Below are 72,089 nucleotides of genomic sequence, written 5' to 3' on the forward strand. Positions count from 1 at the left end.
ACACTGCTGTGCCTCTCGCCTCTCGCTCGCACGCTGCGCCCAGCCCCGCGCGCGCTTCCCTTGTCGATCCCCTGCTCGTCGTCCCTTTGCTGCGCGCGCACACACACGAGCGTGTGTGTGTGTGTGTGTGTGTTGTTTTGATCCGTTTGTCCAATTCTTTTCGCCCAATCACATTATATTCGTGGTTGTTCCGTGCTATAGGCCGGATTTGTATAATTCTCTTCTTCCTTACCTATTCTATTTCAATTCCGTATTTTAAATTATAATATTATTATTGTTTTGAATGATTAAAATGTTGTGAATCGGTTATGAACACCGTGCCTTGTGGATTTACGTGTTGTGATTCATTAGGCTTGTTTTAATTATAAAACTATGAATTTTCAGATTCGTTTATTTAATAAAGAATTGATTTTTATGATGATAAATTGGTTTTATTGGGATTTCCAAGTTAGGGTTTTAATCTGGACCTAATGAGTCAATTGATTAGCATAATTAGGTGATGATTTTAATTATGATAATTAATTATATTTTCAGATTTTAATAAAGGCTTAAAGTGTTGATTTTTATTGATTTTAAAGGCAGAAAAAGTATGTTTTCGTACTAGGGATTGGTTTTGCAAATTGAGACGATTATATTATTGAAAAACTTTTGAATTCTAAAGTTTAAATGAGGTTTTAGATTTTATAAAGTTGCTGGAAATTTAATGAACATGGAAATAATTTAAGTTTCATTATTTTGATAATAGGATGTGATTTATAAGTGAGTGCTCGTTATTGCAAAGTGGCCCCTGCGCTTAGGTATTCAAGGTACGTACAAGTCTAGGGCGACCACATTATTTGCTAAGGGACATTACATGATTGTTGATGATGTGAATTATATTATGTGAATTCATATTTGTTTTGGTGAACGATCATGTGGATTATTGTATTGGCATTGTTGAATTGTTGGTTGAACAAGCATGTTGGGATTATTATGAGTATGGATTTCATTGTCAATCCTGTTGTTCAATATTTATGCATGTATGATTTGTTTCACATGCAAGGGATGAATTATTTATTTGTATGCTATTGTACGGGATGTCTAGCATGCTTTGAGCCAATTATTCGTACTTCGTTGTACTATTTATTTTACCACATGTGGAGGGTTAGCTCACGTAAGCCACCGCACATGTAGGGTTCAGTTGGGAATATTATATGAAATGAATTAGGATTTGTCGTGCAAGGGCACAACACTCATGTTAATGGGCATGATGTGGAATCTCACTTTCGTGAGGAGGAACATGGTAGTAATTTCACAAGTGTCTTGCTTTGTTGATCACAAGTCCTGAGGCATTAAAATAAGATTGTTTTGGTTGTCATTTATTAATTGTATGTGTGTACGTTGTTGAGTCTTGAGTCCACCTTTAGTAAAATATTAATAAACGTAAAGTGCAACCAGAACAAGCTTCAAAACTCTTGGAACGTATATACCTTGAGTATGAACAATGGGGGGAGTCTTGCCGGAAAGCTCGTACTCCTACTAATGATACAAGACGTTGTTTCATTTATATTATGCGCAGGAATTCCGTCGGTATGGCCCGACACTCGATATGGCCCGATTTTATTATTTATTATGTGGTGTATGGTTGGCTCCCATCACCTTTCCTTTATGGAATATTCTTTTGGCCCGTTCGAAGCTTATTCTAATTAAATTGTGAGTCAAGAGTCGAGTCAAGAGTCGAGTCTTGTATTCATGATTGGTTTGTTAATTATTATATGGCTTTTGCATGTTGATTAGTACTTAGTGAGTGATACATGCTTTTAGTTTTATTTCACCCTATTCTTGTAAGTACTCAGCTTTTTGCTGACTACGTGCTTTGTGTTTCTTTGGCCATGGCCTTCGCCTTAATGACCCTATGATGATCTGTCATTTGCATTGATGGGGAGTAGAATAATATAGCAGGTTGATAGATTGAAATCATATGGCTTGGGATGATCGAGAGAGTTGCATGCTTTCGTATTTTGAACTATTTAATTATGTTTGAAACTGTTGAACTTTTTATACTTTGGTTTTTGGGCCGTCATGGTTCCAAATTGTAGGAGGCCTCGATATTTTGTTAATTATGTTTTTAAAAGTTAGTTGACATTAAATTCCGCTGCGTAATTCTGGTACTAGCCTTAACCGTTATCACGGTGGCGATAATACTTTAGTAATTCCTTTATTTTAAGTTGGAAAATGGTTTTATAAAAGCAAGGAATTATTAGGGTGTTACAACAATAGAGGCATTTAGACAAGGATTGTACGGAGAAACAGATCTATGGAGAGATCTTGTTAAGTATCCATACAAGACGTTCAAGGACGCACAAGCGAAGGCTATGGCCCAAGTTAAGCTCGAAGAAACTCTTTATTGCAGGAAAGGATCTAACAAATACACCAAGACGGATAGGTGGGTTCCATACCCCAAAAGGAGGGATGATCACCCAACTCCCTACTCTCGACCACCACAACAAGTAGCATTAGTGGAGGAAGACAACGTTGATTGGAAGGACATCCCCGACCTACCCCATAGGAATAACGCATATTCTTTTTGTATTGAAATTGTAGGTTTTATGAATCACCTTTCAAAGATGGGGAAAGCAGTACAGTGGCCGCCAAAATTCAGCAATCTCGACTCGAAGAGATCCCTCAAAATGGTGTGACTTCCATGCTGACATTGGTCACACCACCAATGAATGTGTGGCGCTGAGAAGAGAAGTTTCCTTCCTACTAAAAAAATGGGTACCTCAAGGATGTCTAATAAAGCTCGTGGCGTTGTCGAACAAGACACCTCAAACTCTCCTTCTAAACTCCTCCTCCCCCTCTTCATACTACAACTGTTAATTTTATTGCTGAAGGTCATGACGTTTGTGGTTTAACTTATTTTGCAGCAAAACGGCATGCCCGAGAAAACGAGATAGACAGACCCGTAAGAGCAGCAGCGGCAGAATATGTGACCCCAATATGCTTCGACGAATCAGATGCTGAAATCATCTGTAATAGACATCATGATGGGCTAGTAATATCCATCCATGTAAGGGTCGCGTCGCGTGGGCTAATGCTGGGCACTCCCCATATTAGTAAACGTCCCCCGAATTCTCAATCTCTGCTCCGCTGGATGTACGTTGAGGGATCTTCACACCAGGGATCACAAGGGAACCTATGGCCGTTGTGAGTCAAATATGTTTTCACTCCAGGCATATCACGATAACTGGGTTTTGTCAGTTTTTTAAAACTGAATGGCGACTCCTAAAGCCTAGTAAAAAGAGGATAACGCCCATAGTTAGTTCCTGTTTACTTAATATGCTTGCCACGTCCAGAGGGGAAAAGTCGTGTGGGTTGTATACTTTTTCTAAGGAGCGCCCCGTCATGTTTTTCGACCCCCTCACACACCTCATGGAATGAAATAGAGTCAATGGTACCCCATGTATAATCTCCAATGCCAGGGATCTTCATTAGAAAAGAGCTGGTTCTCGGAAAACTGCATCCTTCTTCAATAACTTTTTTCCCCCTATGAACAACGTAGGTCCTCCTTCGTCATAAGATTCTAGAATAAACACTCACGCTAAGCTTCTTTCGATAACTCATCACCAATGGCTCAATGGCTTCTATGAAATCAGCACGGGAAAAAATCGTACACTAAGTATATGTCATAAACCCTAAAATTTTGGGACTTAACCCAGAAAAATCAAGGCTAAAATTTTCACTTTCACTCTAAAATCCCCAAATCATGGTCAATCAAGAATCCCAGAAAAAGGAAAAAGGGGTAAAATAAATTAGAACTTAACCCAGAAAAATTGGAAGCCAAACCTAAATCAAAATGGCAAATAAGAACCTAGGCGTAAATGTAGGAGCAACCATAAATCACAACAAATCTTACCTGAAGAAAACGATGATCAGACGCATATCCCAACCAAAAACATGAACAACTTGAAAATTAAATAGAATTGGAAGCCGCGGAAAAATAAGAAAAAAAATCAATTAAAGAAGTTTTCAAAATTAAAAGAGATCTAACCTTGAAAGAAAAGATCGAGAAAATCCTAGCCAAAATCAAGAATATCAACCGCCAAGTTCGCCATATTTCTGGGTGAGATGGATGTAGCAGGGAAGAGCAATGGAGGCGACAAAAAAGAAGACATGGAGAGAAGAGAGAAAACGGGAGCTTCATCATGGGAGTGGGAAGAGAAAAGGGGAGCAGAACGTGAAATGAAAGAGGAAGAAAGAAAAGCTAGAGTATCTTGAATACGTGGCAATCATCAAAGGGCGGGGGTATAAAGGTAATTACACCGTCTGTAAGGAAAAATGACAAAAAAAATAAAAAGGAAAATGGAGGTAATTTTATAATCTAACTATTGTCAATTTTGATGGTACAGGCGTGTGCACGTAACTCTAGGTGCACCGGGATCAAAACGACCAACATTAAACACAAAACGCGCGTTTTCATTAAATCCCGAGAAAAAAAAGTACAATTCCCTTGAACAAAAGAACAATCCCCTTGAACAAAAGAACATTAAAGGCTCTGTTCTTTTCAGCTATGTTTTTCGCGTTTTTATTTGATTCGCTGTTATTTTTGAGATATATATTCTTCTGGGTTTTATGTTTTGAATTCAAACTGTGAAGAGGAGAGAGAAAATGTGAACTCGGTTTTCTTAAATGGTTTTTAGAGAGAGACAGTAATGCAAATTCCCAAAAAATAGTTGATTTTTCTGCTTCAACATCAAATTAAATTGATTCTTCTTTTTCAAATTTGAATTCTCCAGTTGATAATCAGATTTTAGGAGGTAATTTTTCAATTTTGTAATAATAAATTGTATGTTTCGATGATTTTGGTTTTGTAATAATCGTGTTTTTTATGATTTTGACTATTTTGATGATTTTGATTGTGTAATAATCATGTTTTGATGAATTTGATGATTTTAATGAATCAAATTATGTAATAACATGCTGATTTCGTTGAAACCGTTGATTTATTTTGATTATGTAATTACTGTTAGGTTATGATACATATGACAATTCATAAATCATGCGGAAAAACCATTTAGCCAGGAATACATATTATTTACACATAATCATATAGCATAGTTTAGATACATACTCTTTGTTGCGTGCCTTCCCTAGCTGCGCCCGAACCGAACAAGAACAAGTCTTTAGGACTCCAAGTGTCGTCCCTCCGTAGATAGTCCACAGCACGTCCGGATCCGCCTTAAGATTGACCAACTAGAATCGCCCTTAAGGTACTAATAATTTCGGCACTTTTAGGCAAGGTATGTGACTGAATTTTTCTCTCAAAAACTCACTTTGAATACTTGAAAACTCGTTATAAATTGTGAACCCAGGCCACATATTTATAGGGGTATGGAAAGAGAATTGGAATCCTACTAGGATACGAATTAATTAAATTAGAATCCTAGTGAAACTCTTATTTAATTAATTTATCTTTTAGGATTAGGAATTTAATCATTAAACGAATCCTGTACGTTTTAGGTTTCGTATGTAAAACACAAACACACACGCACGCACAGCAGCCCACGAGAAGCGCCATGCGCGCGCGCGCACAGCCCGAGCAACGCAGCCCACGACTGCCGCAGCCTTGGGCGCGCGCTGGGCCTGCCTTGCGGTGGGCCTGGCGCAGCCTTGGGCTGGCGTGTTGTGGCGCGCGTTTCCCTTGCTGGACGTGGGCCTGGCTTTGTGCTAGGCCTTCGTCTAGCAAGCTCGTCCGATGCTAATTCGTACGACGCGCTTCCGATTAATTTTCCGATTCCGAAATTCATTTCCGATATGAACAATATTTAACATTTCCGATTCCGGAATTAATTTCCGTTTCGAACAAATATTTAATATTTCCGTTTCCGGAATTATTTTCCGATTCCGATAATATTTCCGATTCAGACAATATTTCCGTTTCCGGCAATATTTCCGATTCCGGCAATATTTCTATTTCCGATAATATTTTCCGATACGTACCATGTTTCCGTTTCCGGCAACATCTACGACTTGGATAATATTTATATTTCCGATACGATCCATATTTCCGTTTCCGGCAATATCATCGTTTCCGGAGTATTCTTTTCTTGCCTGTGACGATCTCAGCTCCCACTGAAACCAAGATCCGTCGATTCCGAATATCCATAGATGGAGTATTTAATGCCATTAAATACTTGATCCGTTTACGTACTATTTGTGTGACCCTACGGGTTCAGTCAAGAGTAAGCTGTGGATTAATATCATTAATTCCACTTGAACTGAAGCGGCCTCTAGCTAGGCATTCAGCTCACTTGATCTCACTGAATTATTAACTTGTTAATTAATACTGAACCGCATTTATTAGACTTAACATTGAATGCATACTTGGACCAAGGGCATTATTTCCTTCAGTCTCCCACTTGTCCTTAGGGACAAGTGTGCATTTCCTAATTCCTTAGTCGCTCGATGCTTGCTCTTGAACATAAGGTAAGAGTTGTCATCCTTATTATGTCCAGAGGTGTTCCTCGGTTTCAGAGTTCAACTGATCAAATAAACAGATAATCATAGCCTATGATTCATCCGAGCACGGCCATGCATTTCACAGTTTCTAGCTCTCCAGGTGGCCTTGTACAACTTTTAAGCATCTCATCCCGATTTATGGGAGGACAATCCCAATCTTGCGATCTTGAGATTAGACTTCGTTTGATAGGTGATTACCTGACCGTTGCCTTTATAGCCTCCTTTTACGGTGCGACGGTTGGTCAACGTCAAAGCAACCAGTTCTCAAACAAGTAATCTCAAATCACTCAGGTATTGAGGATTTAGTGTCTAATAATTTTAATGAAATTTACTGATGACAGATTTTCATCTCTTACAGTAAAGTTTCATAGGTCTTGTCCGATACTAGTCTTCACAAAGTAAGTATCTATGCAAATGATTATGACATTGCCATGTCCACATAGTTCAAGAAACAGAACTACTAGTCATCTTGCATTCTAATCGTCTAACGTTTTCTATGCGTCCAATTTTATAGAAAACTCCGACTAGGGACCATTTTCAACCTTTGACATTCAAGTTCACTTGATAGACATTTCTTAGTCACAGGACTGGTCCTGACATTCTATCTTGAATATATCGTCAAATTGAAGGGACTCATCATTTAATAAACCACAAATTAAATGGAAAAATGAATTCTCTTCATTTATTGTGAATGATTAACCAATAATGTTTTACAAAGATTTAAACTCTAAAACTTTAAAACATTAAACAGAGACATCAAAGCCATTCTCCAATATGCTTGATTCCCATAGCTGCAGTGTGCGAGTTGTGCTTCGCCTGCGGCAGAGGTTTAGTCAATGGATCTGATATGTTGTCATCAGTTCCAATTTTGCTTATCTCGACTTCTTTTCTTTCAACGAACTCTCGTAGAAGGTGAAATCTACGAAGTACATGCTTGACTCTCTGGTGGTGTCTAGGCTCCTTTGCCTGTGCAATAGCTCCGTTATTATCACAATACAGGGCTATTAGTCCTTTAATGGAGGGGACTACACCAAGTTCACCTATGAACTTCCTTAGCCATATAGCTTCCTTTGCTGCTTCATGTGCAGCAATGTACTCCGCTTCAGTTGTAGAATCCGCAATGGTGCTTTGCTTAGCACTTTTCCAGCTTACTGCTCCTCCGTTGAGGCAGAAGACAAACCCAGACTGTGATCTGAAATCATCTTTGTCGGTTTGGAAACTTGCGTCCGTATAGCCTTTAACAATTAATTCATCATCTCCACCATAGACCAGGAAGTCATCTTTGTGCCTTTTCAGGTACTTCAGAATATTCTTGGCAGCAGTCCAATGCGCCTCTCCTGGGTCTGACTGGTATCTGCTCGTAGCACTGAGTGCGTACACAACATCCGGGCGTGTACATATCATAGCATACATTATTGAACCAATCAATGATGCATATGGAATCCCATTCATTCGTCTACGCTCATCAAGTGTTTTTGGGCACTGATTCTTGCTTAGAGTCATTCCATGAGACATGGGTAGGTAGCCTCGCTTGGAGTCCGCCATCTTGAACCTATCAAGCACCTTATTGATATAAGTGCTTTGCCTAAGTCCAATCATCTTTTTAGATCTATCTCTGTAAATCTTGATGCCCAATATGTACTGTGCTTCTCCTAGATCTTTCATCGAAAAACATTTCCCAAGCCAAATCTTGACAGAGTTCAACATAGGAATGTCATTTCCGATAAGTAATATGTCGTCGACATATAATACTAGGAAAGCAATTTTGCTCCCACTGACCTTCTTGTATACACAAGATTCGTCTGCATTTTTTATGAAACCAAAGTCACTGACTGCTTCATCAAAACGTATATTCCAGCTCCTGGATGCTTGCTTCAATCCGTAGATTGACTTCTTTAGCTTGCATACCTTTTTAGCATTCTTTGGATCCTCAAAACCTTCAGGCTGTGTCATAAACACAGTTTCTGTTAAAACGCCGTTTAAGAAAGCAGTTTTGACATCCATCTGCCATATTTCGTAATCGTAATATGCAGCGATTGCTAACATTATCCGAATAGACTTTAGCATTGCAACTGGTGAAAAGGTTTCATCGTAATCCACACCGTGGACTTGCCTATAACCTTTTGCAACCAATCTAGCTTTGAAAACTTCAAGTTTCCCATTCTTGTCCTTTTTCAGTTTGAAAACCCATTTGCTTCCAATGGCTTGGTAGCCATCTGGCAAATCGACCAAATCCCATACTTGGTTTTCAGACATGGAGTCTAATTCAGATTGCATGGCTTCTTGCCATTGCTTGGAGCTAGGGCTCGTCATAGCTTGTTTGTAAGTCGCAGGTTCATCACTTTCAAGTAATAGAACGTCATAGCTCTCGTTCGTCAAAATACCTAAGTACCTTTCCGGTTGAGATCTATATCTTTGCGATCTACGCGGGGTAACATTTCTAGATTGACCATGATTCTCACCAGATTCTTCTAAAGATCTATGAGTTTCATCCTGAATGTCATCTTGAGCATTCTCTAGAGTTTGTTGTTCGACTCGAATTTCTTCGAGGTCTACTTTTCTCCCACTTGTCATTTTGGAAATGTGATCTTTCTCCAAAAAGACACCATCTCAAGCAAAAAACACTTTGTTCTCAGATGTATTGTAGAAGTAATACCCCTTTGTTTCCTTTGGATAGCCCACAAGGATACATTTGTCAGATTTTGGATGAAGTTTGTCTGAATTTAATCGTTTGACGTATACTTCACATCCCCAAATCTTAAGAAAAGACACATTTGGAGGCTTTCCAAACCATAATTCGTATGGAGTCTTTTCGACAGCTTTAGACGGAGCTCTATTTATAGTGAGTGCAGCTGTTTTTAGTGCATGTCCCCAAAATTCTAATGGAAGTTTGGCCTGACCCATCATTGACCTGACCATGTCTAGCAAGGTTCTGTGCCTCCGTTCCGACACACCGTTCCATTGTGGTGTTCCAGGAGGAGTCAATTCTGATAGAATTCCACATTCTTTCAGATGGTCATCAAATTCATAGCTCAGATATTCACCGCCTCTATCAGACCGTAGTGCCTTAATCTTCTTGCCTAATTGATTCTTTACTTCACTCTGAAATTCCTTGAATTTGTCAAAGGATTCAGACTTATGCTTCATTAGGTAGACATAACCATATCTACTGAAGTCATCAGTGAAAGTGATAAAGTAGCTGAAACCACCTCTAGCATTTGTACTCATTGGTCCACATACATCTGTATGGATTAAACCCAATAGTTCATTTGCTCTTTCTCCAACTTTAGAGAAAGGTTGCTTTGTCATTTTGCCAAGTAAACATGATTCGCATTTACCATAATCCTCTAAGTCAAATGGTTCCAGAATTCCTTCCTTTTGAAGTCTTTCTAAGCGTTTCAAGTTTATATGGCCTAATCGACAATGCCACAGATAGGTGAGATCTGAATCATCCTTTTTGGCCTTTTTGGTATTTATGTTATATACTTGTTTGTCGTGATCTAATAAATAAAGTCCATTGACTAATCTAGCAGATCCATAAAACATCTCTTTAAAATAAAATGAACAACTATTGTCTTTTATTAAAAAGGAAAATCCCTTAGCATCTAAGCAAGAAACTGAAATGATGTTTTTAGTAAGACTTGGAACATGGAAACACTCTTCCAGTTCCAAAACTAGCCCGGAGGGCAACGACAAATAGTAAGTTCCTACAGCTAATGCAGCAATCCGTGCTCCATTTCCCACTCGTAGGTCGACTTCACCCTTGCTTAACTTTCTACTTCTTCTTAGTCCCTGTGGATTGGAACATAAGTGTGAGCCACAACCTGTATCTAATACCCAAGAAGTTGAATTAGCAAGTATACAGTCTATAACGAAAATACCTGAAGATGGAACGACTGTTCCGTTCTTCTGATCTTCCTTTAGCTTCAAGCAATCTCTCTTCCAATGCCCCTTCTTCTTGCAGTAGAAGCATTCGGATTCAGAAGTGGGTTGACTGACCTTCCTCTTTACAGATTTGGCGCTAGTTTGCTTAGTTGGGCTGGCCTTGTTGCCACCTTTCTTAGAATTCCTCTTCTTTCCAGATTTCTTGAACTTGCCCCCACGCACCATAAGCACATCCTGCTTATCACTTTTGAGCGTCTTTTCAGCGGTCTTCAGCATACCGTGAAGCTCAGTGAGCGTTTTGTCCAGACTATTCATACTGTAGTTCAGTTTGAACTGATCATACCCGCTATGAAGAGAATGGAGGATGGTGTCTATAGCCATTTCCTGAGAAAATTGCTGATCCAGCCGACTCATATTCTCAATGAGTCCAATCATTTTGAGAACATGTGGACTTACGGGCTCGCCTTTCTTAAGCTTGGTCTCAAGAATTTGCCTATGAGTCTCGAATCTTTCGACTCGAGCCAGATCTTGGAACATGTTCTTCAACTCACTGATGATTGTGAAAGCATCTGAGTTGATGAACGTTTTCTGCAGATCCGCACTCATGGTGGCGAGCATTAGACATTTCACATCCTTGTTGGCATCAATCCAACGATTGAGGGTTGCCTGAGTGACCCCGTCGCCTGCGGCTTCGGGCATCGCCTCTTCTAGGACATACTCCTTTTCTTCCTGCATAAGAACTATTTGCAAGTTCCTTTTCCAGTCAAGGAAGTTTTTCCCGTTCAACTTCTCCTTTTCGAGAATTGATCGAATGTTGAATGAATTGTTGTTTGCCATATTAAAAACTACAATTGAAAAGAATAAACAAATAAATAACCATTCACAGTTTCTCTTAATAAACTTAAATTCTAGCATACATGCATAATTCAATGTTTATTAAGCATTTTATTCAAGTTATGTGTTCCGGCAGGTGTGAATAAAATGATTCCAAGATCCTAAAATCATTGAAGAACTAAGCACAGTTTGTCGACTTAATCCTAAAACATCTTAGGTAAGCAAAAACCTTTTGCTAATAGTCTAGAAACTATTCTTGGTTGATAGGTACGTCTAAGAACTTATTAGGTAAACCTATCGATTTTGCCACGACATAAAAGGACTCCTTACTTATATCGTTGAGTTTCACCAAAACTAACATGTACTCACAATTATTTGTGTACCTTGCCCCTTTAGGACCAATAAGTAACACCTCGCTGAGCGAAAACTATTACTAGATTGATGTAAAGGATATCCAAGCAAGTGTATATTTTGGCATGGCACCTTATAACTCAATTTTTAAGTTTGGAACTTAAGGCTCTTACTATGTTGGTTAGATTTTAAGTGAACTAAAATCCTCAATCATGCAACATAATCAAGCTTTTGATCTCATGCATTTTAAGACATATTTAAAAGCAATAAATAACTTAAAACATGCATAAGATAAATGTGATCTAGTATGGCCCGACTTCATCTTGAAGCTTCAACTTCAAAGTCCGTCTTGAAAATCTCCGTGGGAGGCACCATTTTCTTCAAATAGGATAAGCTATAATTAAAACTACACTAGTAGAAAAAACCCCTGTTGCAGCCCCCTTGTTGCAGCGTACATGTATTAATACGCTTCAACAAGCAATAGGTCAATGCGGGTCAAACCCTTTAAAGGGTTATTGCAGCGTACAAATTAATTGCCCCCTGCAAAAGAGCTTTTTGCAACGTACATATTAAAAGCCCCCTGCAATAGCTAGATACTGTTTCAGCATACATGTTATTGTACCCTGCAACAAATCCGTGTAATAAAATTTGTTTGCTGGAATAATATTATTGTTGAATAATTAATTCATTTAACTAAAATATCTATCTCAAAATTTTAGAGTTCCCCGCGCTCAACTCCAAGCTTCTTCCCTCAGTTTTCAATTCCTTGCGTCACCGACGAACTCAGAGCTTGCTCGGTCCTGCGTCGCCGTCGAACTCATCTTGCTCGGATCCGCCGTCACTCTCCTCGCCGGTGAGTGTCTTTTCTCGCCTCCTCCCCCCGTCGCGTACTGTACCTTCTCCGCGTTGAACCACGACTGACATAGTCGCTGAAAACTCAGCTAGCTCGGCCGGTGGTTCTAAGAAAGAGCGGTCTGTTCTCCGGTGCTTGCTCGGCCGTCACTCCTCTCCACAACGAGTAATTATCTTCCTGTCCCCTTTTGATTTTCGTTTTTAGAATTAGGGTTTGTACAATTCTGTTTTTGTTTTTTTGTTTTTTTGGCTAGTTCTTCAATTCGTTCTTTGCACTTAATTTGTGAAGATCGTACTGCCTACAGGAATCTATCATCGTGCTTGTTTAGATTTAACAACTGCATTAAGGTATTGATTTATCTAATTATCTTCATGAAGTTTCTCTTTTTCCTCTTTTGAAAGTCTGAGGCCTGCTCATAGGAAGTCATAATTTCTGTATCTTTGGTAATTGAGAAGTATTCTAAATGCAAGAGCACCATTTCCTAATAAGAGTAATAACACTTCAAAAGTGTGCAAGTAAAAGCTAATGAATCTTGTTTTAAGAAGATATACAATTAGAGTACATGACCACAAATTTATGTCCTTTATTGCAAATGAGTTGAGCTAACTCGAGTTTTGTGCTGTTAGAGCATTGCTTTTTTGTGTAATGTTGTTTTGAGCTAAACCCAGTTTTTCTCACTTGGTTTGAACATGCTTCATGTTCCAATGAGTTTGCATATGAGCAACTCTAACAATTAGTTTGTCTACTGTTGAGGGCCGTGTCATTTTGGTATTTTATATTAACGCAGTATCTATGTGTGCTGCTAGGGAGGGTGGCAGTAGGGGTTGACTTCTGTGTACTTGTGCAGGCATGTATGTCTATATATTCCTTTGTGATGGTGTTAATAGAATTGTCTGTGTAGCAGATGTAAGGAAATTTTGGAATTAGTCTGTTATTGCTTAGTTTTTCCTCATGTTGACAAGATCACCTTTGGTCTGCAGTGATAAGGCTTTCTTTGTTGACCTATTTGTGCGGGCATCAAATGTACCAGCTATAAAGATGTATGAAAAGGTAAGGGTCTTTTGACTTTTTTATGTTCTTTTTTCTTATGCTTTCTCTGTATTAGACTGAAATGCAGTTCATGGAGATTCTAAACAATTTGATTTCTCTGTATAATGTATAAGGACAATAGTTAGTTCTACTGGTCTTCTTTCTATAGCTTACACTCACAATTACATTTATGAGATGCCTCGGCCTACTCAAACTACGGCTGATTTATTCTTGTTTTTCAATGATTCGTTAAGGATATATGGCCTGAATATATCTTTGGCTTTGAAATAAAGTTTTATATAGTATACGCAAAAGGTCTTGGAGTCAAAGGTAAATTGTTGAAAATGGTTGTGCTAATCATGTTGTGAATCAGTCAACAATAGTTATGGCTGTGATGTCTCAAGCCATCGATTATGACATACACCGCAAACCATAGTTATGTACTATGAAGGTTCATGCATACAACTCTGGTTTGAAAGTAAGATAATATTTGTTATGATGGTGTTTGTCAGAATGAGCTGATATGGAATAGCTTTGGTTATTACTGTTTTGTTTGATTTTATCTGTCATTTATGTTACTGTATTAGTCTATTCTCATTTGTTTTCTTAGAATAAGTTGCAAAAACAATACAAACTAATTCATTATTGGTTAAGAAAGCTGCGCTCCTTTTTATTATTCCCCCAAAAGGCTGTGGACAATCATATGCCTCTTGCTGTCAAGAATCGTACCGTTGAGCAGATTCGTGGACTGGGACTTGTGTAAATGATCTGAAGTATGAACTATTGCTTTAGTGTTAGATGACTTAGATCATTTATGATCTGCTTGAGATCACCAGCAGTATGGTTTAGTGTTAGATCCGACTTCAAGATTGCTTTTTTGGTGGCATGCAACTATTTAGAAGCCAGGAGAGGAAATTCAAGGGAGGTGAAAACGAGAGTGAGGGGTAGATCATATTGGAGGAGACAGAAGAAAGAGGAGGGCTAATTAAGAGATAGCATAACAGGGGAGGTGCACATAGGGAAGGTGGCATTAGGTTTCTATAATATGGGGTAGGAGTGTTTTTGTCCCTTTCTTTTAATATTTGGGAGTAGCAAAATAGTCATGTACGAATGCGTCGTAGCACATTTCGATCAGAGATACTAGCAACCGACTTGCATTCGTCACCAAGGCGATGCGCTTGCTAAAACTTCCGACTTGAACTTTGACACAGATCTAAATTCTACGACTGTGAGACCAGTTGATTAATATGCTTAGTTTTAAGTTTCTAAGACTTATTCTAACTACTTATACACATTTAAGGCTTGTTTGGTCGTTATAGGACATATTTAGGCTAAAATGACATTTTCGCTCCAAACTATGAACTAAAGAATCTAAGGACTCATTTTAAACTTACTAAATGTTTTATATGCTTAGTTTTGACTTTCTAGAACTCATTCCAATCCATTTATGCATATTTAAGGCTCATTGTGTCGTTATAGGTCATATTTAGGCTAAAGTGCCATTTTCGCTCCCAACTTTGAACTTAAGAACCTAATGACTCATTTTAAACTTATTATATGATAAATATGCTTAGTTTTAAGTTTCTAAGACTTATTCTAATCTATTTATGCACATTTAATGCTTGTTTTATCGTTATAGGTCATATTTAGGATAAAATAAGGCATTTTCGATCCCAACTTTAAAATAAAGAACCTAAGGACTTATTTTAAACTTATTACATGTTTAATATGCTTAGTTTTAAGTTTCTAAGACTTATTCTAACTACTTATACACATTTAAGGCTTGTTTGGTCGTTATAGGACATATTTAGGCTAAAATGACATTTTCGCTCCCAACTATGAACCAAAGAACCTAAGGACTCATTTTAAACTTACTAAATATTTTATATGCTTATTTTTAACTTTCTAGGACTCATTCCAATCCATTTATGCACATTTAAGGCTCATTGTGTCGTTTTAGGTCATATTTAGGCTAAAATGACATTTTCGCTCCCAACTTTGAACTTAAGAACCTAAGGACTCATTTTTAAATTATTATATGATTAATAAGCTTAGTTTTGAGTTTCTAGGACTTATTCTAATCTACTTATACCCATTTAATGCTTGTTTGATCGTTATAGGTCATATCTAGGCTAAAATAAGGCATTTTCGCTCCCAACTTTAAAATAAAGAACCTAAGGACTCATTTAAAACTTATTACATGTTTAATATGCATAATTTTAACGATCTAAGACTCGTTCCAATCTATTTATGCACCTATAGGCTCATTGGGTCGTTATAGGTCATATTTAGGCTAAAATGACATTTTCGCTCCAAACTATGAACTAAAGAACCTAAGGACTCATTTTAGACTATTAGGACATTGTCATTAGTTTCTTGAATGTTAAAATGTGATATTTAATTTGTATTTAATCTAATGTTTAATTTAAATTTCTGTTTTTGTAAAGGTCTACACTCCGAGGATTGCGCCTTATGCGAGGAATTTGATGTGGTTCGTGAGCAATGGGCTAAGTTTTTTACCAGCAAGTATTTATTATTGGCTTTAGCGCGCTTGATCGAGTTGGTTTAGTTTTTATAGAATAAATTTTATATTAAAATGTATGTTTATGTTGAAATTGGAACATATATTTAAATGTAATATGTGCACTTTGGTTTTGGGATATATAGTATACAAAACTCCAGTTGTTGTTTTTATATTTGTTATACAGGTTGCGTTATTCTATTATTGTTTTGACAGGTTTCTATATTTGGTGCAAGGCACTCTAGGTATCCCTAAACAAAATTAGAATTTTCCCGCCAAAAGTGCTTTGTTGCAGCGTACATATATATTGTACGCTGCAACAAGGGAAAAAAATTTCGCAAAATTTCAGACTTGTTGCAGCGTACAAATAAATGTACGCTGCAAAAAGTTGAGTCTTTTGCAGCGTACATATATATGTACGCTGCAACAAGTCCAAATTTTTGCCAATTTTTTGGCACTTGTTGCAGCGTACATACATATGTACACTGCAAAAAACCCCTTTTAGCAGCGAACATTGTACGCTGCAACAAGTTCAGACTTGTTGCAGGCCCCCCAGTTGCAGCATACGATGTACGCTGCAACAGGGGTCTAAAAGCCCGCTGCAATAAGGGTTTTTTCTACTAGTGCTAATTACAACTATTTGATGGTACGCAGACCATATTTGAATTGAAAAACAACTTTGGTACTTTAGACCAATTACATTCAAATTAATGGTACGCAGACCATATTTTCTATCCTATTTGGGCCATACTAGTCACTTCATAACCTGCAAAACAGTACATATACAATATATACCATTCACCCATTCATTATCATGAATGGCCCACATAGCTGGTTAGTAAAACACATTATGCATCACGTAAACATTTGCAGCAATTAATCAAGGGCACTAATAATCTACCAATTATTCAGTCCTTATTAATTCTAATCAAGTTGTTTTAACCTTAAGGATTTGTAGACCTAATCAAGAGTTTATGACTAAAAGGGCTCCCACTTAAACCAATAAATTCATATTCTTCACTAATTTTAAACATAAAAATGTATTTCTAGTCTAACCGGAAACATACAAATTTAATTAAAATTTAAAGCTCATATAAATTTATAATTGAATCCAAAAGGTTTAATTTAATTTCAGTCGTATTTGAATTAATTCATGATTTTAATTTTAGTAAAATAATTAGAATAAATAAAATTTATTATAATTACAATATTCAAAATTAAAATCCAAGAAAATAATTTAAATTATTAATTTTAAAATTAATTAAAATTACGTAAACTGAAAATTTCAAATTAAACATTCAAAACGATCTAATCGCAACGCAAACACCCTACGCATCGCACGCCCATGGGCCACACGCACACAGCCATCGCTGGCCATGTGCGCGCAGCCCATGCGCTGCGTCGCAAGCTGCTGCTTCTACCCTTCGCAAGCCATCGCGCGAGCTGGTGCTCGCTGCGCGCGCGCCAGCGCTCGATGCACGCGAGCCATCGCTCGCTGCATTCGCTCGCCAGCGCTTGCTGCATGCGAGCCAGGGCTCGCGGTGCGCGCTCGCCAGCGCTCGCTGTGCGCGCTCGCCAGCGCTCGCTGCGCGAGGCATCGACGCTGGGCGCAGCACTCGTGGCACGCGAGCTTGCGCTCGCTGCGCGCGAGGCTGCGCGCGCTTGTGCGAGGCAGTGCGTGTTGTGGCGCAGCTCGTTTGCTGCCCACACGCGACTGCCGTGCCTTGCCTTCGCCCATGCCCATTCGTCCATTGCTCATAGCCCACGACACAAGGCAGGGCTGCTGCCTTGTGCTCGTGCACCATGGCCTTGCTCATTGTATTCGTGCCGCATGGGCGACGAGCTCCCTTGCTCGTCGTCACATGCCCGCACTATACAACACCCCTTAAGGGTAACACGTAGCGTCCATTGCTTTGTGCGTGCAAGTTATATGAACGAATCGCATAAAATTTGAAAATTTATATTTAAAATTAATGACAAATTAATAAATAATATTAATTTCATAATTTTAGGGCGAAAAATCGAAAATTTATTATTCAATTGATTTCCGATTATCATGGATTCAAGCCTAGGTCATAAAAATTTAAAATTTATCATAAATTTACAATTTTTATGGTGGTTTTTAATCATAGGTATCTAATTAAATTATAATTAATTATGAAAATCAAATTAATTCTAAATTATTCTAATTTTCAACAAATTAATCATAATTACAAATTAGATTGCATAATTAACAAGGCTAGGCATTCAAACTTGTTAAACATATACAGTAGGTCAATCAAAAATTCAAGATTTATCAACAAGAATCGCAAATATTTAATTTAACATCTTAAATTTATGAAATTTTGCATTCGAAAAGCTAAAACCTTCGAAAAGTCATAGTTAGGCTTCGAATTTGAAAATTTTAGAATGACTTTTACATGCGGAATTGACACAAAAATCACTCGATTTGGATGAGTAACGAAGAAACTGCCGAAAAACTGCGTACGTATAATTAAATAAACGCAATTTGCAATTAATTACGAAAATTAATCACCCCTTTTAATTCTTGCAAATTTGTAATATTTAACCATGTTCATGCAATTTAGATTATGAAAATAATAAGAGGATCGTGATACCACTGTTAGGTTATGATACATATGACAATTCATAAATCATGCGGAAAAACCATTTAGCCAGGAATACATATTATTTACACATAATCATATAGCATAGTTTAGATACATACTCTTTGTTGCGTGCCTTCCCTAGCTGCGCCCGAACCGAACAAGAACAAGTCTTTAGGACTCCAAGTGTCGTCCCTCCGTAGATAGTCCACAGCACGTCCGGATCCGCCTTAAGATTGACCAACTAGAATCGCCCTTAAGGTACTAATAATTTCGGTACTTTTAGGCAAGGTATGTGACTGAATTTTTCTCTCAAAAACTCACTTTGAATACTTGAAAACTCGTTATAAATTGTGAACCCAGGCTACATATTTATAGGGGTATGGAAAGAGAATTGGAATCCTACTAGGATACGAATTAATTAAATTAGAATCCTAGTGAAACTCTTATTTAATTAATTTATCTTTTAGGATTAGGAATTTAATCATTAAACGAATCATGTACGTTTTAGGTTTCGTATGTGAACACAAACACACACGCACGCACAGCAGCCCACGAGGGGCGCCATGCGCGCGCGCGCACAGCCCGAGCAACGCAGCCCACGACTGCCGCAGCCTTGGGCGCGCGCTGGGCCTGCCTTGCGGTGGGCCTGGCGCAGCCTTGGGCTGGCGTGTTGTGGCGCGCGTTTCCCTTGCTGGACGTGGGCCTGGCTTCGTGTTGGGCCTTCGTCTAGCAAGCTCGTCCGATGCTAATTCGTACGACGCGCTTCCGATCAATTTTCCGATTCCGGAATTCATTTCCGATACGAACAATATTTAACATTTCCGATTCCGGAATTAATTTCCGTTTCGAACAAATATTTAATATTTCCGTTTCCGGAATTATTTTCCGATTCCGATAATATTTCCGATTCAGACAATATTTCCGTTTCCGGTAATATTTCCGATTCCGGCAATATTTCTATTTCCGATAATATTTTCCGATACGTACCATGTTTCCGTTTCTGGCAACATCTACGACTTGGATAATATTTATATTTCCGATACGATCCATATTTCCGTTTCCGGCAATATCATCGTTTTCGGAGTATTCTTTTCTTGCCTGTGACGATCTCAGCTCCCACTGAAACCAAGATCCGTCGATTCCGAATATCCATAGATGGAGTATTTAATACCATTAAATACTTGATCCGTTTACGTACTATTTGTGTGACCCTACGGGTTCAGTCAAGAGTAAGCTGTGGATTAATATCATTAATTCCACTTGAACTGAAGCGGCCTCTAGCTAGGCATTCAGCTCACTTGATCTCACTGAATTATTAACTTGTTAATTAATACTGAACCGCATTTATTAGACTTAACATTGAATGCATACTTGGACCAAGGGCATTATTTCCTTCAATTACGATTTTTTTTTCCAGAAAAGAACAGTTTAACGTATTTAAATCACATATTCTCGTATTAAAAGATCACTTTCATTATAGTAGAAAAATAGACCGTTTGACTTGTTCTTTTAGTCTCTATATTTGTTCTTTTAGTCTTTTCATTTGTTCTTTTTATAATACTATGTTAAAAGAACAAAATAAAAACACATGCACAGTTCTCATTATGCACTCTTTAAGAATTTTTCCTTTCCCCTTCTTTGTTCTTCTTTGATTCTACTTTCTATTTTTTCATTTTCTATTTTTCAGCAACTATATATAATTGTACTTATGAATCATAACCATTAGTCATTTTAGAATTTTAGAAATACATTTTAGAGAGAGAAAGACGAGAGCATTTATATTCTCTCAACATAATAGAGATTTTTTGAGAGAGAAAGAGTGAGATGGTGAGTGAAAGAGTAAAAAATACATTTTCTCCTTATTCTCTTTCTAAAATTCCTTCTGAATGTTTCTCGTTTGTTGAAAATGAGTGAATTAAGAAAAACACTAGTTTAGTTTGGCTAGTTTTCGAAGCAAGAGAATCTCTGGAGAGCGTGATATTTTCCGAGGATTGAGATCAGTTTTTGAAGATTTATTAAATGAAATTGATGCTCCTGATAAATGTTGATCAAGTGTTTTAGGTATGTTTCCTTGTTCTTTCATCTAATGTTCTTTTCACAACTTTACTTTTACTGTGTTATCAACATAGTTTGTTCTTTTATATAAACGTGCATAGATTGTTAAAAAAGAACATATAATGGTTTGAAAGAACAAATTATACTTAAAAAAGAACATAGTCTGATTCGTAGTAAAAGAACAAAATTACTTTTTTAAAAATATAGATTTAGTTTTAAGTGCATCAAAAAATCGTCATTTCGTCTTTTTAATTAGAACATAAAATCGTTTGAATAGAACAAATAACACTTAATAAAAGAACGCAGATCTGATGCGTGGGATAAGAACAAAAATACAATTTTAAATAAAAATGTAGATCTAGTTTTAAGTGCATCAAAATATCATCATTTTCGTCTTTTTAATTAAAACACTAAGTGGTTTTAAAAAAAACAAATACAACTAATAAAATAACATAGATTTGTTGTTCTTTTCGTCATTTCATTCTGTTCTTTTGTTTGATAAGGAAAAAGAAAATGTTGTTCTTTTTTCTTTTTTTGTTGTCGTTTTTTTTTTTTGAGTTTTTGTTTTTCTTTTTTTGTTTTGATTTTGTTCTTTGTAAAAAAAATGTTGTTATTTTTTTAATTATTTTGTGTTCTTTTTAACTTTTAATTTTTTTTAAAAACTTTTTAACACTTATTTTTTATAATGTTATCGATAATATGTTTTTTTGTTGTTTTTCTGTTGCATTTTTCACATGATGTTCTTTTTGAAAAATAGTTATTCTTTTTATAGTTTATCAGGAGAGAGAATAAGTTATTTTCATTTTTTGTTAGTTTTTTTAACATTAGTGTTCTTTTCAGGTTTTGGTTAATGTTCTTTTCGTTTACTCTATTATGTTCTTTATGTTTACTTTCTTATGCTTTTTTTTGTTTTTTGCATTTTCTTTTAATATTTTTGCATTTTGGTGCAGGTGCACGTAGATCTACGTGCAGGCCCCTTCATAGTCCGCGCGGGGAATAGTAACATGAACTCCTTGCTTTTATAAGTGTTAGGATATGTGCACCAAAATAAAGTGCTTAAATAAAAAAATAAAAAAAAGGACAAAAATACTTAATATGTTAATAGGTAATCAGGCTCCATCCTAACTTTTCCCTCAAAAAAAAAAAAAAAAGGTAATCAGGCTCCATTCTATTTAATTTATTTTATCTAGACTTATATTATCTGAATGTATTTTGTACTTCCTCCGTATTTATTTAAGGGATACACTTGACCGAGCACGGGTATTACGAAGAAAAATTGAATGAAATAAAATAATAAAACAAGTGGGGTTGGGTAAATATTTTAATAAGGGTGATTTTATCCCTAGTCTTGAAGGGAGTCTTGAGGTGAGTCTCGAGTCTAAGTCTTGGGATAATGTGGTAAAAGACTACACCAAGTCTTGAAGTGAGTTTGAAAATCCAAGACTCACTCAAGACTCACTTAAGACTCCACTTTTTTTTCTCTCCCCAATCAAATCATGCCACACCATCAAACTTAATTTCTTTTATTTCACCAAAAAAAAAAAAAAACTAATTATATTTTTATTCACTTTTGCTTCAAACTTAATTTATCTCATTTCACCCAAAAAAACTAAATATATTTTTATCCAAAAAAAAAAAATCAATCCCAGAATATGAGAAATTAGCAAGTGGAAAATTTAACCCAATTTCTCCAAACATCAAATTCTCAATCCACTCATACTAGTCAAAATATCGATCATCCTTTCATTACACCCGTTAGTGTTGAATCCACTTCCGACATCCAATATACTTTGTTCATTTGTTGTATATAAGAAAATATAATTTCAATATAATTTAGAAAATGTACCCAAAAAAAAATATACATAAAATATTATTTTAGGAATTAGGTGAGTCTGAGGTGAGTTTGGGGATATTGTGTAAAAACAGTGAGAGTCTTATGTGAGTCTGGATAATAAAAAAGTTAGTGGAAAGCTGATGTGACAGTGTCTGAAAATTGGAAATGAGTCTGGGGATAAACTCACCCTAAGTAAAACAAGTGGGGACCATGTCATTTTAGGGGGTGAGGTTTGAGGTGTAGTTCTGAAATTATTTGTTTAATAGAGTGGTCGCCTGGTGGGACATAGAATATATGAGATAGATTATTTAATTAGATGGTGGGATTGATAAGTTACTAAAAATGACAAATATATCTCTTAAATAAATAAGGTCGGAAAATGTAAGTGTATCTCTATTATATAAAGGAACAGCTGAGGGCGTTTTGGTAATTCCTCTTTTCGTGTCCCCAAGCAAAAAGACCAAAATACCTATACAGTTAAACTCTAAACCTCCCTTCCAAACCCTATGATCGGGCACCTTCTCTCTCTCAACTCCAGCGACTATCTCTCTTCCTCTATGCTTTCCGTCTGATCTCCTCTAATCTCACAAACCCTATGAGCGGTGCCAATTTAGATGGAAACTCAGACGGAAACTCCCTTCTTCCGCCGCCGATGATACCAGGTACCACCGCCTGCCCTAGCTTCCTCCAAGAAACTCCCTTCTCCCTCCGCCGCCGCCATCAAGATACCCCTCCCCGAGGACGACTCCGACGATGATACCACCGATGAATCACCGCTGCGCACCATAAAGTCTAGGTAACTATCATTTATTCTGTGTTTTTTTTTGGAATTTTTAATTTTTTTTTAGAAAGATATCCCAGTTATGGGGTTTGACATATATAATTGGAAATTGATTGTTGATTTTGGGTATTTAGCATCTTTTGCTGATTTTATTTGATGAGGATTAGGGTTTTTCATCATCCGATTTATGGGTTTCTGTTAAAATTTGGTCAATTTTATCATTGTTTGTTAGTGCAATTGTTTCTGTTTGATTTTTTTTCATTTTAGGATGGTCGATTTGATTGTTTAGGGATGTTGTCAATTTGATTGTTGAGTATCGCGAACTTGAGGACTACAGTCCTGCTTTTGCAAATGACGATAGCCTATACAAAGTGTACTTGGACATGAATTATGCTTAAATTTTCAATTTTTATCATGTTCTTGACGGCTATATATTGAAATTTCATACCTTTATGCTGTGATTGTTGAAAATTAGGTTTAGTTTTTGTGTTTACTACGTTGCCTAGAACAACAACTTTACCAAATGTGGCTCATTACCGACTTACCATTTTCTAGGCTGTTATTCTTCCTATGAAATTCATTAACTTGGGGTGATATTCTTTAGGTAAGACTATGGAATGTTCCGCTTCTGCATTCGGGACAGTGAGCATGACTGGAGGGAAGGAACTGAGCAATACAAGTTCATTAAGAATTGCCTTTCAACAGCATATAAGTAAAAGCAACCTAGGCTAATCTTTGCAGCCCATCGTGTCCTTGGTTATTCATCAGACAAATGGTATGGGAAAGAGGGCTCATTTAAAGAGCCAATCGGGAGAGAAAACCTTCAAAAGCTTTAGCAGAAGTACAAAGTTGATATTGCATTCTATGGACATGTACATAACTACGAAAGGTCGTGCCCTATATACCAGGTATTGCTTCGATTCCCCCATATGTGAACTTTATTTTCTTTTACCTAACTACGAGTATTTTTTTAATGTTCTAATTCAGTCATTGTGTTTGTTAATTTAGATTTCATTTGTTTAAGTTTTTGGAGGTGTTGTTGAACCTTTAGTTGATATATGCAATCGTTTGGGTTACATTGAACCAATCTTTTGAAAGAAAGGTGTTGTTGAACCATTATCATACTTTGACAGGTTCTGTTTACTTTTTATCTATAGAATCGATTTTACAAGTAATAAAATCAATTTAATATTAAATCTTTTGGAGCTTCCTGTATTTGAGTTATAGGAAATCTTTGTTGAGATTTTTAATCACGAGTCATAGATGAGATATTTAAAAAGCCGAATTTACAATCCTTTTTATTTTATTTGCAAGGCTATCCTAATTCAATTATGCAGATTTTACAATTTAATTTGTTAAGTTGCAGTTGTCAATTCTTTGTCCTCCTTTGAATTTTAACTTTTACTTCAGCAGTTTCAGAAAATCCTGAAAGCGAATGATGATATTCAACTATAAGTTTAGAACTGAAGGCATCCCCAAGGATTCTCGCACTCACATAACAAGATTCACATCCGATTTTCAGGTTTTTTCCTATTATTTATTTGCCTTTTCCATCATTTCAATCAGTATTCTTAATCCGTCTACTTAATTGCGGTGTGTTCAAAGATACGTGGTTCAATCATTAAGCTATGTGGTTCAAATCTGATGATTAATGAACAGGTTGAACAACTGCACAAAATCTTTAAGTTATGTGGTTCCAGAGTTCAAGTTTCTGTGTTTTGTTTTGCAGTATCGCAGTCCTGGAAAGCAAGCCTGACCTCTTTTTATTAGACAAACAGGTTCCTAAACATCTTCATGTTGTTTTGAGTCCTGTCGCAGGTATTTGATTGTTAAATATTTGTCAATTAGTTTGTCGTTTCTCTATTGTGTATTATGTATGTTACATAGATCTTTATTATTAAGGTGGAGGGACAGATTCTGGGGAACGCAATGTGAAAAGTCAGCCTGGGTTGTCGGATTCTCGACAGGCAGATGGGTAAAGTCAACAAGTGGCTGTTCATTGGCACACCAGGTATACTTAAATTCAGCTTTTATCCCCGAATCATGGCTTAGTTTAGGAATGGGTCAGGTTTTTTCCTATTATTTATTTGCCTTTTCCATCATTTCAATCAGTATTCTTAATCCGTCTACTTAATTGCGGTGTGTTTAAAGATACGTGGTTCAATCATTAAGCTATGTGGTTCAAATCTGATGATTAATGAACAGGTTGAACAACTGCACAAAATCTTTAAGTTATGTGGTTCCAGAGTTCAAGTTTCTGTGTTTTGTTTTGCAGTATCGCAGTCCTGGAAAGCAAGCCTGACCTCTTTTTATTAGACAAACAGGTTCCTAAACATCTTCATGTTGTTTTGAGTCCTGTCGCAGGTATTTGATTGTTAAATATTTGTCAATTAGTTTGTCGTTTCTCTATTGTGTATTATGTATGTTACATAGATCTTTATTATTAAGGTGGAGGGACAGATTCTGGGGAACGCAATGTGAAAAGTCAGCCTGGGTTGTCGGATTCTCGACAGGCAGATGGGTAAAGTCAACAAGTGGCTGTTCATTGGCACACCAGGTATACTTAAATTCAGCTTTTATCCCCGAATCATGGCTTAGTTTAGGAATGGTTCTGGTTGTTTGGTGCTCCGACCATAGCCTACTTTGTAAATTGGACCTCCTAAAGGTGCTATGTGTAATAATCTTCGGTTCTCAAATAGCACTTTGTTGATAACAGTGGGAGAGCAGACATATTTAATTTTTACTCTGTTCATGGTAGGCTTTAGAATGATATTATCCCATTGATTGTTCCTTTTCTTGCTCCGTGAATATTGAACTTCCTTGCCTTGGGTGGTAAGACCGTTAAGTGTTAGGGGTTTTGTATTACCTATTCCGAAAGTGCTTCAATGTTGTAGATGACCTTTAACGCTTTCCAAGCAGGTTGTTTCTGAATTTTTCTAAGTTAATTGATTTGCAAAGACAGCATCATAGATACATCATATTGTTTCTGAGTGTTTGGTAATTTTAATGCTAAGTGGAAGATCTGGATAAGTGTAGGATGCTAAATTTGAGATTGAGGATAATTGTAGGGTAATTGTAGGTTTTTTCTAAATTTTTCTGAGTTAATTGATTAGCAAAGAAAGCATCATAGATACATCATATTGTTTCTGAGTGTTTGGTACTTTTAATGCTAAGTGAAAAATGAAATTGGATCTGGATAATTGTAGGATGCTAAATTTGAGATTGAGGTTTTTGTTTCAGATATTTGGATTTTGTCTGAAGATCTAAAAAATAACAAGTCGTTATGATCCCAATCCTTTCGAAGAAGAGGTAGAGGTCAATCCCTTCGCTGTAAGTCTCTTAGAATTTATCTTGGTGAAATTTGTCTCTAAAATCTTTAAATCAGGTTATTTGTTTAATTATTGATTTCTTCTAATTTTGTTGCAGATTCATTCAAGGTGCATCCAGATGTCAACTTTGAAGAATTGGCTCGGTCTACTAACGACTTCAACGATATACAGTTGAAGGCCGTATGTGTTGAAGCAGGCATGTTGGTTCTTCGCCAAGATGTGAGGTATGGGTTTCTCTCCCTTCTATTTTTTTTTTTTTATGATTTTCCTTTCTCTTCTGTTAAACTTACCAACTTTGTTTCCAATTTTCCAGGTAAACCATGAGGACTTCAATGAAGGCATCATTCAAGTCCAAGCAAAGAAGAAAGCAAGCCTAAATTACTATGCTTAGGTCTCACTTTTCGTTTATTAATTTTTGTTTTTGGAGTTTATAGTAATTGTTCTGCAAATAAAACAGTGACGTTGTAAGGATAGGATTTTAATTGTTCTCCTATTTTTCTGTAATGTTATGTACAAAATTTTTAGTCAACTAATTAATTATACCGTCTTTAACTTTTAAAGTGGGTTTTTTTTGTATTACAATTCTTCATAAACTGCGTTTATCTAAAAGTAATGCTTTAGTTATGCTAACAGCTGCCTTTGAACTAAACATAAAGGAGGATTGTATTCAGTGAGAAATACGTGTTAAGAATCCCTAAAAACAATGAACTTTTTGTTTAGAATTTATAATGGTGTAGAGATTGGGAAAAAAATGTCCTTAGGAGGAAATGTTGTTTTCATATTATCTTGCACGCATCGCAAATACATGGTACCCTCTGTTAGTACTTAACTACTTATGCTTTGTAATGGTTTTATGATGTTTGCAATTTGTAATGTTTCTAATTCAATAAAGTTCTTTAGACCATCAATTTATGTCTTTTTCTCTTAAAGCTTTACATTCGAGATGATCGATCGTGTGATTTCTTAGACATTTTTTTTATTACATATGTTATTCGGGTGATATGTGCTATAGTAAATCTTTTAGTTTTATATCCACGCACGCATCGCGTGCATATAAGATTAGTTCCTTAAATAAATACAGAGTGAGTATAAAATAAGTCAAAATAACATAGTTTTAATAACAAAAAATAAATAAAAATCATACAAATATTTAAATTTGCACACGAGAGAGCGCGGGAAAATCCGCCAATTCCAAATGTCGAACCGCTCCCGCCACCCCTTCTTTCGCCCCCTCCCCATAAATACTTCTAATTTTATTATTAAATTCTCTTCCTTCAATTCATTTTCTTCAGTTAAGTTGCCCAATTAGGGTTTCATCCTCTTCAGTCTCATCAAAACTTAGTGCGAGTTCCTGAATTCAGAACCCGAATTTTAGGGTTTTAGCGACTATGGGGAAAGTGAAGATAGAGAAAGGAAGCACCAGTGCTGTAGTTAGACAATTCAGGAGTAGGGAAACCGCCGCTATTTCAAGTTCCGGTGATTCCGCCGCCGAACATCAGAATAAGCCGCCCCTCCGTAAGTCACGGCCACCGCCGTCGCAGCATCATGGAAGTGGAGGAGAAGAGGAGGAAGATGAAGAAGATGAAGTTGTCGTAAGGAGAAATCTCCGTTCGAAATATCTCGCCGTCAAAAATTTACTATCCAGTTACTTTCTCTCTCTTCCCTATGAAATTTTCGATTATATTTGATGTTTATTGAGTATTTCTGTTGTTGTTGTCTTTGTTAATTGAACTAATGAGGTTAATTGGATATGCAGGTGGAGCGGAGGATTCGTTGCGGACGGATTCTGATAAGTTCAAGGCTATGTTTGATGAAGTTGAGAGTTTGCATAAGAAAGGTTGTTCATTGATTACAACATTTAACTTCCTTTTTAAGATTTTTTCAATTGCAATTTCTTTATAATCATGGTTTTAGCTCATATATGGCATTCTATTATGTGTATAATTGTGAAGGCAGCTTATATATCAATATTAATATGCAAGTTGAATATACGAGGTTCTTGAATGCTGATATATTTTTGGAACATGCACTTGCTAGCTCACAAAAACAACCCGGATAAGAGGGTTTGTATGCTAATCTGTGTTAGACTAGCTTATTTACCTTTTCAAATTGATGAATTGAACTTGGATTTTCTGGTTAATTTTGAGCTGTAGGTTATATTCGTTCACTTATGAAGCTGCTTGTTAGAAAGAAATAATTTTAAGAAGTTGTAACACGAAACTGGCGGGGTGTCGTTTTGACTTAGGGGTAGAAAACGGCCATATACTCCAGAATAGGAATATAAAATTAATTTCAAAAGTGTTGTTCCTAGATAAACAAAAGAGGCAGAGATTTCCAGGGTATCAGTTACCAGAAATTATCTCTTTCTTTCTCTATAAAGCATTTGAATACTGTATTTTCCCCTGTGCTAGTCAGTCTGAAACATAAATATGAAGTCAAGGGACGTTTATGCGAGCTAGACTAAGTCATATACGCCTAAATTTTTATGCAGTTTCAATGAGCATGATTTGAGTATCATAGGCTCATAGCGAGATAATAATAAAGACACAGTCTTAAAATGAGAGGTGTTGTACGACTACTAACTCTGGTTTTCATTTTGTTTTTTCTTTGTATTGGTTTCAGTTAGTAAGCCACGTGAGCAAGTAGCTGATGCAGAGGCTTTGTTTGACATAACAAGCAGTTTTGTGAAATCTGTCAAGGCACAAAAAAATGAGGGGTTGACTCCATCAGATTTTGTGTCTTGCCTGCTTAAGGATTATGGTCGGCAAGGTAGAGCTACAAGCAGTGCAGATGATTCTGGGAACTCGATAATTTGGAAAGACATCGGGCTTGCAGTTTCTCATATTTTCAGAAAAGGCACAGGATGTTCTACCATGTTAGTTACTTGTTGTCTTGCTGCAAACCTTCCTATTAATTTGAGCTTAATCATTGGTTTTATTAGCCGGATTTCACATGTTAATTTTACAGGCTAGGGCCTATGAGTTCTGAACTAAAGAGAAGGAAAACTGTTGTTCGGAAAAAGCATGTCAGACCAACTGATACTGCACGGCCTGAAGAGGTAGAGTTGCTTATTATATAACTGCCTTTTGTAACTCTTGCTTGGTAGAGAAAAGAGGCAAGATGATTGGTTGCTCCTTGCTGAAAGATGTCTTTGCAATGTATTTCATATGTTATTCACTGGATTCCTGTTTGGTTGTATTGCAGCTCGATAACACTACGGAAGTGAAAACTGATACGGACAAGAACATGTCACTAATGTTTGACATTTTGAGGAAAAATCGAAGGGTCCGGCTGGAAAATATAATCTTGGACAGAAGTTCTTTTGCACAGACAGTAGAAAATTTATTCGCTTTGTCATTTCTAGTGAAAGATGGAAGAGCTGAGATTACTGCTAATACAAATGGCCATTTTGTTTGTAAGAAAAGTTGTTAAATTAACTGTTTATGTTTATGCGCAAGAAATCTCCTTGCTAAGGTACCATTTCTTGCCTATTGGCAGGCCCTAGGAATGCTCCAGGTGCTGAAGCAGTCACATCAGGCAAAGTTTCTTACAGTCACTTTGTCTTCAGATTGGACTTCAAGGACTGGAAGGTAAATCTGTAGTTCAAAGCCTAACCATCTTTAATATCCTTTGAATCTTATGAAAGTAACTATTCTGCATTTCAGCTGGTCTTTGAACAAAAGTTGAGCTCCTATCTATGTTAGTCAGTTTGCTTAAGCTGTGTAAGTTTGTTGTTTGATAGTTTCATCTAGTTTGTGAGAAATTTGGCATACGACTTCCATGGCAGACATGTAGCTTGATTCTACTTTCATTATTTTGAAGCCGGGGTTGGAATTTCCCAAGGCATAGTTACTTGAGTATTCAAGCTCATGTGATTCATGAACTTTTCTCAACAGAATTCACTAGTTATCTCTGAAAAAGTCTCTACAAATTCTAGCATACTTGTTACTCTATTGAGTGTTGCTTCCAGTAAGTTGGCTGATTCAAAGATGTGCTATAATATGTTTTGTATGACTTGTTTGATTTCACAGCTGATGTTGGATTCTGTTGGAGAAGGCGAGGAGATGATGCCACACAGAGTTGAAGCAGACACATTTGGTCACTCAAAGTTACCAGCAGGATCAGATCATGAAATAGCTGCTATGATGACTCCAATTAAAAAACTATCAAGAAATCGAGGTCTAGTTCTACTACAGTAACAGAGAGTAATGAAAATAGATCAAGACCACTTGTAAGTAAAGAGTTTTTAGACCAGTTGTTGTAATATCAAAAAGAGGTTGATACCTAAAATCAACTTCAACTCTGCAATCAATGAAGTAAATTCTCAATCATTAAGTCAAGGTCTAATAAGATAAGATAAAATAAGAAAAGTAAATCTTAATGGCCCAACCCAATATCTTGGGACATCATTTTGCTATCAATCCCAAGACCCAAAGTTCTAATACCAAGTTGGAACTTGGCAACATAAGCAAGAAAATTTAAACTCTGGTTGACATTCAAAATATCAAGTAACTTAATGGTAGTGTTTCTTCGGAGATTATCCGCTCCTTGAACAACCCTAGACATGGACAAACATAGTCCTTGAACTGCCTTGGGAAACTTAGAAACCTCTCCATCAACTAACCTCCCATAATGTTTAGCGAGGTTCAACAATGGTGGTGCTCCTGTGGTTTCTTGCACCGCGGCCAAGGATTCCAAATGTGTCCTCTCCTCCCTTGCAACATCAGCTTTCAAAACTGTTAGCCTTTCTAGTTGCTCTAATTCCAAGTCAAAAACAGAAAGCTCAAGAAGGCGAAAAGCTAAAGATGGTTTGAAACCAGCCACCCAAAGGAAACTCTTTTCGAAAGAGGTTAGCCAAGGTGGGGAAAAGAGGAGAAATGGATCTTCCCAAATGACTCTAGCCTTCTCATCGTAGTACTCAGAATAATGGTTAAGTAGTAGCTGAATCAACTGTTGGTTGTTGTTTTTGTCCTCAAGTTGATCGAGGAAGACTTGTTGACGACAAAGCCAACCATTGAAGAAGGAACTAAAAGCTTCACTAGCAGTTATTTTAGTTTCGAGGTGGCTACTCATGTTGTTTTTTGTTAGGGAAACAAGTTACTTAGTGAAGCTATCCCGTCACTGCAATTTTGTTGGTATTTATATTTTCCATTTTATTGGAAAGTCGGTAAACGATCTGTTATGCACTTATGCTTATGCTAACCTGTGCTGTTTTTACTTCAGAAAGTCGGTATATGCTTGCTGTTTTAGTTCGCCAAGGTTGTATTCCCTCTGGGCATCTGGTTTTAAATAATTGTCATTTTCATTTTTCTGATATCCGCACAACTTTTTCTTTTTAAATTTCTGCACTATTTATATATTAATTTTGATCATTAATATCTTTAATTAGACATAAATAAAAAAATATCCAAATTAGATACTTAAATTTTTATATAAGATTAATTCAATAACAATTAAAAATTAAAAATTTGTTTATACATGTTACTTTATTACTACTGAATATGGTCAAAGTTAGTAAATAAATAGTGTAAAATTCAAAATGATGCATAACGGACGAAATATTACTCTGTATGTATAGTAGTGTGATACCTTCTACTCCCTCCATTCATGAATGTTAGTTAATTTTCGGTATTAGGTTTTTTTTGTTAGTCTATTTTGAAAACTTTCTTTATTTGTCTAATATTTATCTCATTTTTATAAAAATTCAAATGACTCACTTGTTTACTCCGAAATAAACTTTTTATTTCATTAAACCCTTAAATTAATTCTCTCACTACAAGAAATGGATTAATTTTCGACCGCCGAAAGTATGAGTTAGTTAGATTATAATGAGATTCATGTGAAAACTAAAAAGTATACTTATATTAGATTTCAAATTTTAAAATGAATCAAAATTTAAAAACGCATAGAGTGGGTTTAGAATTAGTTGTATCACTTTAGCCTTTTAAGAAAACTAATTGGATATTTCTGACTTCTGAGTACTACGAGGAGAAGGATAGTGGACCATTTCTTATTCGAGGGGCGTGAATTTAAGTCTTTAAAAAAATAAAAATCATTATTAAGTGAGCGAATTATAAAAAAAAAAATAGAGATTTTATGTTTCAGTAGTTGAGAAACCTAAATATAGTTATAAGGAAAGTGTTAATATAATAAGTAATCCTAAACGAAAGGTGTATTTTGTATGTGTACGGCTTACCGCTTTCTTCACCAGTAAGCAGCTTACTTAATTAGAGTACTTTCCTTTGGAAGATTTTTTTATTTATTCTAAAAATCGCGGGAGACCATACTGCATAGAAGTGATAGTTGTCAAATGGTCGGCGCGGTAGTTGTCAATAGTCGGCGCCTCCAACAATGATCGTTTCAGATGGCAAAGCTAGGATTTTTTCTTCAGCAACTTTTCGGTAGGACCGCCTCACGGCGCGTGTAGGAAAGACCAGGTGAGACAATCACGCGCGCGTATCTTCACGCGCGGTATAAATTGACTTTTTTTCTCTCTCCTCTCATTTTCTGTAAACTCCATCGTCTCTCCTCTCATCGTTCTCCCTGTAACTCAAAACCCTAAACTCCTCCTTCGCGATCTTCAATTTTTAGAGTGTAGTGTCTGATGATCTTCCACAACACACACAATATATTACTAAAAAAATAAAAAATAACTATTTAAATTCAAAATTATAAGAGACCAGTTGTTTCTAAAGACTGGTCTCTCTTAGGTGCATAACCTATGAGATCTGTTTTATATAATAACCGATCTCTTAGCTCTTAGCTCTCAGCTATAAGTTTTTCCCAATTTATTTTTGGGGGTACACTTACTTGGCTCCGCCACTGTTTCGGACTACTAGTTAACATAGAGGGTTTATGTATGATCACATGATCAAATCTTACTACAGGTTCTTTAGAGGTAAAGATTTCTCCTATATCCCCTACTTCTGATGAATCCGATCAGCGAAATTGACTGAAAATACCTGTATGAAATACTAATACAATAGGATTCTTCATCTTCCCTTGTAAAAAAACAAAAAGCACGAATACAGCTACCCGATTTTGTAATTTATCTAGTCCTTACCCAGTTATACCTCATTTGCGTAAAACAATCAAACAAAAAAAAGCCGGCGCCTTATAAATTTGGCTCTGGAAGCTGTAAACGGTTGTCCTACAATCAAAACTCGTAGAAAATTTGGTGTCCACAAAATTAAATTGTTGTTTGACAAATTTGTCAAAAACTACCTTATAAAATATGATTTTTGCGAAAAACTACCTTATAAAAAAAATGTTGTAATAAACTACCTTATAAAAAATTTATGTTGTAAGATACTACCTTTTCCCGAATTATGAACGTTTGATCGAAATTTCGGGATTGACTTTACCATATATATGTCACGTGCCATTTAATTACGTCTTTCCCGTTAGATGTCGCGTAATATGCACCTAGTAAAGTCAACGTCGTAATTTTAAATTAATGCTCATAATATGGCCAAAGGTAGTATATTACAACATAAAAATTTTATAAGGTAGTTTATTACAACATTTTTTTTATAAGGTAGTTTTTCGCAAAAATCATATTTTATAAGGTAGTTTTTGACAAATTTGCCTTGTTGTTTAAAGATAAAAGTGGATAAACCAAGTCTGGCGCCAGAAAATGGTCCCTCATCAGCACCAAACGCCAGCCACCATCATGCACCTCCAACGGTTGTCTCTTACAATTCAGAGGATACAACACCAACTTCATCTCTGGCAATTCTGGAGCAAATGGATTACAGGACCTGTAGCATCTGCTCTGCTTTTTGTTTTCCAATCTAAACCTTGGTGGAAGCTTCAATTAATGCAATGTAACTGAATAAGTATTTCAAATACATATGAAAACATTCTATTCAACAAAGTATTTGACCCAATCAGAGTTTGTGAGGTTGGCCGACAAGTAAATATCAGCTGAGGCCCAATCTACCCGAAAGCATGAGCCTTCGTTGGGGTCGAGCCACACATCACCTTCTGGTCTTTTGACATTCAAATCTTCCTCTCTACTTAATGACCGAAAGATGTCAAGTTACAGATCAAAGATCATTGGGTGTTGAAGTTACTTCCTAGTTATGCAAAATTTCAAGAATATGAGCAAATCTGTAAAGGTTGAAGTATACACATAACTATTTTAGCCTCAAAAATCAAAATACATTTAAGATTGTTTCTGTATGACTGTAAGGGACACACTCGCCAAGAAAGAGGTTATCTTCCTATTGATGGTAGTTTGAGACGTACAGAAGCGTCCAAATAATCAAACAGGGGCATAACTATTCTGCATCTTGATCCTAATCTTGATCAGTATCATTCCGAAAGTCATATTCAACCACAAGGCCCAGGTTGTCAACTAGTTTGTGATGCTTGAGACACCCTGCACACTGATGAAACACAGGGGTAATAGTTACAGTTTATGACAATTTGAAATCATGCAGCTTACGAGGCCGATCAAACTTCTGAAATATGTGAAATCATACAGCTTACGAGGCTGATCAAGGTCAAAAGGGTAACTGACAGCATATCTACTTTTATTTTAAGCACACAATGTTTTTTCAGAAATGAAGTATAAATTTCTGCTAAACAATCAAGTCAAAATTTCTGTCAAACACCCAACAGGGCATTTAGCTGCTCATCAATAATTAAAGGGGGTACATCAAGGATGCAAATTTCAGCCAGCGCTTAGACTTTGATCAACTTGAGCGGCAATGAATATAAGGATGAAACAAAGAATAATGAGGACCATACCTTCATGCTATTATTTGAAAGTTATGGATAGCCAAAACCTGAAAAATATCTTCACATAGGAAAAGGAGGCTGTTTGAAATGCAGACAAGACAGAAATACTAATGAAGGATTTACTAGCCAGTAGCCACTATCATCCACAAGAGAGACCCATTCGAGGTGAAAATAACAGATGCCATCCCATCCCAACATAGTGGTCTAATTTCTCTGAGTGGAGAGAGTAGAAGATGAATTCCCCTAACCATCAATATGCGGTAACTATTCTCTTAATTGACAAATTCTTTTTTATCAAAATAAAAACTCACTCTGATCTTTTATTTCATTTTTCTATTATTATGATGTCTTAGTCTTATGTTAGTTTCTTTCTCTAATTAACAACTAAAACAAATAAAATTATCTTAGCCGCTTCACAAGGAATAAATGAGAAATGTTGCAGAAGTTTCTCTTTCAAATCAGAAGATTTTGAAACATCAAATACTTAGCAACAAGTAAGAAAAACATAAAACATCATAAATAAAAAAATAAAAAATAGCATGTCATTATTTAAATCAATTAAATAAAAGTGAGTACTCCTATTTGTAGAAACAAACAGATCGAACAATACAACATCCTAGAAGTTAATTTTTACTTTTGCTTTCAACATATTCAACAACAATGCTTCCTCGATAACATAATAATAGAAGCTGGTAATAAATACAGGAATCTTTCCAATTCCCAATACAATCGTTACTAAAAGACAATATGTCACATAAACACAAACTAAAAGCCGAAGGCACAAAAAACCTACATTTTATCGTTGCATTTCCACGAAGTAAATAAAATATGATATATTTATAATAAGTTATGTTGACATAATATCTTCAACAAATATGCAGATGTCTTACAAAAAGATATTCGTTCAAAAATACCTGGACAAACACAGTTCCTCGTTCATAAGCTAATCTATTTATTAGTCGTTTTGTTCTTTCGCCACAAGCATTACAAGTAAATTGCACTAGCAAGCTTCTCCTTGGAAGCTGTACGTTAATACTTGATTCCTGCAGATGTACAACAAACGGACGACCTTAATCATATGAAAAAAAAGTATATCCAGTAATCATTGTGAATAAACAACAATCTTCCAAAAGATGAACCACGACCACCGTTATCATTCTCATTCAATAAGAGTATAAATATCCAGTAATCATTGTGAATAAACAACAATCTTCCAAAAGATGAACCACGACCACCGTTATCATTCTCATTCAATAAGAGTATAAGACACAAGTGATCAAGATGGTAAAACTTTATACACTAATGTTGCAATAGAATTAAGTGCTCTGTTTCCTCCTTGACCGGTTCCAACTTACAGCCCAAAGTATAGTTGTGAAACAACCATCTTAAGGCCTTTATATGTTGACTGGTTTAAACTTTATCAGCAATATTTGTTGTCTTAACTCCTCAATATGACTCAAAGATAGTAGTAACTAATAATAGGCCTCATCTCAAAAAGGTAAGGAGAGATTGAATGAGTCACTGCTCATCAAATCTTCAGCAGGGGTTTTCTGTTGAGGAAAACAAAAAGCAAAGCTCTAGATTGGTAGGTGGTAGGATATATATTCTATTTTCTTCTTAAAATTTTGAGAGGAAGTTTTGAGGTATGTAATCGCTTAAGTGAAGGAACCGGCCGGATTCAAACCGACTAATAGAATTCTTTCCCGCCACCATGCACGCATGGTGCAGAAGTGGGCCTAGAACCCGCAGAAGCAAAGAGGTAGTGGCATTAACCTGGGTCTCCAAAGGGAGAATTGACTTCACTTCCTTTGGACCCTAACTTGAGTTAAAAAAACGAATGTGCTGGCCATCTCCCTTGGAAATTACCTTGTGGTTTAATCATACAACACACAAAACGTTACCAACCCTTGACAGATGAACAAGAAAGCCTGTTCTTATTATGATCGGTGGACACATTCTCTAATCGGTCCCGGAGCGTAAAGTGCGAAGCAAAACACCGCTAACCCTATCATGGGGCTGGTTTGGGAAATAAAGCTCTTCGCTTTCCTAGTGCAATTGCGGTCAGTCTCGCTACCTCTTTAGTTGCCGCCCCTCATGTACCAAATCATCTATTCTTCCACTAGTGAACATCGAGCATTGGCAAAACCGTAAGTCAAATACTCATAATTCAATTGCTAAGAACCTTTGGTTGGTATACTTCCTATGTTTCAAATCAAGTTCAGTTCATTGCTTCCAGACAGGATAAAACTCTTATATGAGCCAGTCTGATACATCAATCGTCTGTCTACTCATCCGGATCATCTCCAGCTGTCCAAGGGGCGGAGTGACCAGCCTTTGATCAGAAAAATTAGTTGCTCGCTGGAAACCAATCAAGTCCAAGTCCATTCTCCTGTAACGATTATAGATAATAGCGTAAGCCTGCTTTCTAATGTTTTTTTCTAATCTTCACTCATCTATTTCATTATTTTCTTTTACTAAAAGTACTAATACAATTACGAGTTCTGATCAGCTAATTACTACTGTGAAATCGAATTGGAACGGATGTGGCACCTATCAAAGTGTGGTAATGGGCTGGTCATCAATGAAGGCATGAAGGATTCAGCCGCCCCCTACAGAAACCTTGTTATGAACATTTCAGAGATGATCAAGCAAAAATTGTCAATAAGTACAATAAAAAAGCACTTAAGATGAACGGATTAAGAAGAAGGGGAGCTGCGTCAGCATTCGACTACTAATCTTCGACGGGTAGACAAGCTTAGTTCACTCAATTTGAATTTCGCTAGCCGAAGCGCCAACGCCCCGCTCCATACTTTAACGAGTAAGAAAATAGGAATTTCAGAGCTGCCTGTCACCATACAAGTAGTAGGAGAGGTAAGGATTGAAATTATGATCTGATTAATTTCTCAATCATAAAACCCCATAGATTATCATATCCGAGTCGCATGTCAGGTCAGCTCCATGATACGTTAAGTCAGCTTTATGGGATTAGATAAAAGTCATATACGGTCTATATAAAAACGCATGCAAAAGCTATTTCCATGTACCAATCAATTGCAGATTCTACCTTTGGGATGTACCCATTTCGAATTTCCATATTGGTAATAAACTTTAATCCTTTCTGAAGGTTACTCCAAATCCAGGAGAAAAAGAGCTTTCTCATAGAACTACAACGCATAATCAGGGTAGGGCACAAAGCATGGATCATATGGTCACTAATATCAACATGCTACAATACCAAAGCCACACAGTGGTTTGTAATCTCCAAGATTCATCACCAAATTCCTACTCTAGCCACAATGTTAAGAACCTGAGTTGATCAATGTCACGGACCAAAGTAACTGCTTAACCAGCAAAACCCTCTTCAAAATCCAGGTCAAGAAGAGGATTGTGCAATGGCTACACTAAAAACCTCTTCCCCGTTTCAGCATGCTATTCAAAGATCCGTGTGGATGATAATGAGAGATTGAGAGGTAAAAGAGGAACACGTAAGAATACTTACATGCCCTGCTTCGATTTGAAAAATCGTATACCTTTGCCCTCATACAGAACCATGGTGTAAAAACTAGCCCGAGTTAACTCGTATCGCCCGAGTTAACAAGGTTTTGGAGGCTGGCGATACGAGATATCCCGAGTTGTAAAGGTGTTTTTAAAAACGGCGAGATCTCGGCCGGTACAACCGACCCGAACGAATTTTGTCCGCATTGAACATTATAAACCTCACATCTACTCGGTTTTCAGCCGAATTCCCCATGTTTTCGACAAAAAGAAAGGGAAAAAGGAAAGAAATGGAGAAACTCCATTGAAATAGAGTAGAGAACTCCATTTTCAAATCTAAAACAAGAGAGGAGAGAGAAGGTAGACAAAGGAATTCATTTTAATTATGTCACGTGTATGGTTTAGGGGAGGGGAACTAGGGTAGGTAGTGAATGGGGCTGACATGGGGCTTCTTTTTAAATTTCAAATTCCTACGCGACAACCGCGACACGGTCCGCGACTAACGCATCATTTCCGTTACCGAGACTCCGCGACCGATCCCGCGACCGTGACCGATACCGCATTTTTTATCTATGTACAGAACACTTAAGCCTAAGGGCATGCTTGGATTAGGGGTAATGGACTAGGATCAAGTAGTACAATTTAAAAATCTAAGTGACCAAATTAACTACGATTATAGGTATTAAGGCTATAGTTACTAACTACCATATTGGTATATACTATAGTACCCTATCTATCAATTGAAAATATGTAAACTAATTCGTCCGACATACCAGTATTATGCTATGCTTGGCATTATTTTTCGAAGCCGCTACTAATAGCTAACCTCATCAAAACACTACTTATCCAAACACGTACATGTATACCAAAGGACAACAAATAAAAATGGAAATTTAAAATCAAGAATCAATTCAAATTTTCAACCTTGCACAACAATTAACAGAACTACCAACTGCATCGAGTAATCAGTGTAAAATTCAACAAAAGAGGAAATCATTCTGCTATTGAAATAATAAAAGGTGGAGGGGGGGGGGGGGGGGATTAGTAGTTGAGAATGACAAAAAATTAGTTCCCTGAAACTAAAAACCGTTGTCGTTCGCAACGACTCTGGCTAGCCCCGGCCGGTGGCGGCTGGAGCAGCACCATAGAATAGTAGTTGCAACCGCGAACATATCTTACTTGCATAATTGAGAGAGAGAGAAATACCTTAGAAGAATCATCGATTGTATCTGGGTTGATTTCTGCATTACCACTGCAGCAAGAAGGTAACCAATGACGTTGATTCTTGAATGATACTGCAACTTTATGGGAAATTCTTAACCTGCAGCACAAAAGAGGAAAATAAACTCTAAATAATTCAGGAAGTTAATTAATAATTCATTGAAAAATTAAGCTCATAGTTAAATTAACCTAGGGTTTGATTTGGGGGAGAAATTGAATGGTATGAAAGAAGGTGGCAACACGAGTGTGGATTTGGTTGGATAGTAGCAGGAGGAGGAAGAGAGGAGAGAGAAAATGGCGGGAAGGGCAGTTGTTGTCATTGAGATTTTTGGACCAAATTTCTCAAAATTGCTAGGGAAAATACAATCGGAGATTTCAAACCGGTGGGTTAGGTAGTTGGGTGATAGTGAGCTTCATTTTAATCTTATTCACCTAATGGGGCGGGGATACATGGTATTCCGTCACGGGCATTGATGGATATGTAATTTTTATACGGAATTTTTATTAAATGCCCTTAATGTTTGACTTTATTCACCGAATACTCATGTAGTTTCGAGTATCATATAGGTTTTATTTTCTTGCATGACTTAATCCTGTCGTTAAGTGACCGTTACAAATTTTATTTCACCATATACCTTTGTATTTCATAAACTTTATTTCACCATATGCCCCTCTGGTTTTGCTTTCACCATTCGCTCCTATGTTAAGCAAATGTCCTAGTGGTATACAATATTTCATATTCAATAATAATGGTAGTATTAAACTATTGGTCACTCAAGTTGTAAGCATCTGTCTTTCTAAATTTTTCGTACTCCTAGAACACACGTAATAGTGAAACTTCTAAACTAATTGATTTGGCATTCCACCTTTACGGATTTTAATTAGTAGGAGATATTCATCTAACCATACTGACAATTTTATACGAAATATGTGTTTTGGGTCTTAGTCACAACTAAGTAATTTGGGTTCTAATTTTGTGGCTCTTTTAAAAAGTTTTTTACGAGATAAAGTTTTATATTGTTGTATGTTAATTCAATTATTGGCTTCAGAAGCAGCATCATTCATTATCATCAGCATTCCCAGGCTCCCATCAATAGTGCCTCAACGAGGACATGTTTTTGTTACCATCACCATCGCCATCACCAATTCACTCCCAGACAAACTGAAATGGAGTATTCAAGAACGAAAAGCAGTTCATATTAACCTTTCAACGACAATTTTATAAAGGCAATGCTTCGGATAATCTTGAAGAGTGACACGTTAATTTAGAAATCAAACAAATTCCATTTATAATTTCTTGAGCTTCAAAAGACCAAAATCACACAATTTAACTTGACAACAAAAGTACAGTATAAAATTTGTCCATTTTTTACACAACAAACAACCACATTTAGCAACCCCTACCAACAATGAGATCAAACGTCATTGCAATTAGAAAAATCTCTGATCAAAATACAATCAAAATCCATGCTTAAATGAAGCACGCATATGAAAATTTTAACAATTGATTTCCGATTAGAACAAAAATTCACAAATCAACAAAAACCCTAAATTAATTAGAACTCACTATAACCTCCAGATTCAACATCAAGAAGACCACTGAAAGAATCCTCATTTCCAATAGGATCCCTAAGAACGTCGTTCAAACCAATAACCACCGTATAAATTACAATCGACATCAAAAATTCATCCACCATGAGCGAAAACAAGGCTACAATCATAATTACAGAGGACCACTAACGACGCTTTAATCGTCAATGAGGAACCCAAGGATTTCTAGAGGCGGAGGGTGGGAGGAAAAGTAGAGGAAGTACCATCTGAGAGCGGTGGAGAAAAGGAGGAGAGATAGTGGGCGTAAGGCGAGGGTAAGGAAGAGGATGATAATCGAGGAAGACTGGAGTAAGAGAAAGAGAAGAAATTATTGGCGGCAATTTGCTAAAGAACGCAGTGATACATGGCTTCTGCTAGGATTCTATCGCAGATTCAAAATCCGCCATTTTTGGAGAGAGTAAATGAGAGTTGCGCCATACGAGAGGTAGTGTTTTGAGCCACAAATAGGGGTATAATGGTAAAGAGACACTAACGACAACTAGGGGTACAATGGTAAATAGACACTAATGAAAACTTAACGTCGTCAGCTATTTAGGGAATTTTATGCGCTCATGGGTATATGGTGAATACCTGAAACTACGAGGGTATTTGGTGAATAAAGTCAAAATTTTTCGGGGGCATTTCATGAAGAATCCGATTTTTATATGGATAATGTGTAATACCTCTCATGATTGCTTAATGGAATTTAATATACTACTCATAGTAACAAGATGCATCTTTCTTTTAGAGAGCCCATATATGCTACGAAACTCCACGGTTAAGCGTGCTTGGATGGGAGTATTCTTAGGATGAGTGACCTCCTTGGAAGCTTTCTAGGGTGCGCACGAGTGAGGACAAAATGAGCCGGAAAAACTTGTGTTGGTTCTTGAGGGCAGTTGTTGACCCTTGTGCGCATTGGTGATTAACCTGACTCCGTCAAGGGTAGGGGGTGTTACATAATGCATATGTGAGACCATTTTTTGCACCCGCTTTATTGACATCCTTAATACGGAGTAAGTAGTTACAACTATGTATGTACGTAGTACTAGTCAACACATAACCTTTTTTTTAGTTAGGTTAACTGGAGAAGATGTCCTATAAACCGATATCTTACATAGATCACTAAATTAGGATAGTCGGAATGACCCGGAGCGGGCGAAGGAATCTCTCAAAGTTGTAATGGGAATTAGTGCACATCCGAAAAGTGTTTGTCGTCTCTTAAAGTGTTTATTAATCTAAAATATTGTCATATTTCAAGAAAATCCCGTACGAGCATTTATTTATGGAGTCTTACACATTAATTTGGAGCTTTTCTACTCAAAGTACATGACATTTGACTATATCTTTATTTTATAAGGGAACACTTGAGGTCAATTTAGTAATTGCACTTTTGGTGTCCCCCTATGAAATAAACTTAAATATCTTCTACAATTTTACAATTTAATTCAATTACAAACCTAATTATTTATGGCATGTAGTAACAAATCAGTAAACACATATAATAAACGCCTAAAATAAATTAGGTAACTGACAATATATAGTTAGAGAATATTTGATTGAGAATAAACTAATTTTGATTGAGTATCTTTGAATCAGGAAATAAGTGAAAATTAGGGAAAGCTACCTATAATCTTACGTTACTGAAAGTCAAACTATTAAAGAAAATAACAAACTATATAAAAAATTATTACAATTGCCAAAATTATTATATTGTAAATCTAATACTAAGAATTATTCTGAAAATTCTAAGAAAACAAATTTCATCGCATACACAAAGTTCATCACAAAAGCTCCACCATCGTTTATCTGCACGTAGCGCCGGTACATGTAAGTATATTATTCTCTCGAATTCATGCACAAAAAAAATAGAAATTGTGTTACTAAGATTATAAATTGAACAATTCATGATTATATTATTCGACAGAAATTGTATTGTTGCTAGAATAATAGGTAGAATGTGAATATGTCGTACTAAAACAATCACATTGATCTTTGTGTAGATTAGATAACCGGTCGTTGCATTTAATAACTACCGGCCTATTTTTCTCTTGCTAAACCAACACATTAATACACAAAAATATGTTTTCATATTTTCATTAAACAATAAACTTTTATGGTCCTACCCCACGTGTTTTAATTTGTAATGTAATTCCCGATTAATTTATGCAATGAAGCTTTTGTCAAAAAAAAAAAAAAAACCAATGAACTTATTGAAATTGACTATTCGTGGAATTTTTATTATGAGATGTCCGATTTCATATTTACACTTATAGTTGTTTTATACAGGCTTTAATTTTAATTATAAGTTCATCACCGCTTACAATAAAACACCGACCACCGGCATAAGGTATGTTTCCATCAACCTCTTAAACAAAAAGTAAATCGTAATACACATGCTTTTATTCTTTATAATTCTTGGTTATATGTTAGTTTCTTACATGTTATTTAACGGTTTCAAAAAGATTTAAATCCACTAAAAATAATTCATAAAACAAAACTACTCAGTCAAAGAAATAGACTTTATCTTATCATTTGAGACATGGCAAACACTCTCAAAATCAAGCTGAAAACATTAAAAAAAACATATATTTCAACTAGATGAAATCTATCTATACCTAGTAGTATTTAAAAAGCGAAACCACGTTTGATTAGATGACACGTGTCATCCATTCTTTCCTCCAACAATTTGGTATTTTTATTTTATTTTTTCTTTGTTGTTTGGTATATTATACAACTCCAACCGCCTCATTCACCTCATCTTCCTCATACAACATCAATTCACCAATTTATTCATTCAACATCTTCCATTCCATCTTCTCGATTAACACTCAATATTAATACACTATTTAATTTATGTATTCTTTCGACCTTTGAATTTTACCTCTATTTACATCATATATTCTCTCTACAATCACAAGCTTAGTAAAATTAGAACTTAAAAAGATAGACTAAATAGCCACTATACAACCGCTCGTTCTTTAAACGAGCTCAAAATCTAGTTAAAATCAGAATAGTTCACAACAAAACTACATAAAGGGGGAATACTAATTAAAAAAAAAAACAAGATGACATATATATAGATCTCCCAGTCGCAACCTCCCAAACACATAAGATCGTGATAAACTACAATTCTTAGAGCCGGACCAATACACAACTGAAGGAAATAATGCCCTTGGTCCAAGTATGCATTTAATGTTAAGTCTAATAAATGCGGTTCAGTATTAATTAACAAGTTAAAAATTCAGTGAGATCAAGTGAGCTGAATGCCTAGCTAGAGGCCGCTTCAGTTCAAGTGGAATTAATTATATTAATCCACAGCTTACTCTTGACTGAACCCGTAGGGTCACACAAATAGTACGTAAACGGATCAAGTATTTAATGGAATTAAATACTCCATCTATGGATATTCGGAATCGACGGATCTTGGTTTCAGTGGTAGCTGAGATCGTCAAAGGCAAGAAATGAATACTCCGGAAACGATGATATTGCCGGAAACGGAAATATGGATCGTATCGGAAATATAAATATTATCCAAGTCGTAGATGTTGCCGGAAACGGAAACATGGTACGTATCGGAAAATATTATTGGAAATGGAAATATTGCCGGAAACGGAAATATTGTCAGAATCGGAAATATTATCGTCGGAAAATAATTCCGGAAACGGAAATATTAAATATTTGTTCGAAACGGAAATTAAATTCCGGAATCGGAAATATTAAATATTGTTCGTATCGGAAATGAATTCCGGAATCGATAATTTAATCGGAAGCGTATCGTACGAATTAGCATCGGACGAGGCCTGCCAGACAAAGGCCCAGCACGAAGCCGGGCCATCGCCCAGCAAGCCAAGCGCAACAACCACACGCCAAGAAAACGACCAGGCCCAACGCAAAAGCCAGGCCCAACCGAAGCTTGGGCGCGCGTGCGGATAAGGCTGCGACAGTGGGCCTTGCGCTGTGCGCTCGGCGTGGGCCGCAAGGCCTGCGTGCGGGCGTGCGGTGCTTGTGCGCCACTCATGTGTGTTACTCGGAATCCTAAGGCTACAGGGATTCGTAATATGATTAAATAGATAAAGTTTGTTTAATTAGAGTCCTAGTAGGATTATAATTAAATAGATTTGTATTCTAATAGGATTATAATTCCTTTCCATAAACTCTATAAATAGGTGCCTAGGGTCACACATTAACATCGAGGATTGAAGTATTCAAAGGTAAGATTTTCAAGCAAAAATCAGCCACAAACACTTGCCCTATTTAGCCGAAATTTATAGTACCTTAAGGGCGATTCTAGTTGGTCAATCCTAAGGCGGATCCGGACGTGCTGTGGACTATCTACGGAGGGACGACACTTGGAGTCCTAAAGACTTGTTCTTGTTCGGTTCGAGCGCAGCTAGGGAGGGCACGCTACAAAGTGTATGCATCTGAATTATGCTAAATGATTACGTGTAAATAATATGTTTCCTGGCTTTATGATTTTTCCGCATGATTTATGATTATTCATATGTATCATAACCTAACAACAACATTATTTTTTAAAAAAAAGTGAACCCTTCTACTATACAGATAAATACAAAAAAAATCTCAAAGCAGCTATGTTTCTCTCAAAAGTTCAAATAATCAATTACTCCCTCCGTTCCAGAATAGTCGTTACACTTACCTGGGCACATAGTTTAATGCGATAGAGTAGTGTGGTTAACAATTATTCTTTTATTAAAAAGTAAATGTGATGGAAGTTAGTGGAGTATTTTAATATTAGAGGAAATAGAATGTATGATATTTTTATATTGAAGGATAGGAGAGTTGAAATTAAAATATTTGGGTAGTGGGCCAAAGTGAGAAAGGGACATCTATTAAAATATAATAAAAAAAAATTCTAAAATGGGTTGGAAAAAATGTGTAACGAGTAATCTGGAACGGATAAAAAAGGAGTGTAACGAGTATTCTGGGACGGAGAGAGTATATACATATACCAAACACGAAGTATGTGTAGAACCCATTTTGATAAAAAAAAAATCAATAGCAGCAATAGTTTTAGAGGTACTAACATTTTCAAAAGTCAAATCCCTTAGACTTACTGTATTAAAGCTATAAGGAAGCCTAATCGAACCAGTAATTCCTTCATTTTGTACCTGAAAAAAATTAAGGATCCTTCCTACTATCTCCCATTGATGAGGTGCAAGTTAAATCATGTTGCATTCCCCATCTAGACTAATGACTATCTATCCGGCCATCAACACTTGACAATTTATACTACAAAATATAAAACCTTTGGAAACGCCGAAAACTATTCACCAATTTCTTCCATAGACATTGGTATCACTTCACAGGTCTCTCTTTAAACCTTACTAAAGGAATTAAATTTCAATTGTTATCATAGTATTACTAATGTACAAGGGTTGCACATAATCTCTAACAATATAATCTTTTATGACTTAGATTGTTGGAAATTAGCTAATTTTCAAAAACGTCAATTACGGAGTAATTAATTATCCAATACACACAATGGCACCACACATAATCTCACACAAAGGATGTCCAAATTTCGGCAACAATGTAATCTTTTATGACTTAGATTGTTGGAAATAAGCAAGAAATTGGAACAACATAAAGAAATATTTTTAAGCGTAGATTTCTTTATTCACATGCAAACTAATTAAACTTTAGAAGTTCATCATCAACATTACCGTACAAGGAAATCAATTAGCAGGAATATGTAGATTGAATCAAACAAAAACAACAATCATTCAACTTACGAAAACATTCACCAATTAACACACAAAGGCACAACTATCTTCACGTTAAACAAATAATTAACAAAATCAAAATGAAACCCCTAGAAAACAAATTTTAATAAAAATCATACAGTCAGAAGTGTAGCTAGAGCATCAGCCATGGTAGCATTTGCCATGGTTGATTGCATAGTGATTAAAGGTCATGTCTCTTCAAGCATCACATGCAAAAAAAAAACAAAAAAAAACATCATCAACTTCACTTACCGGGACAAGAAAACCAAAATAAATCACAAAAAAACATAAGAATACTAAAACTTACCAAAATTTGACAATTACAGAGGAGAGAGAAAGTTGAAATTTCTCAAAATAGCTTGAGGGATTTTGATCGGGAAGATGTTTAAGTGAGGAAACTATAAATATTTAGAGAGAGAAAGATAGATAGATAGATAGATAGAGAGAGAGAGAGAGAGAGAGAAAGAGAGAGAGTATGTGTGTTAATGTTAAGTGTACTTCGATGTTTACAAGAGGAAAAAGATGAATGTGACGAGATAGAGTTTAATACATACTCGGTAAAAGAATGCTCTTTTAGTTCTTTTAACTAGTCTTATATGCATGCGATGCATGCGAGATTAAACTCAAAATAAAAATTGTGTTATTACAAATAATCACCACACATAATAGGCAAGAAAAAATATTCACAAAGTCCGATCATCTAAAGAAAAAGTTTCGTATGAGTATATATATGAACTCGCCCTTGAACATTTCGATGAAGTTTTCTTCATGAGGCAAGAAAATGATGCATTGTATGTCCTCATCCTATAAAAAATGAAAGAAAAAAAAGTTACAATATAGAAAAATAACTTAATAGAAATTGAATGAACTATAAAACATTTACTTCGATATAGAAAAAAAAGCATTTACCAGATTTTGTTAGTTGTTCCTCTATTAATTAGTGTAATGTAAAACATCGTAGTTACGCATCAATCTAGCCCGTACATCATATCGTTATACATCGCTGGGATAAATGCATGAAGGATGGATAATAGTACTCTATCGTCATGTAAAAATCTGATGATCTAAGATAACAATTCGCACACGACATTGTAAAGTAAGTATTTAAAATAAATTTATTGAAGTACTTAAGAAACATGACTAACACTGTCGTAATGAAATATTTTGTTAAAAAAGAATAAAATAACATTTATAACAAAGTTGAGAAATAAGAGGTAAAGCTTTAAATATCTATCCTAATCATAAGACTGCATTCTACACCTCTCTCGAGGGAAGACCCGAGGTTCGTAACTCCTTTAGTTAAAGGAACTCACGTCAAATCCCACTAAGAAGCCCTTAGCTCTCACTCTTCACAAAACATCATTCACGCTCACTGTCTCACAAAACATCAACTCTATATGGAAAAACAATATTTGACAGTTTTTTTTGTCATCCTTCAATTCACTTATTGGAAAATTTTGAGAGATTACAGTTTCTTTACATTATTTTCTCCTTTCTTTCCTGATTATATGCTTGCTGAGCAGTTTACTTAGTTCGTTGGTTGACTTCTTGATATTACTTTTCCTGATTTATATGCGTGATTTATGTATGTCTGATTTATATAGTTTTCGTGACTGATTGCAGTCAGTTTTTTGAATTAATAAATAATCAGCTTTTTAATTGATGAATTATATTGTGAAATTGTGGGGGTACTTTAGTCTATTCCATAGGGGGGAACCAAAAGTGAAATTACTATATTGACATAAGGAGTTCCCTTATATAATAGAGATTAAAAAAATAAAAAAAAAAAAAAAAAAAATAAATAAGAATACTCGGTTAAAGAATCCAACGGCAGACATCGAAAAGTGCAACCATTTAGTGACCCACAAATTTGAATGATTAAAACAGTGTTTGCTAAGTTTACGTACACTATACCTTAAGTATATAATATGTTCAAAAGATTTTATCAAAATAGGTATGAACCGGAAAAGTGACAAAGATAAGGGGATCGAGCATGGTTTCATTCGTCAAAATTTTCATTAAAGTCGTCTATTGAGATTTTTAATGCTCCCTGAATCCGATTAACTTAATTTCCTACTGCGAGAAAAGTAAAAAATTTTACCCTTGAGAAAAGTAAATTGTTTTACCCTTGAGTATTGTCAACAAATTAAATACATTACTACATACATCATTGTATAACTTTGCTTCTTTTATAGGTATAGTATTGCCGAGTTGCTGTATATGCATGTCGTGTTGAACATGTTGATAACGTCATATATGAAGCATGCAATCGTTGCTTCAAAAAGGTTATCATTTTTCAAGGACTTAAAAAAAAGTGTCAATCTTGCAATCTCATTGATGTTGTAACAACCGCCAAAATATTTTTCAAGGACCTTTTGACCTTAGAGAGTTGAGTCAAAATCGGTGGAGGTAGGAATAAGTCAAGCCTATAGAGAGAGTTTGTCATGCCAAGATTATCGCGTAGCGTTCTCTTCTCTCTTGAAACTCTATTCTTTTACGGCACCTTTGTGGTGTCATGAGAAGCCATCCTCGAAGGGGGATTTGAAACTAGAGAGTGGGCACGATAAGAATGGTTGTAGAGGGATAGAGGAGTGTAACTTCTTAGTTCTCTACGCTTTGCATGCTAATCTTTCACTTGACCTTTTGATATCCATTAACGTGCACACGTTCATTAACTTAGAAATATTTGCATCCACTCTTGCTTGTTCCATAATAAAATCCCAATTTTAGAGCATTTTTAGTTTTTCTTTTTATTTGTTTGTTTGTTTTAGTTTTCTTTTTAGATCATTCCTTGGACATATTTGAAGAGTTATGGTTCAATCTCTTAGAAAACCCTTGAGATCCCACTAGCCCTCATGAGCGATTGTGAGGTTCAAAGAGCTTGTTGCATGTGATTAAATGCAACCGTTATTCCTACGTCAGTGAGTTAGTGTCCATTCTTTTAGCTCTTGGTAGATTATCTCTTAATAAACTCATTCTCCTCCCGTTTCATGATTGATTTTCTAGAGGAATAGCAAACGTTTAGCTTGGGGGAGTTTGATGAGAGGCATTTATGTCGCTCTAAACCTTAATTTTCTTATCCTTTTCATCTAGTTTTCGTTCTTATTTATTCTTATACTTTATGATTTTACTTATATTTTTAGTTTTAGTTTGATTCTTAATAATTCTTAGTTTAGATCATTTACCTTAGTTTTATTTCGTTTATTTTAATTTTGTAGGAACTTGGACGAATTTAAAGGAAGAAAAGGGAATTAAAGCAAGTGGTGCGCCCGCACCAAATTGTAAGCGCCCACACCAGTTTATAAAACAATTTTTAGAAGAAATCACATTTGCAGAGTGGTGCGCTGTGAGGGGGTCAAAAAACACGACGAGGCACCTATAAAAGAGTATACGACCCACACGACTTTTCCCCTCTGGATGTGGAAAGCATATTAAGTAAATATGAACTAACTGTGGGCGTTAGCCTCTTTTTACTAGTCTGTAGGAGTCGCCATTCAGTTTAAGAAAACTGACAAAACCCGGTTATCGTGATATGCCTGGAGTGCAAACATATTTGACTCACAACGGCCATAGGTTCCCTTGTGATCCCTGGTGTGGAGATCCCTCAACGTACATCTAGCGGAGCAGAGATTGAGAATTCGGGAGACGTTTACTAATACGTGGAGTGCCCAGTATTATCCCACGCGGCGCAATCCTAATAGTTCAATTGTGACGACGACGGGACATGCGTTATGCTATATTACCACTCTGGATTGATTTTAATGCACAAATATTACTAAACAGATGTCAAAACACTGATTTAGGTTAATTCAAGGTGCCTAACAATAAACTGGTTCGTCCAAGAGTTATCTGACTTAGGCGTGAGCAATGTAACAGGTTAACGTTAACAGATTTGTATGGTGATGAAAGCTGTAAAATATAGATTCAAGTTACAGTATAGCGTAGGCTATACTGCGGTTCTCAAGAACACCTACCACTTGACTTTGGTAGCTTTTCGTTTGGCTTAAGAACTTTCCGATGACTGACTGACTGGGGGACGAGATTCTTCCAGCGTTTTTGTATGTTTTAGGCTTAGGAATTGGTTTAAGATTTTAGCAGCACTTCGACATTATTCGGACTAATTCAGGTGATCGTGCGGGCAGGGTTTGCTTTACATAGTGTTAAACGCGGCAGACACACGAATACGAGACAGAGAGAAGCTTCGGTCAATACTCAAGCTTAGGGTTTAGGGTTAGGAATGTGTGTTATTTTCCAGAATTTAGAGCCCCTATTTATAGCAAAATAGGCTAGAATAAGATAAATTTGAGAAATGTGAATTTTTTGACTGAGATATGTGCAACGCTTGGATCAGGAGCGCTGTTAATTTCTAGCGCTTCACATTCTCAGTGCCAGATGTGTTTTGTGACAGCTGGATTAACTCTATCTTTGCATGATTGTGTGAGAAACAAATTGCAGCACCAGAAAATAATGGCGCTGAGGATTTGTGCGCTGGAAATAAATGGCGCGTACATTGCCAACGCTAGAATTTTCTAGCGCTGGTGTTTTACTTCGCTTTTCCAGTCTTATCAATTTTTACCCGAATCTCACTCACGGTTTCTATCCTTTAGAATATGATTTGGGATGCAACTCTTATCCTTTATCCAACAACAAATTGTAATGCGACTTAAATACTCGGATATTTTATCTTATATAGTTGGCATTCTGGGCAGCGTTCAGGCATAACAATTACTATAAATAGTAATTTCTGAAAATGGAAATACGGTTTACGGGATCATCCATGGATTGGTCGTGGCATATTTAGGAAAGCTTAGTCAAGCGGTGTTTCGTTTCATCATCGAACACACCGTATCGGGCCTAGGGACAAATGTAGGCGTCTACAGTTAGCCCCCACTTTGATTGAGTCTGAGCAAGACGATAATCAAAGTGTTGGTAGACGGAGTGCGTCTGGAAACTAGCATGGTAAGAATAAGTCCCAACGAGGGTCTCACGATCCCCCGAGTGATAACATTTTGACTTAAGGGTCATCACTAGAAATGCCAATAGTTCCCTCAAGAGTCATCCGGAACTTATTGACTTGAACCGACTTCTCACAAAGTCATTGAAGGCGTTCAAATGGCGTAACAGAGCTTTTCGAAAATAGGTACACAACTTGATTTCTTTTGAGAATGATGACAGGTTACAGGATGATAACCGGATACAGAATACGGAATGATAACGGAATACGGAATACATAATATGGGATACATAATACGGAATGCAGAAAACGAAATACGGAATATGGAGTACGGAATACAGAATATTGACATTTTTATTAACGAGGAATGAATAAACCTCAAAACGGAATACGAAATACGGAATATTGACATTTTTATTAACGAGGAATGAATAAACCTCGAAACAGAATACGAAATACGGAATATTGACATTTTTATTAACGAGGAATGAATAAACCTCGAAAAAGAATACGGAATACGAAATACGGAATGCGGAATATTGACATTTTTGTTAACGAGGAATGAATAAACCTCGAAACAAAATACAGAATACGGAATATTGACATTTTTATTAACGAGGAAGAAATAACCATCGAAAGAGAATACGGAATGAAGAAATAAGGAATACGGAATACCTAACTTTCAGAATACAGAATATGGGACTTTTTCAGAATACAGAATTTTTTAGAATACAGAATACGGGATTTTTCAAAATACAGTATTTTGAAAAAAAGTAATTTAGGGAACGTTACCTAAATGGGTTACGGTGATTCTCGGAATGCGGTTGCCTGTTAGTGGGCCACCAGAATAATTTATTATTATAATAATAAATGTTTTAAAATACCGTTACTTTTCCGCGGCAAGAAAAAACGGAACAAAGCTAAGCGGTTATTTTGGCAAGAAATGGGGCTTAATTTTGAGTAGAAATTCGTAACATTTCATGCCCAAATTGAATTGGGGTTTTTGATTCTTTCCCCGATTACTTGCAATTGTTTGCTTGTATGTGATGTTTATAACATTTATGAGTGCTTATGCATGTTAATTGCTGCAAGTACGTTGATTTTGGACAATTTTGAACTTATTCAAAATTAGCCCCCAAGTGTGCCTACGAATTGATATTGGGGACACAATGTAGGTATTTTTGGTGCCTTGTTTACATAGTCTATGGATGATAGAAAACGTATGATTTCGATGTTCGGAATAGTTTATGGTCAATTTCGCATGTATGAACCTTATTACTAATTATGAACTTAGCAACATGCTAACACTTAAGAAACAAAATTGTTTGCTGCCACTAGCTTGTCGTGTTCGGAATTCCAAAATGTAATTGCTTGTATTACTAGGCTCAAGGTGTGATGCCTAATGTTTTTTGTATTTTCTTGCGAAAACTAGTATGTCAGGTGATACTTCATCTGCTTCCGAGGGAGACGCCTCGGACTACGTGGTACAGCCACGGATAGCTCCTTCTCGTATGATGAGACGACAGTCTACTTATGAGCCCGCTCGGGCCTCTCGGGGGGCGAGGAACGACTCTTCGTCTCCTCCATTGGAGTCCGGAGGGGGACCTGACCCCGAGGATGAGCCAGCTTGGTTAGGCCCGATGGAGTATGACGGGATCAACCTTCACCATGACTTGGAGCATCACGTGGTGTCCCGGTTTCGTGCCGGTAGGGCCGAGTCGGATACGTATTGTCGACCTTACGGTGGGTCGGTCTTTGTGGAGAGTTTGGGGAAACTGGACGGGCGGATCCATGCAGTGGTGGAGGCATGCCCCTTGTATCCGAGGTGTGCGTTTTTAGGGAGGTCGTGTGCCCTAATGCGTCTAGACTGTTTCTGCGCTTGCTTCTGGAGTGGTGGTGAGATACCACCAACACTTTTCATTTCTTGTGGGGGGAGATGACCATTACCCCCTGAGAACTACACTGCCCTTACGGGTCTGTGCTTCACGGGCACCTCGATCTACAACATCACAGATAGAGATATGCCGTCGTAGAAGACGGTTAGAGAGTGTATCCGTGAGGAGTTGGCCGTGGAGATGGCCAACTACGGAGGGAAGGGGATTCCTTACTCCTTGCTCGTGGATGTTTTGGCGGAGGGCCGCCTTTCTGGTGCTCTTGCGAGGATGTATGCTCGCATCTTTTACTTACTGTTTTTGAGTTCGACGATCTTGTCGAACCATTCTGAGCGGGTGGATCCGTGGCTGTGTTAGGTTATGATACATATGACAATTCATAAATCATGCGGAAAAACCATTTAGCCAGGAATACATATTATTTACACATAATCATATAGCATAGTTTAGATGCATACTCTTTGTTGCGTGCCTTCCCTAGCTGCGCCCGAACCGAACAAGAACAAGTCTTTAGGACTCCAAGTGTCGTCCCTCCGTAGATAGTCCACAGCACGTCCGGATCCGCCTTAAGATTGACCAACTAGAACCGCCCTTAAGGTACTAAAGATTTTCGGCACTTATGGTCAAGAAATGTGTCTGAATTTTCTCTCAAAAACTCACTTTGAATACTTGAATAATCTATGAAAATATGTGACCCTAGGCACCTATTTATAGAGTTATGGAAAGGGTTTTGGAATCCTATTAGGATACTAATTTATTTAATTATAACCCTACTAGGACTCTAATTAAATAATCATTATCTAATAGTTTTAGGATTTAATCACACTTCGAATCCCGATTGCTTCAGGATTCCTGCACAAGCATTGCACGAGCACCGTACACCCGCGCAAGCCTTGCGGCCCACGCTAGGCGCACAACGCTCGGCCCACTGCTGTGCTCCGCGCGCACGCCCAAGGCCTTGGCTGGGCCTGGCCTTGCGCTGGGCCTGGTCGAGGCTTGGCGTGCGCTGGTGCGCGTTGGCTCGCTGGGCGACGGCCTGGCTTCGTGCTGGGCCTTCGTGTAGCGGGCCTCGTCCGATGCTAATTCGTACGATACGCTTCCGATTAAATTCCCGATTCCGGAATTCATTTCCGATACGAACAATATTTAATATTTCCGATTCCGGAATCAATTTCCGTTTCGAACAAATATTTAATATTTCCGTTTTCGGAATTATTTTCCGATTCCGATAATATTTCCGATTCTGACAATATTTCCGTTTCCGGCAATATTTCCGATTCTGGCAATATTTCCATTTCCGATAATATTTTCCGATACGTACCATGTTTCCGTTTCCGGCAACATCTACGACTTGGATAATATTTATATTTCCGATACGATCCATATTTCCGTTTCCGGCAATATCATCGTTTCCGGAGTATTCATTTCTTGCCTGTGACGATCTCAGCTCCCACTGAAACCAAGATCCGTCGATTCCGAATATCCATAGATGGAGTATTTAATGCCATTAAATACTTGATCCGTTTACGTACTATTTGTGTGACCCTACGGGTTCAGTCAAGAGTAAGCTGTGGATTAATATCATTAATTCCACTTGAACTGAAGCGGCCTCTAGCTAGGCATTCTGCTCACTTGATCTCACTGAATTATTAACTTGTTAATTAATACTGAACCGCATTTATTAGACTTAACATAGAATGCATACTTGGACCAAGGGCATTATTTCCTTCAGTCTCCCACTTGTCCTTAGGGACAAGTGTGCATTTCCTAATTCCTTTGTCGCTCGATGCTTGCTCTTGAACATAAGGTAAGAGTTGTCATCCTTATTATGTCCAGAGGTGTTTCTCGGTTTTAGAGTTCAACTGATCAAATAAACAGATAATCATAGCCTATGATTCATCCGAGCACGGCCATGCATTTCACAGTTTCTAGCTCTCCGAGTGGCCTTGTACAACTTTTAAGCATCTCATCCCGATTTATGGGAGGACAATCCCAATCTTGTGATCTTGAGATTAGACTTTGTTTGATAGGTGATTACTTGAGCGTTGCCTTTATAGCCTCCTTTTACGGTGCGACGGTTGGTCAACGTCAAAGCAACCAGTTCTCAAACAAGTAATCTCAAATCACTCAGGTATTGAGGATTTAGTGTCTAATAATTTTAATGAAATTTACTTATGACAGATTTTCATCTCTTACAGTAAAGTTTCATAGGTCTTGTCCGATACTAGTCTTCCCAAAGTAAGTATCTATGCAAATGATTATGACATTGCCATGTCTACATAGTTCAAGAAACAGAACTACTAGTCATCTTGCATTCTAATCGTCTAACGTTTTCTATGCGTCCAATTTTATAGAAAACTCCGACTGGGGACCATTTTCAACCTTTGACATTCAAGTTCACTTGATAGACATTTCTTAGTCACAGGACTTGTCCTGACAGTCTATCTTGAATATATCGTCAAATTGAAGGGACTCATCATTTAATAAACCACAAATTAAATGGAAAATTGAATTCTTTTCATTTATTGTGAATGATTAACCAATAATGTTTTACAAAGATTTAAACTCTAAAACTTTAAAACATTAAACAGAGACATCAAAGCCATTCTCCAATATGCTTGATTCCCATAGCTGCAGTGTGCGAGTTGTGCTTCGCTTGCGGCAGAGGTTTAGTCAATGGATCTGATATGTTGTCATCAGTTCTAATTTTGCTTATCTCGACTTCTTTTCTTTCAACGAACTCTCGTAGAAGGTGAAATCTACGAAGTACATGCTTGACTCTCTGGTGGTGTCTAGGCTCCTTTGCCTGTGCAATAGCTCCGTTATTATCACAATACAGGGCTATTGGTCCTTTAATGGAGGGGACTACACCAAGTTCACCTATGAACTTCCTTAGCCATATAGCTTCCTTTGCTGCTTCATGTGCAGCAATGTACTCCGCTTCAGTTGTAGAATCCGCAATGGTGCTTTGTTTAGCACTTTTCCAGCTTACTGCTCCTCCGTTGAGGCAGAAGACAAACCCAGACTGTGATCTGAAATCATCTTTGTCGGTTTGGAAGCTTGCGTCCGTATAGCCTTTAACAATTAATTCATCATCTCCACCATAGACCAGGAAGTCATCTTTGTGCCTTTTCAGGTACTTCAGAATATTCTTGGCAGCAGTCCAATGCGCCTCTCCTGGGTCTGACTGGTATCTGCTCGTAGCACTGAGTGCGTACGCAACATCCGGGCGTGTACATATCATAGCATACATTATTGAACCAATCAATGATGCATATGGAATCCCATTCATTCGTCTACGCTCATCAAGTGTTTTTGGGGCTTGAGTCTTGTTTAGAGTCATTCCATGAGACATGGGTAGGTAGCCTCGCTTGGAGTCCGCCATCTTGAACCTATCAAGCACCTTATTGATATAAGTGCTTTGACTAAGTCCAATCATCTATTTAGATCTATCTCTGTAAATCTGGATGCCCAATATGTACTGTGCTTCTCCTAGATCTTTCATCGAAAAACATTTCCCAAGCCAAATCTTGACAGAGTTCAACATAGGAATGTCATTTCCGATAAGTAATATGTCGTCGACATATAATACTAGGAAAGCAATTTTGCTCCCACTGACTTTCTTGTATACACAAGATTCGTCTGCGTTCTTGATGAAACCAAAGTCACTGACTGCTTCATCAAAACGTATATTCCAGCTCCTGGATGCCTGCTTCAATCCGTAGATTGACTTCTTTAGCTTGCATACCTTTTTAGCATTCTTTGGATCCTCAAAACCTTCAGGCTGTGTCATAAACACAGTTTCTGTTAAAACGCCGTTTAAGAAAGCAGTTTTGACATCCATCTGCCATATTTCGTAATCGTAATATGCAGCGATTGCTAACATTATCCGAATAGACTTTAGCATTGCAACTGGTGAAAAGGTTTCATCGTAATCCACACCGTGGACTTGCCTGTAACCTTTTGCAACCAATCTAGCTTTGAAAACTTCAAGTTTCCCATCCTTGTCCTTTTTCAGTTTGAAAACCCATTTGCTTCCAATGGCTTGGTAGCCATCTGGCAAATCGACCAAATCCCATACTTGGTTTTCAGACATGGAGTCTAATTCAGATTGCATGGCTTCTTGCCATTGCTTGGAGCTAGGGCTCGTCATAGCTTGTTTGTAAGTCGCAGGTTCATCACTTTCAAGTAATAGAACGTCATAGCTCTCGTTCGTCAAAATACCTAAGTACCTTTCCGGTTGAGATCTATATCTTTGCGATCTACGCGGGGTAACATTTCTAGTTTGACCATGATCCTCACCAGATTCTTCTAAAGATCTCTGAGTTTCATCCTGAATGTCATCTTGAGCATTCTCTAGAGTTTGTTGTTCGACTCGAATTTCTTCGAGGTCTACTTTTCTCCCACTTGTCATTTTGGAAATGTGATCTTTCTCCAAAAAGACACCATCTCGAGCAACAAACACCTTGTTCTCAGATGTATTGTAGAAGTAATACCCCTTTGTTTCCTTTGGATAGCCCACAAGGATACATTTGTCAGATTTTGGATGAAGTTTGTCTGAAATTAATCGTTTGACGTATACTTCACATCCCCAAATCTTAAGAAAAGACACATTTGGAGGCTTTCCAAACCATAATTCGTATGGAGTCTTTTTGACAGCTTTAGACGGAGCTCTATTTATAGTGAGTGCAGCTGTATTTAGTGCATGTCCCCAAAATTCTAATGGAAGTTCGGCCTGACCCATCATTGACCTGACCATGTCTAGCAAGGTTCTGTTCCTCCGTTCCGACACACCGTTCCATTGTGGTGTTCCAGGAGGAGTCAATTCTGATAGAATTCCACATTCTTTCAGATGGTCATCAAATTCATAGCTCAGATATTCACCGCCTCTATCAGACCGCAGTGCCTTAATCTTCTTGCCTAATTGATTCTCTACTTCACTCTGAAATTCCTTGAATTTGTCAAAGGATTCAGACTTATGCTTCATTAGGTAGTCATAACCATACCTACTGAAGTCATCAGTGAAAGTGATAAAGTAGCTGAAACCACCTCTAGCATTTGTACTCATTGGTCCACATACATCTGTATGGATTAAACCCAATAGTTCATTTGCTCTTTCTCCAACTTTAGAGAAAGGTTGCTTTGTCATTTTGCCAAGTAAACATGATTCGCATTTACCATAATCCTCTAAGTCAAATGGTTCTAGAATTCCTTCCTTTTGAAGTCTTTCTAAGCGTTTCAAGTTTATATGGCCTAATCGACAATGCCACAGATAGGTGAGATCTGAATCATCCTTTTTGGCCTTTTTGGTATTTATGTTATATACTTGTTTGTCGTGATCTAATAAATAAAGTCCATTGACTAATCTAGCAGATCCATAAAACATCTCTTTAAAATAAAACGAACAACTATTGTCTTTTATTAAAAAAGGAAAATCCCTTAGCATCTAAGAAAGAAACTGAAATGATGTTTTTAGTAAGACTTGGAACATGGAAACATTCTTCCAGTTCCAAAACTTGCCCGGAGGGCAACGACAAATAGTAAGTTCCTACAGCTAATGCAGCAATCCGTGCTCCATTTCCCACTCGTAGGTTGACTTCACCCTTGCTTAACTTTCTACTTCTTCTTAGTCCCTGTGGATTGGAACATAAGTGTGAGCCACAACCTGTATCTAATACCCAAGAAGTTGAATTAGCAAGTATACAGTCTATAACGAAAATACCTGAAGATGGAACGACTGTTCCGTTCTTCTGATCTTCCTTTAGCTTCGGACATTCTCTTTTGTAATGGCCTATTCCATCACAATAAAGACAGCTTGATGTGGACTTGTCCTGCTTTGATTTAGCATTGCCCTTGGACTTTCCACCTTTCTTGAATGGTCTCCTTTTAGCCTTGAGTAAATCTTTGGCTTCACAGTCCAGTATTATTTCAGCCTTTCTGACAAGGTGAACAAATTCTGCAACTGTTTCTTCTCTTGGTTCACTTAGGTATAGTTGCTTGAAGCGACCAAACCCACTGTGTAGTGAATTGAGCAAGATAGAGACTGCCATCCTTTCGCTTATTGGTGTTCCTAGTAGACTTAGGCGATCAAAGTATGAACGCATAAGATCCACATGGAACCTCAGTGGGACGCCTACCCTCTGTTTAGTGCGAAGGAGCTGAACATGTGTTTCTTGGACCTCCATCCTATAACACCTGTTGGGAGAACTAACCTTTAGACCAGACATTGATTCAATCAACTCATGGACGTTCAGGTCCCTGTCCTCCGTGCTTCCACGACCGATATCCCTCAGATTCTTGATGAGCGTAAAAGGTTCATAGGCTACAAACCTTCTAGCCCAATCATCAGGGATATTGTTCAGCATGAGACTCATAACCTTTTTGAGATCCGCATCCCAGGCGTAAAATCTCTCAGGGGTCATGTCTCTGGCATAGTAGCTTGGCATGGGATGTGAAAGTACATACTCAAGTCCATTGAGTTTGACTATTTCAACTAGCTTAGCTTCCCATTCAAGAAAATTTGCCAGGTTCAGCTTGACCATAAGCTCAGAACCTTCGATGATGTTTTGATTGTTGTTTGCCATATTAAAAACTACAATTGAAAAGAATAAACTAATAAATAACCATTCACAGTTTCTCTTAATAAACTTAAATTCCAGCATACATGCATAATTCAATGTTTATTAAGCATTTTATTCAAGTTATGTGTTCCGGCAGGTGTGAATAAAATGATTCCAAGATCCTAAAATCATTGAAGAACTAAGCACAGTTTGTCGACTTAATCCTAAAACATCTTAGGTAAGCAAAAGCCTTTTGCTAATAGTCTAGAAACTATTCTTGGTTGATAGGTACGTCTAAGAACTTATTAGGTAAACCTATCGATTTTGCCACGACATAAAAGGACTCCTTACTTATATCGTTGAGTTTCACCAAAACTAACATGTACTCACAATTATTTGTGTACCTTGCCCCTTTAGGACCAATAAGTAACACCTCGCTGAGCGAAAACTATTACTAGATTGATTTAAAGGATATCCAAGCAAGTGTATATTTTGGCATGGCACCTTTTAACTCAATTTTTAAGTTTGGAACTTAAGGCTCTTACTATGTTGGTTAGATTTTAAGTGAACTAAAATCCTTAATCATGCAACATAATCAAGCCACAATCTCATGCATAATTAAGACATATTTAAAGCAATAAATAACTTAAAGCATGCATAAGATAAATGTGATCTAGTATGGCCCGACTTCATCTTGAAGCTTTGACTTCAAAGTCCGTCTTGAAAATCTCCGTGGGAGGCACCATTTTCTTCAAATAGGATAGGCTATAATTAAAACTAATTACAACTATTTGATGGTACGCAGACCATATTTGAATTGAAAAATAACTTTGGTACTTTAGACCAATTACATTCAAATTAATGGTGCGCATACCATATTTGCTATCCTATTTGGGCCATACTAGTCACTTCATAACCTGCAAAACAGTACATATACAATATATACCATTCACCCATTCATTATCATGAATGGCCCACATAGCTGGTTAGTAAAACACATTATGCATCACGTAAACATTTGCAGCAATTAATCAAGGGCACTAATAATCTACCAATTATTCAGTCCTTATTAATTCTAATCAAGTTGTTTTAACCTTAAGGATTTGTAGACCTAATCAAGAGTTTATGACTAAAAGGGCTCCCACTTAAACCAATACATTCGTATGCTTTACTAATTTTAAACATAAAAATGTATTTCTAGTCTAACCGAAAACATACAAATTTAATTAAAATTTAAAGCTCATATGAATTTATAATTGAATCCAAAAAGTTTAATTTAATTTCAGTCGTATTTAAATTAATTCATGATTTTAATTTTAGTAAAATAATTAGAATAAATAAAATTTATTATAATTACAATATTCAAAATTAAAATCCAAGAAAATAATTTAAATTATTAATTTTTTAAAATTAATTAAAATTACGTGAACTGAAAATTTCAAATTAAACATTCAAAACGATCTAATCGCAACGCAAACACCCTACGCATCGCACGCCCATGGGCCACACGCACACAGCCATCGCTGGCCATGTGCGCGCAGCCCATGCGCTCGTCGCATAGCTGCTGCATCTTCCCATCGCAAGCCATCGCACAAGTGGTGCTCGCTGCGCGCGCGCCAGCGCTCGACGCACGCGAGCCATCGCTCGCTGTGCGTGCTCGCCAGCGCTCGCTGTGCGCGCTCGCCAGCGCTTGCTGCGCGCGCTCCAGCGCTTGATGCACGCGAGCCATCGCTCGCTGTGCGTGAGCAATTGCGCGCGATCAACGCTGGGCGCAGCGCTCGTGGCACGCGAGCTTGCGCTCGTGGCACGCGAGCTTGCGCTCGTGGCACGCGAGCTTGCGCTCGTGGCACGCGAGCTTGCGCTCGCTGCACCCGAGCTTGCGCTCGCTGCACGCGAGCTTGCGCTCGCTGCACGCGAGCTTGCGCTCGCTGCACGCGAGCTTGCGCTCGCTGCACGCGAGGCTGCGCGCGCTTGCGCGAGGCTGCGCGCGCTTGCGCGAGGCAGTGCGCGTTGTGGCGCAGCTCGCTTGCTGCCCACACGCGACTGCCATGCTTTGCCTTCGCCCATGCCCATTCATCCATAGCTCGTGGCCCACGACACAAGGCAGGGCTGCTGCCTTGTGCTCGTGCACCATGCCCTTGCTCATTGCATTCGTGCCGCACGGGCGACGAGCTCCCTTGCTCGTCGTCGCATGCCCGCACTATACAACACCCCTTAAGGGTAACACGAAGCGTCCATTGCTTTGTGCGTGCAAGTTATATGAACGAATTGCGTAAAATTTAAAATTTATATTTAAAATTAATGACAAATTAATAAATAATATTAATTTCATAATTTTAGGGCGAAAAATCGAAAATTTATTATTCAATTGATTTCCGATTATTATGGATTCAAGCCTAGGTCATAAAAATTTAAAATTTAACATAAATTTACAATTTTTATGGTGGTTTTTAATCATAGGTTTCTAATTAAATTATAATTAATTATGAAAATCAAATTAATTCTAAATTATTCTAATTTTCAACAAATTAATCATAACTACAAATTAGATTGCATAATTAACAAGGCTAGGCATTCAAACTTGTTAAACATATACAGTAGGTCAATCAAAAATTCAAGATTTATCAACAAGAATCGCAAATATTTAATTTAACATCTTAAATTTACGAAATTTTGCATTCGAAAAACTAAAACCTTCGAAAAGTCATAGTTAGGCTTCGAATTTGAGAATTCTGGGTTCGGCAGAAAAAATTATTTTTGTCAAAATTTTAGAATGCCTTTTACATGCGGAATTGACACAAAAATCACTCGATTTGGATGAGTAACGAAGAAACTGCCGAAAAACTGCGTACGTATAATTAAATAAACGCAATTTGCAATTAATTAACAATTACGAAAATTAATCACCCCTTTTAATTCTTGCAAATTTGTAATATTTAACCATGTTCATGCAATTTAGATTATGAAAATAATAAGAGGCTCGTGATACCACTGTTAGGTTATGATACATATGACAATTCATAAATCATGCGGAAAAACCATTTAGCCAGGAATACATATTATTTACACATAATCATATAGCATAGTTTAGATGCATACTCTTTGTTGCGTGCCTTCCCTAGCTGCGCCCGAACCGAACAAGAACAAGTCTTTAGGACTCTAAGTGTCGTCCCTCCGTAGATAGTCCACAGCACGTCCGGATCCGCCTAAAGATTGACCAACTAGAATCGCCCTTAAGGTACTAAAGATTTTCGGCACTTATGGTCAAGAAATGTTTCTGAATTTTCTCTCAAAAACTCACTTTGAATACTTGAATAATCTATGAAAATATGTGACCCTAGGCACCTATTTATAGAGTTATGGAAAGGGTTTTGGAATCCTATTAGGATACTAATTTATTTAATTATAACCCTACTAGGACTCTAATTAAATAATCATTATCTAATAGTTTTAGGATTTAATCACACTTCGAATCCCGATTGCTTCAGGATTCCTGCACAAGCATTGCACGAGCACCGTACACCCGCGCAAGCCTTGCGGCCCACGCTAGGCGCACAGCGCTCGGCCCACTGCTGTGCTCCGCGCGCGCGCCCAAGGCCTTGGCTGGGCCTGGCCTTGCGCTGGGCCTGGTCGAGGCTTGGCGTGCGCTGGTGCGCGTTGGCTCGCTGGGCGACGGCCTGGCTTCGTGCTGGGCCTTCGTGTAGCGGGCCTCGTCCGATGCTAATTCGTACGATACGCTTCCGATTAAATTCCCGATTCCGGAATTCATTTCCGATACGAACAATATTTAATATTTCCGATTCCGGAATCAATTTCCGTTTCGAACAAATATTTAATATTTCCGTTTCCGGAATTATTTTCCGATTCCGATAATATTTCTGATTCTGGCAATATTTCCGTTTCCGGCAATATTTCCGATTCTGGAAATATTTGCATTTCCGATAATATTTTCCGATACGTACCATGTTTCCGTTTCCGGCAACATCTACGACTTGGATAATATTTATATTTCCGATACGATCCATATTTTCGTTTCCGGCAATATCATCGTTTCCGGAGTATTCATTTCTTGCCTGTGACGATCTTAGCTCCCACTGAAACCAAGATCCGTCGATTCCGAATATCCATAGATGGAGTATTTAATGCCATTAAATACTTGATCCGTTTACGTACTATTTGTGTGACCCTACGGGTTCAGTCAAGAGTAAGCTGTGGATTAATATCATTAATTCCACTTGAACTGAAGCGGCCTCTAGCTAGGCATTCTGCTCACTTGATCTCACTGAATTATTAACTTGTTAATTAATACTGAACTGCATTTATTAGACTTAACATAGAATGCATACTTGGACCAAGGGCATTATTTCCTTCAGGCTGATCCCGTTGGTGCGGGAGTTATCTGAGCTAGGTTTGTTCCGCTGGGGCGAGGCAGCCTATGCGAACCTAATTAGCCATATGAGTGTGGCTATACGGGTTCTTGATGGTCTAGATAGGCATATGAGGCCTATTTGTTTGTGCGTTGTGCCTCGACTTATCGAGGTACGTGTTTGATATTCTTCATTTAGGAGTGCTAAATGAGCTGTGTACTTACTTACTCTGTTTTTACTGTTTTTCTGCAGTTGTGGGCTTTTGAGAATCTACTGTTCTTTGCCCCTCGGTCTGGTATAGTGGCCGGGGGTTACCCTGTGGCCTACTGCTGGGGTAGTGATGGGAAGTTGAAGAGGCGCCCTCCTATGAAGAGGTTCAGGGATATGATTGCGGCTGGGCGCCTTGACTTGGTAAGCATTATTAGTTTCCTTTCTTACTTTATCTCGTTTTATGCGAGTTACTTGACCTATCTGTTTTTTGGTTCTTTAAACAAGTGAGCTGGTCCTGCTGGGCCGGGTTAGAGGAGACAGAGGCGTTGGTGGAGACTCGGCGTCAGTCTCGGTGTCGGATTATGTACCAGGGTCCTAGGGGCTCTGCTTGGTTCTTGGGGGAGCGGATACTCCGACAGACTACCGAGCTTACACGGGTGCCCCAGTCGCCGCCTTCTAGTATGTTGCGCCCTACGGGCATCCTTGCTAGTCGTCGAGCGGTGCTGCGACAGGGTATGCCTGCGGGCGAGCTGATGATGCTTGGTCACAACTATTATGACTTTGTGCGGCTCCTGCTCTTGCTTCCACCGGTCGTCGAGGTACGTGTAATCTTAGGACTTTACTGATATGCACGTGATTTTTTTCTCTTTTGCTGTGTTCTGAATTTTATTCAGCCTGAGTTTACTAATCTTGGCGGTTGGGTGCCGCCCGACTGCGTGAGTTTACTAATCTTGGCGGTCTAGGATCACGTAGGAGGTGCATGTGAGCCCTGATGAGGAGGGATCTCACCCGTTAGTCCCTACGGGTGCTCGTACGGTATGATATTTGTTCGTCTGGCAATCATACTTATCGCGTGCCTTCCGATTCTTTTACGCATGATTGCTGACATTTCTCTGTTCAGGTACCTGTCGGGATGGTCAATTAGGTAGTGCACGTAGTCAACTGGCTAAAGGCCGCGTTGTCCTCGGCTCGGGCGGCTCTTTCTTGTAGCAACCAGAACATGACTCAGGTGTGGTGCCTGGTCATTTATTTTGGCTTGTCAGTTGATTGTACAGGTGCTGACTTGTATCTGGGTTATGCAGACTAGGGTGCCGCATGCTTGTGTGCAGGAGATGGTGCAGACTCCTCGGAGGGATCGATATTCTTTTGAGGGCGATCATGGCGCCTCCCGGTCGCATTCTAGGCCGCGCTTTTCAGATGTTGGTTTGGGTCAAAGAGTTGTGCGGCCACTGACTGGGCCTAGGAGGAGTTACACTAGGCCATTCGGGGTGCCACCGTCTCAGATGGGTTGGCAGGCTCCTCCATTTTAGCTGTTCCAGACTGGTTGGCAGCCTCAACCGTTTCACCAGCCTTTCGGCACTGGGTGGGTGCCTTCGCCGTAGATGTAGAGTTGGGACTCTTCTCAGCTCGAGACCCTATTCGACGATCCTGCCACTTCTCAGGGTGCTGGTACGAGCAGAGGTGCGGGTGGTGCGCACGATGATGAGGATGAGCCTTTTCCTCCGGGGTTTACTGGGCCCCCTTAGTAGATCATATACATGTATTTTGCTAGTTTGGTCATGTATTATTTTTCGTGTCGTGCTACAGATTTTTGTACATTATGCTGTATTTGTGTACTTAGTTTCTTTTGTTTCGTCTGTGTGTGCATCGAATTTTGCGAAAAATAGGCCATTTTTCAGTACCTTGCTTTAGTCGGAGGTATTGCCTTTTCGAAGGTATACCGACTCACTTAAACAAAAAGAAAACTAAAAACACGTAACTTTAAACAATGCACTTTCAGTTTTAGGGTCAACAATGCTTTTCAAAATTTTAGTCAAAGTAAGCTTTTTATTAGGAAATCGAGTTTGAGTACAGAGTCTTAGGAAAGTAATTGAATCCTGGATATCCTAGAATAGCTGACCTATAACAGAGTTTATGCGAGATAGGAATTTTAATTAAGCTTGAAAATCGAAATCTGCGTGGCTGGTAGAGTTTACGCGAAACTGTCTTGCGAGTGCTGCAAAATTCCAGCGCTTGTTTTGGCAGCGCTAAAATATTGCAGCGCTAAAATCTGAGCGCTGGAATTTTCCGGCACTGGTTTCTGTATTCTGCGGAAAAACAAATTCGTACATCCATTTCAACAAAACTCGTATGCTTGCTTGGCGTGGTCATAAATAGAGGATGGGGGTGCCCTCGATCTTTATCCTCGTGCTATGTCTTCTTCACCTTGAGCTATGTCTATTTATGGTGATGACATTTTCCTTGAATTCTAGGCTGAAATACAGGCTTTGGCGCGTGAAAGATATTGGTTTATGTATCGACCCCGTGTACTTCGCTTAAGGGCTTCCGAAGGTGCGGACCGTTCTTTACGTCTTTACGATCACATGCCTCTTGTGAAAAAAGTGGGAAGTCTATGATTTGGTACAAAGTTCACTTCTGCAAAGTCAAGGCTCTTACTTTCCGCTGGCGCTTGTGGCTGCGCATTATTTTGAGGGGTGTAAACTTCAGGAAGAAGTGGATGTGGTTGGAGAAGGCTTGGCGACGTTTTGAGAGTCGTGCTACATATTTGCGGGTGATGGATGCCCGTGCTGATCCGAGTTCTACAGAGTTCGAGCGTACAATTCCCTTTTGGTGACGTAGGTCTAGGAGTAAAACTGCTCTCTAGTTTGTTTCGTGGATGCCTTTAGAATGTTTGTATAGACAATAAAACTTGTATTTTCAATTTTCAATAAAGTGTGCAACTTCGTATATTCTTGGAATTTATTTAGACCGAATCCATTTTCAGGATTGCCTACGTATCTGCCCTAAGTAAACTTAGTTTAGAATCAGGTCGCGCGTAGTTCTGTTAAGGATCAAGCGAAAAAATCTGAATGAGTTTTTATTTTGCGTTGTGAATTCCTTAAATAAGTTTGCACGAGAAAGTTTGTACGGATTTATGCGGTAATGTCCCCCCCCCCAAGTGTTCGGGATATTTTATGTGAAAGTGCAGAAATTTTTTTGGACACTTTAGTCCGAGCGCTAGAAAATTCCAGCGCTTTACTGAAAAGCATTAGAATTATACGCAACGCTGGAAATTTCCAGCGCTTTAGGGTTTTCTGTGCTCGCATTTGTGTTGTTTTCCGTGTATTTATTGCAAGACGCGTGAGCCTAGCCTATGAAGTCTAAACAGTTTTTATTGAATGCCTTGCTATAAGTAATTCGATTTGCTGAATATTTCTTAGCTTTTTAATCTCCTTTGGAAAAGGGGCGAGCTACGACTGCTTGCCTATTGAGTTGATCTCTTGCCCGGTTCTGGTTTTAGACGTAGTATTTCTTCAACTGATCTAGATTAGTGAGGTTTGCGAATTTTTCCCTATCAATGTCATATAGTTTTACCGCCCATCATGGGAGGGTGGTTTTTACGAAATATGGCCCGATCCAATTTGGTCGGAATTTGCCTCGTGGGTCCGTGGTTGGTGCACGGACTTCCTTAAGCACGAAGTCGCTTTCTTTGATGTTACGAGGTTTAACCCTTTTGTTGAATTGCCTCTTTATACGTTTCTGATATACTTTCACATGGTGCAAAACCCTTAGCCTTCGTTCGTCAAGTAGGACAAGTTCGTCATACATGGCTTGTACCCAATGCGCCTCGGGTAACTTACTTTCCAGGACTATGCGAAGAGAAGGGATTTCCAGTTCTACGCGTTGAACAGCTTCCATTCCGTATACTAGGGAGTATGGTGTTACTCCTATATAGATGTGCGGATAGAGGTTCGGTATCCCCATAGAGCAAAATTCAACTTGTTAGGCCAATCTTTGTAATTTTCGGCCATATTTTCAATTATAACTTTGAGGTTCTTGTTGGATGATTCGACTACTCCGTTCATCTGGGGTCTATATGGCGATGACTTATGATGTTTAACTCGGTATTTTTCGAGTAAGTCTTGGACTTCGGCCCTGAAGTGGGAACCTTGGTCGCTCATGAGCTCGTGTGGAACTCCATACCTGCAGAAGATGTTTCTCTCCGGGAATTTTGCGACATGTTTGGACGTTATTTGGGAAAATGATCATGCTTCCACCCATTTGGTGAAATAATCAATTGCGACTACAACGTATTCATGTCCCCCGACACCTGTTGGTGTGATCTTGCCAATTATGTCGATACCCCAGGTAGAGAACGGCCAGGGGGAGGTGAAAGTGTACAATTCCGAGGGAGGTAAATGGTTAAGGTTACTAAATATTTGGCATTTGGGGCATGTTTTGACGAAATGGTAACAATTTGTTTCCATAGTGCTCCAGTAATAGCCCGAGCGCGATATTATTCTGGCTAGCATTCTGCCGTTCATATGTGGACCACATACGCCATTATGGTATTCTTCCATCAATAGTTTAGCTCGGTGTTGATAGACGCACATAATTTTGATTTTGTTGGAAGTATATTTGTATAACTCTCCTAGGCATAAATCATACTGGGAAGCCAACAACCGTAGAGCGCGCTTGGCTCGTGGCGACGTGTCTGGTGGGAATTCTCCGTTTGTTTTGTAGTGGAGTATGTCCGTGTACCAGGGTTCTTCTGCCGCTGGTTCGGGATCATTGTCAAGGGCGCAACAATATGCGGGTTCTTCTCTCCGTTCGACTCGGAGGTTCATTCCGTGCATTTCATTCGGGATGTTGAGCATGGAGGCCAGTTTAATTAGCTAGTGCATCCTCGAATTGATTGTTGTCTCGTGGTAAGTATGTGAATTCGATTTCTTCGAATTGCTCAGCTATTTGTTCTAGGTGAGCCTGATACATTGAGAGACTTGTGCTTTGCACCCTAATAATTCCTTGGTTTTTATAAAACATTTTCCAACTTAGAACAAAGGAATTACCAAGATATTATCGCCACCATGATAACGGCTAATGCTATTTACCAGAATTACGCAGCGGAATATGACTAACTTTCAAACATAATAATTAGTTAATGGTCGTTTAACAACGTGGAGCCATTAAGGCCCAAAAACAAATATTAAATAGTTTTAGAAATCCTTTAACTAAAGTTTTAATAAATATAGTAGTCATGACTAGAAAATAAATGTAGGGTTTATAAATACGGAAGAGAAAATAAACTCTCAACTCAATCCCATGATAACTTCTTCCGCAAGTTATCTCTACAAACCTGTTTATTAAAAACTACTCCCCAACAACGCAATTGCAATGATGGATCATCATAGGGTCATTAAGGCAAAGGCCATGACCGAAAGACATGAAGCACGAAGTCAGCGAAAGCTGAGTACGGACAAGCTAGAATGGAATCCTAGTCTAACATGCTTCACTCAACGATATATAATAATCCACATGCAAAAGCCATTTAATAAACAATTAATCATGGAGACAAGACTCGACACTTGACACGACTCTTGACTCACATATTAATAAGAATTAGCTTCGAATGGGTAAAAGAAAAATATCCATAAAAGGAAAGTAAAAAGGTGTTGAAAGCCAACCGCACACCACAATAAATAAAGGCCGGGCTCCTTCCGTCAGTAGGGCCATACCGATGGAATTCCAGTGCATAAAAGCATAAAAGAAAAAAAGAATGAATGAAGCAACGTCTTGTATCATTCAAGGAGTACAAATTTTCAGGCAAGACTCCCCCCATTGTTCATACTCAAGGTATATACGTTTCAAGAGTTTTGAAGCTCATTCGGGTTGCACTTTACGTTAATTAATATTTTATGCACAAGGTAAACTCAAGACACAACAACAAGACATAAAATACAAGCAACCAAACAATTGTACTTCATTTTAATCCTTTAGGACATGTGATCAAACATAGGACTCCAGTGATATTACTCCATTGTTCTTTCTCAACATGCCATTGAGATAACCCGACATTGCCAATTAACAAGCGGGGTGTGCCCATGGCACGAATAGTCCTTAGTTCAATTCACATAAACATCCCAAACGTATTATACACTGCGGTAGAGTAAATAGTGCACTCCGGCACAATAACTTGGCTTAAAGTATGCTAGACATTCCGTACAATAGCATAAACATAATCCTTGCATGTGAAACACTCATACATGAATATAAACTTGAACAACATGCTTGACATAATTCAACGATTATAAAAGGTCACAACATGACTTGTTCATATAGGCTTCATAATTCCACAATAAACCATAACATGCTTGTTCACCACATCAAACATGAATTCAATAATACTTTAATCCACATGATTCACAAATAATCATCACATAGTTCTCATGTAATTGGTGGTCACCCTAGACATGTACGTACCTCGAATATCTAAGTACGGGGGCCATTTTGCGAATCACATTCAAGGCTAGAAATCACCTCCTATAATTAAAATGATAAAACGTAGTTATTATCCATGCTTACTAAATTTCCAGCAACTTTCAAGAGTTTTAAAACCTTTGAATTAATTAGAAATTAGTTGCTCATAATTAAAATAATAATATCAATTGGCCAATTAAAGTCCTTGGATAAAAACATTGATATTTGGCCTTTAAAATCATTAAAATCAACACTTTGAAGCTTTGGATTAATTCTAAAAATTAAGTTTGATTTCCATAATTTAAACGACTTTAAATTATGTAAATCAATCATCCATTATATTAAGATTAAAACCCTAATCTTAATTAACCATAAAAATCACGTTTAGACATTAAAAATACTAGCTTTAATAAATAACCAAATCTTAAAATAATAACTCTTTTAATTAAAATCATATTCATAAATCTAAATACGTAAAACATCATAATACGGTGT

At 37.6% G+C, this 72,089-nt stretch overlaps 3 protein-coding genes and 1 long non-coding RNA gene across 4 annotated transcripts; 1 reads left to right on the forward strand and 3 right to left on the reverse strand.

Moving 5' to 3' along the window:
- Positions 1-27,841: 27,841 nt before the first annotated feature.
- LOC110796606 (non-structural maintenance of chromosomes element 4 homolog A) lies at positions 27,842-30,914 on the forward strand. The gene is made up of 7 exons (XM_022001665.2): positions 27,842-28,223; positions 28,336-28,416; positions 29,202-29,454; positions 29,547-29,637; positions 29,784-29,994; positions 30,078-30,169; positions 30,611-30,914. The coding sequence occupies exons 1-7, from the start codon at positions 27,968-27,970 to the stop codon at positions 30,776-30,778; spliced, it is 1,152 nt and encodes a 383-aa protein (XP_021857357.1). The 5' UTR covers positions 27,842-27,967; the 3' UTR covers positions 30,779-30,914.
- A 42-nt stretch (positions 30,915-30,956) lies between these two features.
- Positions 30,957-31,652, reverse strand: LOC110796607 (protein ZW2-like). The gene has a single exon (XM_022001667.2). The coding sequence runs from the start codon at positions 31,650-31,652 to the stop codon at positions 30,957-30,959; it is 696 nt and encodes a 231-aa protein (XP_021857359.1).
- A 2,754-nt stretch (positions 31,653-34,406) lies between these two features.
- Positions 34,407-40,493, reverse strand: LOC110796608 (uncharacterized). Its single transcript, XM_022001668.2, has 4 exons — positions 40,230-40,493; positions 40,026-40,140; positions 36,239-36,367; positions 34,407-34,969 (listed from the first exon to the last, which is right to left on the reverse strand). Exons 1-4 carry the CDS (start codon positions 40,358-40,360, stop codon positions 34,880-34,882), a joined length of 465 nt encoding a protein of 154 aa, XP_021857360.1. The 5' UTR covers positions 40,361-40,493; the 3' UTR covers positions 34,407-34,879.
- Positions 40,494-47,259: 6,766 nt separating this feature from the next.
- On the reverse strand, positions 47,260-47,859 carry LOC130470418 (uncharacterized). Its single transcript, XR_008930706.1, has 2 exons — positions 47,682-47,859; positions 47,260-47,570 (listed from the first exon to the last, which is right to left on the reverse strand). It is a non-coding gene; the product is annotated as an uncharacterized lncRNA (long non-coding RNA).
- Between the last annotated feature and the right edge of the window lie 24,230 nt (positions 47,860-72,089).

This window comes from Spinacia oleracea, chromosome 3 (genome assembly GCF_020520425.1).
Source record: "Spinacia oleracea cultivar Varoflay chromosome 3, BTI_SOV_V1, whole genome shotgun sequence".
Lineage (NCBI taxonomy): Eukaryota > Viridiplantae > Streptophyta > Magnoliopsida > Caryophyllales > Amaranthaceae > Spinacia > Spinacia oleracea.

Bases quoted from the DNA above. Each gene is read 5' to 3' on its own strand.
- LOC110796606 (XM_022001665.2), top strand. From the start codon at position 27,968: ATGGGGAAAGTGAAGATAGAGAAAGGAAGCACCAGTGCTGTAGTTAGA. The intron at 29,455-29,546 runs GTTAGTTACTTG...TTAATTTTACAG, and splicing joins GGCACAGGATGTTCTACCAT to GCTAGGGCCTATGAGTTCTG. The intron at 30,170-30,610 runs GTAAATCTGTAG...TTGATTTCACAG, and splicing joins TGGACTTCAAGGACTGGAAG to CTGATGTTGGATTCTGTTGG.
- LOC110796607 (XM_022001667.2), bottom strand. From the start codon at position 31,652: ATGAGTAGCCACCTCGAAACTAAAATAACTGCTAGTGAAGCTTTTAGT.
- LOC110796608 (XM_022001668.2), bottom strand. From the start codon at position 40,360: ATGACAACAACTGCCCTTCCCGCCATTTTCTCTCTCCTCTCTTCCTCC. The intron at 40,141-40,229 runs GTTAATTTAACT...TTTGTGCTGCAG, and splicing joins TCCCCCAAATCAAACCCTAG to GTTAAGAATTTCCCATAAAG. The intron at 36,368-40,025 runs GTATTTCTCTCT...GTACATCTGCAG, and splicing joins CAATCGATGATTCTTCTAAG to GAATCAAGTATTAACGTACA.